The sequence below is a fragment of the Hyla sarda genome (genome assembly GCF_029499605.1).
Source record: "Hyla sarda isolate aHylSar1 chromosome 1 unlocalized genomic scaffold, aHylSar1.hap1 SUPER_1_unloc_23, whole genome shotgun sequence".
NCBI lineage: Eukaryota > Metazoa > Chordata > Amphibia > Anura > Hylidae > Hyla > Hyla sarda.
In genome coordinates this window covers 74,838-146,926 of record NW_026607585.1, presented here as the reverse complement: position 1 = coordinate 146,926, position 72,089 = coordinate 74,838, and the positions used below count along the sequence as shown (strand labels likewise).

The window sequence follows — 72,089 nt, the reverse complement described above, 5'->3', positions numbered from 1 at the left end:
TTGACCTCTTTTGTTAATAGGTTCAGCATCCCAGTGACCAGTCTCGTCAAGCCGCTCTACATTTCTTCTGTCAACGGAGAAAAATTGGACTGCACTGTGCGTTACCACACTGAACCCCTGCTTATGAGCATTGGACTGCATCACGAAAAAATAGAATTTCTTGTCCTGCCCAACTGCACCTCTGAAGTTCTTCTCAGTCTGCCATGGCTCCAACGTCATTCTCCCACCCTTGACTGGACCACCGGGGAAATCAAAAGTTGGGATCCATCTGGTCTCAAACGATGCCTCATGTCTGCTTCCACTTGTCAAACCCCTGAGGCTCCACCTATACCGGGTCTTCCCAAGGCCTACCAGAACTTTGCTGATGTTTTCTGCAAAAAACAAGCAAAAATCTTACCACCTCATAGGCCTTATGACTGCCCCATTGACCTCCTTCCTGGTACCACTCCCCACCGGGGCAGGATCTACCCTCTGTCTGCCCCAGAGACTCAAGCCATGTCCGACTATATCCTGGAGAACCTAAAGAGACGTTTTATTTGGATGTCCTCATCCCCTGCTGGAGCGGGGTTCTTCTTTGTCTCTAAAAAAGATGGATCTTTACAACCATGCATTGACTACCGTGGTTTAAATAAAATCACCATCAAAAACCGCTATCCCCTGCCTTTGATCTCTGAACTCTTTGACCGCCTCCGTGGCGCCAATATTTTCACTAAATTGGACTTAAGAGGCGCATATAATCTTATTCGCATCAGGAAAGGTGATGAGTGGAAGACCGCATTCAATATCAGAGACGGACATTTCGAATATCTAGTTATGCCCTTTGGGCTCTGCAACGCCCCTGCAGTCTTCCAGGACTTTGTTAATGAGATCTTTCGGGACTTAGTATATACCTGTGTAGTGGTTTACCTGGACGACATCTTGATTTTCTTCTCTGACCTGCAGGAACACCGTCGTCATGTCCGTCTAGTGCTCCAGAGACTTCGTGAAAATCACCTGTATGCCAAAATGGAAAAATGTCTCTTTGAATGCAATTCTCTTCCTTTCCTAGGTTACCTAGTCTCTGGCCAAGGGCTTCAAATGGACCCAGATAAACTCTCAGCGGTTTTAGATTGGCCACGCCCTTTTGGACTCCGTGCTATCCAACGCTTTCTGGGATTTGCCAACTACTACCGACAGTTTATTCCCCATTTCTCCACCATTGTGGCCCCAATTGTAACCCTGACCAGGAAGAATGCCAACCACAAGTCATGGCCTCCTCAAGCTGATGAGGCCTTCAATCGTCTCAAAACTGCTTTCGCTTCTGCTCCAGTGCTGTCCAGACCTGATCCATCGAAACCTTTCTTTCTGGAAGTGGACGCCTCCTCAGTCGGAGCCGGAGCCGTACTTCTCAAAAAAAAACTCTACCGGACGTAACATTACTTGTGGTTTCTTCTCTAAAACTTTCTCTCCGGCAGAAAAAAATTATTCCATTGGAGATCGTGAACTTCTAGCCATCAAGTTAGCACTCGAAGAATTGAGGCATCTATTGGAGGGTTCCAAACACCCCATTGTCATTTACACTGACCACAAGAATCTCTCGTACCTCCAATCTGTTCAGCATCTGAATCCTCGCCAGGCTAGATGGTCGTTGTTTTTTGCCCGCTTTAACTTTGAGATACACTGCTTCCTACAGACAAAAAAACGTCAGGGCTGACGCCCTTTTACGTTCCTCTGATGCCGCCGAATCTGAAGTCCCTCTGCAGCATATCGTACCTCCTGAGTGCCTGGTCTCCTCTGCTCCAGCTTCACTGGGCCAAACTCCTCCTGGAAAGACCTTTGTCCCTCCACGCCAGCGTCTCAAGATCCTCAAATGGGGACATTCCTCTCACCTTGCTGGCCACGCTGGCGTCAAGAAGTCCATCCAGCTTATTTCTCGTTTGTATTGGTGGCCTACGCTAGAGGGTGACGTCACTGATTTAATTCGGGCCTGTACTGTTTGCGCCCGGGATAAAACCCCTCGCCAGAGGCCTGCTGGACTCCTCCTTCCTTTACCCGTTCCCGAGCAGCCATGGTCCCAAATTGCCATGGATTTTATTACGGATCTGCCTGTATCCCATGGCAACACCGTCATCTGGGTGGTCGTTGATCGTTTCTCCAAAATGGCACACTTCATTCCACTTCCAGGTCTTCCTTCTGCGCCACAATTGGCGAAGCAATTTTTTCTGCATATTTTTCGCCTTCACGGCTACCCACGCATATCGTCTCGGATAGAGGCGTTCAATTTGTGTCAAAATTTTGGAGAGCTCTCTGTAACCAATTAAAAATCTAATTAAATTTCTCGTCCTTCTATCACCCCCAATCCAATGGACAAGTACAGAGAGTAAACCAGATTCTTGGTGACTATTTGCGACATTTTGTCTCCTCCCGCCAAGACGATTGGGTCGACCTTCTACCCTGGGCTGAATTCTCGTACAATTTAAAAAATTCAGAATCCTCTGCCAAATCCCCGTTCTTTGTGGTGTACGGCCGTCACCCTCTGCCCCCCCCCTCCCCATTCCCACTTCTTCTGCATTGCCTGCTGTAGATGAAGTTACCCGGGACTTCTCTGTTATCTGGAAGGAGACTCAAGTCGCTCCTACCTGCCTCGTCTCGTATGAAGAGACATGCTGATAAGAAGAGAAGAACTCCTCCTGTCTTCGCTCCTGGGGACAAAGTGTGGCTCTCTGCCAAGTATATCCGCTTTCGCGTTCCCAGCTACAAGCTAGGCCCACGTTACCTTGGACCATTTAAAATCAAGAGTCAAATCAATCCTGTCTCCTACAAACGTCTTCTCCCTCCTTCTCTTCGTATACCTAACTCCTTTCATGTTTCACTTCTCAAACCTCTCGTTCTTAACCGCTTTTTCCCCCCCAAGGTCACCGCTCCTGCTCCTGTCTCTGGCTCCTCTGATGTCTTCACGGTAAAGGAAATCCTCGCCTCCAAGGTTGTCAGAGGTAAAAAAAAAAAAATTCTCGTAGACTGGGAGAATTGTGGCCCCGAAGAGAGGTCTTGGGAACCCGAGGATAATATCCTCGACAAGGAGCTCATCCACAAGTTCCTAGGCTCCAAAAAGAGGGGGAGACCAAAGGGGGGGGGGGTGTACTGTTATGCCGAGCACTCCGGGTCCCTGCTCCTGTGTTATACAGTGACAATTAGCTAATGTTAATCAGTACCTGCACCTGTGCCCTCCTTATAAAAACCCACTTCCCCTTCCTGTCATCGCCGGATCTTGTTGCCTAGTGCCCAGTGAAAGCGTTTTCTGTGTTCCCAAGCCTGTGTTCCAGACCTCCTGCTGTTGCCCCTGACTACGACCCTTGCTACCTGCCCTGACCTTCTGCTACGTCCGACCTTGCTCTTGCCTTGTCCTTCTGTACCGCGCCTGTCTCAGCTGTCAGCTGGGGTTGAGTCGCTATCGGGTGGAACGACCTGGGGGTTACCTGCCGCTGCAAGTCCATCCCGCTTTGCGGCGGGCTCTGGTGAAAACCAGTAACCCCTTAGACTCCGTTCCCCTGGTACGGCCCATGTCATCACCTCACTGACACAGAGGATCCACCACCAGTGTCCTCGCTACATACCTATCCGGATCCTGACACACACACACACACACACACACACTGTACATTCTCTACTGGCTCATTAGCTGACGTTACCAATGACGTGGTTCTAACTATAGCAGTACACATCAGATACACTTCATTACGGACCGCTCTATGACATAACTGACAGCGTCGGGATATCCAGCCACGCCCCTCTACTGACGGGGGCGCAGCTACTCCTGACGTTGACAGGCTGCGACTGGATATAACGTCAGTCGCTGTAAACACATGTACGGAGCGCGCAGTATCCGGCTGTTACGGCTCTCTGCCACTGCAGGTATGCGCTCCGTCTAATCTATTTGCCAAACGCCGGGACCGTAACAAACTCTATGAGCCTATAGCTTCTTTTCCTCCACAGGACACAGGAGTGTCTGAGGTACCTGAATACAACACTGTATATGTGAGAACAACTACAAGATGGGGCGCGGGTGTCATGTGCAGGAACCAATGGTGATGGCCATATGTCTGAGGTACCTGGAGTTCCACGGCATTATATCCCTTCACCCAGTGAGCAGTATCACGAGCTGCTCCTTCTAATGGGATTGCAGTATATGGGCGGACATGATTGAGTCTATATAATAACATATGGTGGGAGAATTACCCTTGGCTTCATTCCCCTGAGGACGACGCACTATTTGACTCCGCTCAGTTCAATTTTGCCCCGTATTCAGTTTTGTGACTGGAACTAAAACCGCAGTAAACCACAAGGTCGGGTCACTAAACCAGAACCGGTGAAGAAATGAGCCGACCGGAGTCACCATCTGAGCGGAGACACTGACGGCTCATTAAAGTGAGGGAACTGTAGGGAGGGAATGTGAATGCAGCCTTATCAAGCGGTGAATTTCCACTCGAAAATTCCCAAAGTCCCGCACACCGACTGAATTATCCAGCAACACTTTCTGCTCAATATAACACAAAGAAAATCTTCAGAAAAAAATTTGCTACTTAAATTCCGTAGTGTGCGCTGTGCAGCAGAATCACATGGATTGTATAGGACTCTGCTGCATTTTACTTCCCATTATTCTCTATGGACATTCCATTGTGTCATTCACCCATATTATTCCATAGAAACCAATGATAACCCCACTAAATGTGAATAATAATTAACCCCACTAAATGTGAATAATAATTAACCCCACTAAATGTGAATAATAATTAACCCCACTAAATGTGAATAATAATTAACCCCACTAAATGTGAATAATAATTAACTCCACTAAATGTGAATAATAATTAACCCCACTAAATATGAATAATTAACCCCACTAAATATGAATAATAATTAACCCCATTGAATAATAATAATTAAACCCACTAAATATGAATAATAATTAACCCCACTAAATGTGAATAATAGACCCCACTGAATATGAATAATAACTAACCCCACTAAATATGAATAATAATTAACCCCACTAAATATGAATAATAATTAACCCCACTAAATATGAATAATAATTAGCCCCACGGAATATGAATAATAACTAACCCCACTAAATATGAATAATAATTAACCCCGCTAAATATGAATAATTAACCCCACTGAATATGAATAATAATAATTAACCCCACTGAATATGAATAATAATAATTAACCCCACTAAATATGAATAATAATAATTAACCCCACTGAATATGAATAATAATAATTAACCCCACTGAATATGAATAATAATAATTAACCCCACTAAATATGAATAATCATTAACCCCACTAAATATGAATAATTAACCCCACTAAATATGAATAATTAACCCCACTGAATATGAATAATAAATAACCCCACTAAATGTGAATAATAATTAACCCCACTAAATGTGAATCATAATTAACCCCAATGAATATGAATATTTAACCCCACTGAATATGAATAATAATTAACCCCACTAAATGTGAATAATAATTAACCCCACTAAATGTGAATAATAATTAACCCCACTGAATATGAATAATTAACCCCACTGAATATGAATAATTAACCCCACTGAATATGAATAATTAACCCCACTGAATATGAATAATTAACCCCACTGAATATGAATAATAATTAACCCCACTGAATATGAATAATAATTAACCCCACTGAATATGAATAATAATTAACCCCACTGAATATGAATAATAATTAACCCCACTGACCTTGGAGATTCTATGTTTTGTCTCTAATTTAAATATTATATTTCTATTATTCTCTCTGGACGTTCCCTCTGTCATTCCTCTTATTATATCCTTATAAAAAAAACAAACGTAAAACAATAAAAAACTAATAATATAAATACAAATCTGCAGAGAATAACGAAACCGCTCTTCTCTACACCGGATAACGTCGCCGCTCATCTCTACACCGGATAATGACACCGCTCTTCTCTACACTGATAATGACACCGCTCTTCTCTACACTGATAATGACACCGCTCTTCTCTACACTGATAATGACACTGCTCTTCTCTACACCGGATAACGTCGCCGCTCATCTCTACACCAGATAATGACACCGCTTATCTCTGCACTGATAATGACACCGCTCATCTCTACACCGGATAATGACACCGCTCTTCTCTGCACTGATAATGACACCGCTCTTCTCTGCACTGATAATGACACCGCTCTTCTCTGCACTGATAATGACACCGCTCTTCTCTGCACTGATAATGACACCGCTCTTCTCTGCACTGATAATGACACCGCCCATCTCTACACTGATAATGACACCGCTCATCTCTACACTGATAATGACACCGCCCATCTCTACACTGATAATGACACCGCTCTTCTCTACACTGATAATGACACCGCTCTTCTCTACACTGATAATGACACCGCTCATCTCTACACTGATAATGACACCGCCCATCTCTACACTGATAATGACACCGCTCATCTCTACACTGGATAATGACACCGCTCTTCTCTACACTGATAATGACACCGCTCTTCTCTACACTGATAATGACACCGCTCTTCTCTACACTGATAATGACACCGCTCTTCTCTGCACTGATAATGACACCGCTCTTCTCTACACCGGATAATGACACCACCCATCTCTGCACTGATAATGACACCGCTCATCTCTACACTGATAATGACACCGCTCTTCTCTACACTGATAATGACACCGCTCATCTCTACACTGATAATGACACTGCTCTTCTCTACACTGATAATGACACCGCTCATCTCTGCACTGATAATGACACCGCTCTTCTCTACACTGATAATGACACCGCTCTTCTCTACACTGATAATGACACAGCTCATCTCTGCACTGATAATGACACCGCTCATCTCTACACTGATAATGACACCGCTCATCTCTACACTGATAATGACACCGCTCATCTCTACACCGGATAATGACACCGCTCTTCTCTACACTGATAATGACACTGCTCATCTCTGCACTGATAATGACACCGCTCTTCTCTACACTGATAATGACACCGCTCTTCTCTACACTGATAATGACACAGCTCATCTCTGCACTGATAATGACACCGCTCATCTCTACACTGATAATGACACCGCTCTTCTCTGCACTGATAATGACACCGCTCATCTCTACACTGATAATGACACCGCTCTTCTCTACACTGATAATGACACTGCTCATCTCTACACCGATAATGACACCGCTCTTCTCTACACTGATAATGACACCGCTCTTCTCTACACCGGATATGAATAATAATTAACCCCACTAAATATGAATAATAATTAACCCCACTAAATGTGAATATTAATTAACCCCACTAAATGTGAATATTAATTAACCCCACTAAATGTGAATAATAATTATCCCCACTGAATATGAATAATAATTAACCCCACTGAATATGAATAATAATTAACCCCACTGAATATGAATAATAATTAACCCCACTAAATATTAATAATAATTAACCCCACTAAATAGGAATAATAATTAACCCCACTAAATATGAATAATAAACCCCACTGAATATGAATAATAAACCCCACTAAATATGAATAATAACTAACCCCACTAAATATGAATAATAATAAACCCCACCAAATATGAATAATAATTAACCCCACTAAATATGAATAATTAACCCCACTAAATATGAATAATTAACCCCACTAAATATGAATAATTAACCCCACTAAATATGAATAATTAACCCCACTAAATATGAATAATTAACCCCACTAAATATGAATAATAATTAACCCCACTAAATATGAATAATAATTAACCCCACTAAATATGAATAATAATTAACCCCACTAAATATGAATAATTAACCCCACTAAATAGGAATAATAACCCCACTGAATATGAATAATAACCCCACTGAATATGAATAATAAACCCCACTGAGTATGAATAATAACCCCACTGAATATGAATAATAAACCCCACTGAGTATGAATAATAAACCCCACTGAATATGAATAATAAACCCCACTGAATATGAATAATAAACCCCACTGAATATGAATAATAACCCCACTGAATATGAATAATAAACCCCACTGAATATGAATAATAAACCCCACTGAATATGAATAATAACCCCACTGAATATGAATAATTAACCCCACTGAATATGAATAATAACCCCACTGAATATGAATAATAAATAACCCCACTATATATGAATAATAATTAACCCCACTAAATATGAATAATTAACCCCACTGAATATGAATAATTAACCCCACTGAATATGAATAATAACCCCACTGAATATGAATAATAAATAACCCCACTATATATGAATAATAATTAACCCCACTAAATATGAATAATTAACCCCACTGAATATGAATAATAAATAACCCCACTAAATGTGAATAATAATTGACCCCACTGAATATGAATAATAATAATTAACCCCACTAAATATGAATAATAATTAACCCCACTAAATATGAATAATAAATAACCCCACTAAATGTGAATAATAAACCCCACTAAATATGAATATTAACCCCACTGAATAATAATAATAATAATAATAATAATAATAATAATAATTAAACCCACTAAATATGAATAATAATTAACCCCACTAAATACGAATAATAAACCCCACTGAATATGAATAATAAACCCCACTAAATATGAATAATAATTAACCCCACTGAATAATAATAATAATTAAACCCACTAAATATGAATAATAAACCCCACTGAATATGAATAATTAACCCCACTAAATATGAATAATAACTAACCCCACTGAATAATAATAATAATAATTAAACCCACTGAATATGAATAATAAACCCCACTGAATATGAATAATTAACCCCACTAAATATGAATAATAACTAACCCCACTAAATATGAAAAATAATTAACCCCACTGAATATGAATAATAAATAACCCCACTATATATGAATAATAATTAACCCCACTAAATATGAATAATTAACCCCAGTGAATATGAATAATTAACCCCACTGAATATGAATAATTAACCCCACTGAATAATAATAATAATAATAATAATTAAACCCACTAAATATGAATAATAATTAACCCCACTAAATATGAATAATAAACCCCACTAAATATGAATAATTAACCCCAGTGAATATGAATAATTAACCCCACTGAATATGAATAATTAACCCCACTGAATAATAATAATAATAATAATTAAACCCACTAAATATGAATAATAATTAACCCCACTAAATATGAATAATAAACCCCACTGAATATGAATAACTAACCCCACTAAATATGAATAATTAACCCCACAAAATATGAATAATAAACCCCACTAAATATGAATAATTAACCCCACTAAATATGAATAATAATTAACCCCACTGAATAATAATAATAATAATTAAACCCACTAAATATGAATAATAATTAACCCCACTAAATATGAATAATTAACCCCACTAAATATGAATAATTAACCCCACTAAATATGAATAATAATTAACCCCACTAAATATGAATAATAAACCCCACTAAATATGAATAATTAACCCCACTGAATATGAATAATAACTAACCCCACTAAATATGAATAATAATTAACCCCACTAAATATGAATAATAATTAACCCCACTAAATATGAATAATAATTAACCCCACTGAATATGAATAATTAACCCCACTGAATATGAATAATAATTAACCCCACTAAATGTGAATAATAATTAACCCCACTGAATATGAATAATTAACCCCACTGAATATGAATAATAATTAACCCCACTGAATATGAATAATAATTAACCCCACTGAATATGAATAATAATTAACCCCACTAAATATGAATAATAATTAACCCCACTGAATATGAATAATAATTAACCCCACTGAATATGAATAATAATTAACCCCACTAAATATGAATAATAATTAACCCCACTGAATATGAATAATAATTAACCCCACTGAATATGAATAATAATTAACCCCACTGAATATGAATAATAATTAACCCCACTGACCTTGGAGATTCTATGTTTTGTCTCTAATTTAAATATTATATTTCTATTATTCTCTCTGGACGTTCCCTCTGTCATTCCTCTTATTATATCCTTATAAAAAAAACAAACGTAAAACAATAAAAAACTAATAATATAAATACAAATCTGCAGAGAATAACGACACCGCTCTTCTCTACACCGGATAACGTCGCCGCTCATCTCTACACCGGATAATGACACCGCTCATCTCTACACCGGATAATGACACCGCTCTTCTCTACACTGATAATGACACCGCTCTTCTCTACACCGGATAACGTCGCTGCTCATCTCTACACCGGATAATGACACCGCTCATCTCTACACTGATAATGACACCGCTCTTCTCTACACTGATAATGACACCGCTCTTCTCTACACCGGATAACGTCGCCGCTCATCTCTACACTGGATAATGACACCGCTCTTCTCTGCACTGATAATGACACAGCTCATCTCTACACTGATAATGACACCGCTCTTCTCTACACTGATAATGACACCGCTCTTCTCTACACCGGATAATGACACCGCTCTTCTCTACACTGATAATGACACCGCTCATCTCTACACTGATAATGACACCACTCATCTCTACACTGGATAATGACACCGCTCATCTCTGCACTGATAATGACACCGCTCTTCTCTACACTGATAATGACACTGCTCATCTCTACACTGATAATGACACCGCTCTTCTCTACACTGATAATGACACCTCTCTTCTCTACACTGATAATGACACCGCTCATCTCTGCACTGATAATGACACCGCTCTTCTCTACACTGATAATGACACCGCTCATCTCTACACTGATAATGACACCGCCCATCTCTACACCGGATAATGACACCGCTCTTCTCTACACCGGATAATGACACCGCTCTTCTCTACACTGATAATGACACCGCTCTTCTCTACACTGATAATGACACCGCTCTTCTCTACACTGATAATGACACCGCCCATCTCTACACTGATAATGACACCGCTCTTCTCTACACTGATAATGACACCGCTCTTCTCTACACTGATAATGACACCGCTCATCTCTACACTGATAATGACACCGCTCTTCTCTACACTGATAATGACACCGCTCTTCTCTACACTGGATAATGACACCGCTCTTCTCTACACCGGATAACGTCGCCGCTCATCTCTACACTGATAATGACACCGTTCATCTCTACACTGATAATGACACCGCTCTTCTCTACACTGATAATGACACCGCTCATCTCTACACTGATAATGACACCGCTCATCTCTACACCGGATAATGACACCGCTCTTCTCTACACTGATAATGACACCGCTCTTCTCTACACTGATAATGACACCGCTCTTCTCTACACTGATAATGACACCGCTCTTCTCTACACTGATAATGACACCGCTCTTCTCTACACTGATAATGACACCGTTCATCTCTACACTGATAATGACACCGCTCTTCTCTACACTGATAATGACACCGCTCATCTCTACACTGATAATGACGCCGCTCTTCTCTACACCGGATAACGTCGCCGCTCATCTCTACACTGATAATGACACCGTTCATCTCTACACTGATAATGACACCGCTCTTCTCTACACTGATAATGACACCGCTCATCTCTACACTGATGACACCGCTCTTCTCTGCACTGATAATGACACCGCCCATCTCTACACTGATAATGACACCGCTCTTCTCTACACTGATAATGACACCGCTCATCTCTACACTGATAATGACACCGCTCTTCTCTACACTGATAATGACACCGCTCTTCTCTACACTGATAATGACACCGCTCATCTCTACACCGATAATGACACCGCTCTTCTCTACACTGATAATGACACCGCTCTTCTCTACACTGATAATGACACCGCTCTTCTCTACACTGATAATGACACCGCTCTTCTCTACACCGGATAATGACACCGCTCTTCTCTACACTGATAATGACACCGCTCTTCTCTACACTGATAATGACACCGCTCTTCTCTACACCGATAATGACACCGCTCTTCTCTACACCGGATAATGACACCGCTCTTCTCTACACCGGATAATGACACCGCTCTTCTCTACACTGACAGAAATGACTTAGTGTGGACATTATATCCCCGGCGCTCCACACTGATTGGCTGCTCCTGACTAATCATGTTTGGTTATACTAAAGGTTTTCATCACCACAATTCATTATTAACCCTTTACTGCTCTGATCTTAATAAATAAAGAATTAGAACAATAATCGTCAGAGACAAAATCACAGAACTCACCATAAACTTCACCATTAAGGTCAGAACTCCTGTCACATGACCATCCTCACAGGTCCTTCATCCGAGATCTCTACTATCCTGATAAACTCCGCCCACTCCTGTCACATGACCATCCTCACAGGTCCTTCATCCGAGATCTCAACTATCCTGATAAACTCCGCCCACTCCTGTCACATGACCGTCCTCACATGTCCTTCATCCGAGATCTCTACTATCCTGATAAACTCCGCCCACTCCTGTCACATGACCGTCCTCACATGTCCTTCATCCGAGATCTCTACTATCCTGATAAACTCCGCCCACTCCTGTCACATGACCGTCCTCACAGGTCCTTCATCCGAGATCTCTTCTATCCTGATAAACTCCGCCCACTCCTGTCACATGACCATCCTCACAGGTCCTCCATCCGAGATCTCTTCTATCCTGATAAACTCCGCCCACTCCTGTCACATGACCGTCCTCACAGGTCCTTCATCCGAGATCTCTACTATCCTGATAAACTCCGCCCACTCCTGTCACATGACCATCCTCACAGGTCCTTCATCCGAGATCTCTACTATCCTGATAAACTCCGCCCACTCCTGTCACATGACCATCCTCACAGGTCCTTCATCCGAGATCTCTACTATCCTGATAAACTCCGCCCACTCCTGTCACATGACCATCCTCACAGGTCCTCCATCCGAGATCTCTACTATCCTGATAAACTCCGCCCACTCCTGTCACATGACCGTCCTCACAGGTCCTCCATCCGAGATCTCTTCTATCCTGATAAACTCCGCCCACTCCTGTCACATGACCGTCCTCACAGGTCCTTCATCCCGATATCTTTTATACTGCTAAGCCCCGCCCCCACACGTACTGATCACATGATTTTGACATCATCACAGGTCCTACACCACCAGCATCTCACAAACACAAGGAAGTTCCTGGTCGGGGAGTGAGGAGATTACATGAGGAGGAGGTTTGTTACAGTGTGTCACCCCAGTAGTAAGGAGATTACATGAGGAGGAGGTTTGTTACAGTGTGTCACCCCAGTAGTAAGGAGATTACATGAGGAGGAGGTTTGTTACAGTGTGTCACCCCAGTAGTGAGGAGATTACATGAGGAGGAGGTTTGTTACAGTGTGTCACCCCAGTAGTGAGGAGATTACATGAGGAGGAGGTTTGTTACAGTGTGTCACCCCAGTAGTAAGGAGATTACATGAGGAGGAGGTTTGTTACAGTGTGTCACCCCAGTAGTAAGGAGATTACATGAGGAGGAGGTTTGTTACAGTGTGTCACCCCAGTAGTAAGGAGATTACATGAGGAGGAGGTTTGTTACATTGTGTCACCCCAGTAGTAAGGAGATTACATGAGGAGGAGGATTGTTACAGTGTGTCACCCCAGTAGTGAGGAGATTACATGAGGAGGAGATTTGTTACAGTGTGTCACCCCAGTAGTAAGGAGATTACATGAGGAGAAGGTTTGTTACAGTGTGTCACCCCAGTAGTAAGGAGATTACATGAGGAGGGGGGTTGTTACAGTGTGTCACCCCAGTAGTAAGGAGATTACATGAGGAGGGGGGTTGTTACAGTGTGTCACCCCAGTAGTAAGGAGATTACATGAGAAGGAGGTTTGTTACAGTGTGTCACCCCAGTAGTAAGGAGATTACATGAGGAGGAGGATTGTTACAGTGTGTCACCCCAGTAGTAAGGAGATTACATGAGGAGGAGGTTTGTTACAGTGTGTCACCCCAATAGTAAGGAGATTACATGAGGAGGAGGTTTGTTATAGTGTGTCACCCCAGTAGTAAGGAGATTACACGAGGAGGAGGTTTGTTACATTGTGTCACCCCAGTAGTAAGGAGATTACATGAGGAGGAGGTTTGTTACAGTGTGTCACCCCAGTAGTAAGGAGATTACATGAGGAGGAGGTTTGTTACAGTGTGTCACCCCAGTAGTAAGGAGATTACATGAGGAGGAGGTTTGTTACAGTGTGTCACCCCAGTAGTAAGGAGATTACATGAGGAGGAGGTTTGTTACAGTGTGTCACCCCAGTAGTAAGGAGATTACATGAGGAGGAGGTTTGTTACAGTGTGTCACCCCAATAGTAAGGAGATTACATGAGGAGGAGGTTTGTTATAGTGTGTCACCCCAGTAGTAAGGAGATTACATGAGGAGGAGGATTGTTACAGTGTGTCACCCCAATAGTAAGGAGATTACATGAGGAGGAGGTTTGTTACAGTGTGTCACCCCAATAGTAAGGAGATTACATGAGGAGGAGGTTTGTTATAGTGTGTCACCCCAGTAGTAAGGAGATTACACGAGGAGGAGGTTTGTTACATTGTGTCACCCCAGTAGTAAGGAGATTACATGAGGAGGAGGTTTGTTACAGTGTGTCACCCCAGTAGTAAGGAGATTACATGAGGAGGAGGTTTGTTACAGTGTGTCACCCCAGTAGTAAGGAGATTACATGAGGAGGAGGTTTGTTACAGTGTGTCACCCCAGTAGTAAGGAGATTACATGAGGAGGAGGTTTGTTACATTGTGTCACCCCAGTAGTAAGGAGATTACATGAGGAGGAGGTTTGTTACATTGTGTCACCCCAGTAGTAAGGAGATTACATGAGGAGGAGGTTTGTTACAGTGTGTCACCCCAGTAGTAAGGAGATTACATGAGGAGGAGGTTTGTTACAGTGTGTCACCCCAGTAGTAAGGAGATTACATGAGGAGGAGGTTTGTTACAGTGTGTCACCCCAGTAGTAAGGAGATTACATGAGGAGGAGGTTTGTTACAGTGTGTCACCCCAGTAGTAAGGAGATTACATGAGGAGGAGGTTTGTTACAGTGTGTCACCCCAGTAGTAAGGAGATTACATGAGGAGGAGGTTTGTTACAGTGTGTCACCCCGGTAGTAAGGAGATTACATGAGGAGGAGGTTTGTTACAGTGTGTCACCCCAGTAGTAAGGAGATTACATGAGGAGGAGGTTTGTTACAGTGTGTCACCCCAGTAGTAAGGAGATTACATGAGGAGGAGGTTTGTTACAGTGTGTCACCCCAGTAGTAAGGAGATTACATGAGGAGGAGGTTTGTTACAGTGTGTCACCCCAGTAGTAAGGAGATTACATGAGGAGGAGGTTTGTTACAGTGTGTCACCCCAGTAGTAAGGAGATTACATGAGGAGGAGGTTTGTTACAGTGTGTCACCCCAGTAGTAAGGAATACAAGAAAGAGAACGGTGCGCACCTCGTGCAGGTAAACAAGGTAACTTTCTGTGTAAATAGTTAGATAAATGGGCCAGCAGGGTGGTCCCTTACCTTACGATGTTCTGCTCAGAGTATAACACCTGCAGTCACTTAGAATTTAGAGAAGGGTCGCAGCATCCAGGTTCCTCTGGGCTCTGGGTAGCAGGGTCCAGCACATCAATAGAGAAGTGGAGCGGATAATCCGATCACAAAAAAAGTGGAACATCTGAAGGAGCGCAGACCTCTAAGGGTTAGGTTATAATGAATGGTTTATTATAAAAGATGCAACGCAACATAAAAACAGCGTTTCCAGCCCGTACCGGGCTCTTCCTCAGGCAGTAATAGGAACAGGTAGTTACACGTATACATTTAAAACAAACTTGTGTTTTACTTCCGGGTCCGGTATCAAAAACCCCGAAACCGCATCATAAGATCCAAAGTAAGAGATGGCACCAATGAATAAAAATACAATAAAATTAGAAGGAGAACATTGCTACACATGTGGCTATGCTGGGAGAGATGTGTATGGATGAAATTTCAAACATTACCGGTGTCGTTTAAGAGACCGCTGGCGCAGGCGCAAATGGTGTTGGTCTTCTGAGCGGCTGACGGTCGGATGTGAGAGATCGTAGTTGACGCATGCGCAGCAGTGTAAGTGATAAACCTAAAGGCTGGACTCGTATGGTACTTCTATATCGGTAAGGACAGTTGGCAAGTTTCATCCAATTACTTCTTTTACCTCATTTAACCCATGGGGGGACAATGTACGGAGTGTAAACATCCAAAATATTTCCAGTCTCTTCTGCTGTTCCAGTTTCTTCAGCTGTTCAAAACGATTGTTAGCCGTTTTGGGTACAGAGTCAATAGGTTTAATAGTGATGGGGGGATCTAGTCCTGGGTGTGAAATAGTGGAATGTTTAGATAATCCGTGTAAGAGAAATTGTCTTTTCATGTTTAGCCTGTGCTGATTTAGTCTCAGATGAAGGGGTCTGGTGGTCCGACCTATATATTGGAGTGAGCAACGGGTACAGTCTATCAGATAGATGACGTAATCTGTGGTGCACTTGTGATGATGTTTGATCGGAAATGTGTCACCCGTAGTGGTAGATTTGAAGGTAGTATGACCATGGCATATTTGGGTGCAGCAAGATGCCTATGCTGCTGAAGAAACTGGAACAGCTGAAGAAACTGGAACAGCTGAAGAAACTGGAACAGCTGAAGAAACTGGAACAGCTGAAGAAACTGGAACAGCTGAAGAAACTGGAACAGCTGAAGAAACTGGAACAGCAGAAGAGACTGGAAATATTTTGGATGTTTACACTCCGTACATTGTCCCCCCATGGGTTAAATGAGGTAAAAGAAGTAATTGGATGAAACTTGCCAACTGTCCTTACCGATATAGAAGTACCATACGAGTCCAGCCTTTAGGTTTATCACTTGCACTGCTGCGCATGCGTCAACTACGATCTCTCACATCCGACCGTCAGCCGCTCAGAAGACCAACACCATTTGCGCCTGCGCCAGCGGTCTCTTAAACGACACCGGTAATGTTTGAAATTTCATCCATACACATCTCTCCCAGCATAGCCACATGTGTAGCAATGTTCTCCTTCTAATTTTATTGTATTTTTATTCATTGGTGCCATCTCTTACTTTGGATCTTATGATGCGGTTTCGGGGTTTTTGATACCGGACCCGGAAGTAAAACACAAGTTTGTTTTAAATGTATACGTGTAACTACCTGTTCCTATTACTGCCTGAGGAAGAGCCCGGTACGGGCTGGAAACGCTGTTTTTATGTTGCGTTGCATCTTTTATAATAAACCATTCATTATAACCTAACCCTTAGAGGTCTGCGCTCCTTCAGATGTTCCACTTTTTTTGTGATCGGATTATCCACTCCACATCCCAGTAGTAAGGAGATTACATGAGGAGGAGGTTTGTTACAGTGTGTCACCCCAGTAGTAAGGAGATTACATGAGGAGGAGGTTTGTTACAGTGTGTCACCCCAGTAGTAAGGAGATTACATGAGGAGGAGGTTTGTTACAGTGTGTCACCCCAGTAGTAAGGAGGTTACATGAGGAGGAGGTTTGTTACAGTGTGTCAGCCCAGTAGTAAGGAGGTTACATGAGGAGGAGGTTTGTTACAGTGTGTCACCCCAGTAGTAAGGAGATTACATGAGGAGGAGGTTTGTTACAGTGTGTCACCCCAGTAGTAAGGAGATTACATGAGGAGGAGGTTTGTTACAGTGTGTCACCCCAGTAGTAAGGAGATTACATGAGGAGGAGGTTTGTTACAGTGTGTCACCCCAGTAGTAAGGAGATTACATGAGGAGGAGGTTTGTTACAGTGTGTCACCCCAGTAGTAAGGAGTTTACATGAGGAGGAGGTTTGTTCCAGTGTGTCACCCCAGTAGTAAGGAGATTACATGAGGAGGAGGATTGTTACAGTGTGTCACCCCAGTAGTAAGGAGATTACATGAGGAGGAGGTTTGTTACAGTGTGTCACCCCAGTAGTAAGGAGATTACATGAGGAGGAGGTTTGTTACAGTGTGTCACCCCAGTAGTAAGGAGTTTACATGAGGAGGAGGTTTGTTACAGTATGTCACCCCAGTAGTAAGGAGATTACATGAGGAGGAGGTTTGTTACAGTGTGTCACCCCAGTAGTAAGGAGATTACATGAGGAGGGGGTTTGTTACAGTGTGTCACCCCAGTAGTAAGGAGATTACATGAGGAGGGGGTTTGTTACAGTGTGTCACCCCAGTAGTAAGGAGATTACATGAGGAGGAGGTTTGTTACAGTGTGTCACCCCAGTAGTAAGGAGATTACATGAGGAGGAGGTTAGTTACAGTGTGTCACCCCAGTAGTAAGGAGATTACATGAGGAGGAGGTTTGTTACAGTGTGTCACCCCAATAGTAAGGAGATTACATGAGGAGGAGGTTTGTTACAGTGTGTCATCCCAGTAGTAAGAAGATTACACGAGGAGGAGGTTTGTTACAGTGTGTCACCCCAGTAGTAAGGAGTTTACATGAGGAGGAGGTTTGTTACAGTATGTCACCCCAGTAGTAAGGAGATTACATGAGGAGGAGGTTTGTTACAGTGTGTCACCCCAGTAGTAAGGAGATTACATGGGGAGGAGGTTTGTTACATTGTGTCACCCCAGTAGTAAGGAGATTACATGAGGAGGAGGAGGATTGTTACAGTGTGTCACCCCAGTAGTAAGGAGATTACATGAGGAGGAGGTTTGTTACAGTGTGTCACCCCAGTAGTAAGGAGATTACATGGGGAGGAGGTTTGTTACATTGTGTCACCCCAGTAGTAAGGAGATTACATGAGGAGTAGGAGGTTTGTTACAGTGTGTCACCCCAGTAGTAAGGAGATTACATGAGGAGGAGGTTTGTTACAGTGTGTCACCCCAGTAGTAAGGAGATTACATGAGGAGGAGGTTTGTTACAGTGTGTCGCTGGTTCTGTGATTCTGGTTCTTCCTTTTCTCAAGGACTATCCCCTCCAGCTGATCCAGTTGTCTCCTCTTCTCCTGAATGACCCCCAAGGATGGACAAGGACAGGAATGAGATGACTAAGAGAATATTACACTTCACCTTGGAGATCCTCCACCTGCTGACCGGAGAGGTGAGGTGACCCATCTACATTTCCACCATTGTTGTCCCCATCTACATTTCCACCATTGTTGTCCCCATCTACATTTCCACCATTGTTGTCCCCATCTACATTTCCACCATTGTTGTCCCCCATCTACATTTCTACCATTGTTGTCTCCATCTACATTTCCACCATTGTTGTCCCCCCATCTACATTTCCACCATTGTTGTCCCCCCATCTACATTTCCACCATTGTTGTCCCCATCTACATTTCCACCATTGTTGTGTCCCCATCTACATTTCCACCATTGTTGTGTCCCCATCTACATTTCCACCATTGTTGTCCCCCATCTACATTTCCACCATTGTTGTCCCCCCATCTACATTTCCACCATTGTTGTCCCCTCATCTACATTTCCACCATTGTTGTCCCCCATCTACATTTCCACCATTGTTGTCCCCATCTACATTTCCACCATTGTTGTCCCCCATCTACATTTCCACCATTGTTGTCCCCCATCTACATTTCCACCATTGTTGTCCCCATCTACATTTCCACCATTGTTGTCCCCCATCTACATTTCCACCATTGTTGTCCCCCATCTACATTTCCACCATTGTTGTCCCCCCATCTACATTTCCACCATTGTTGTCCCCCATCTACATTTCCACCATTGTTGTCCCCCATCTACATTTCCACCATTGTTGTCCCTCCATCTACATTTCCACCATTGTTGTCCCCATCTACATTTCCACCATTGTTGTCCCCCTATCTACATTTCCACCATTGTTGTCCCCCATCTACATTTCCACCATTGTTGTCCCCATCTACATTTCCACTTGTCCCCCCATCTACATTTCCACCATTGTTGTCCCCCATCTACATTTCCACCATTGTTGTCCCATCTACATTTCCACCATTGTTGTCCCATCTACATTTCCACCATTGTTGTCCCCCATCTACATTTCTCTCTCCATACACAGGATTACACCATAGTGAAGAAGACATGGGGGGAGTGTGTGGCCCCCAGCAGCCATCTCCATGAGTCAGGAGGACGGAGCAGGGCCCGGGGCCCCATCATGGAGCCTCCACCTCACTCACTGATACATGAGGAGAAGATCCTAGAACTCACCCACAGGATCACTGAGCTGCTGACTAGAGAGGTGACCCTGCTGGACATTATACAGTAATGGAGGGGTCTGGTGATGATTAGAGAGGTGACACTGCTGGGACATTATACAGTAATGGAGGGGTCTGGTGATGATTGGAGAGGTGACACTGCTTGGACAATATACAGTAATGGAGGGGTCTGGTGATGACTGGAGAGGTGACACTGCTGGGACATTATACAGTAATGGAGGGGTCTGGTGATGATTAGAGAGGTGACCCTGCTGGGACATTATACAGTAATGGAGGGGTCTGGTGATGATTAGAGAGGTGACACTGCTGGGACATTATACAGTAATGGAGGGGTCTGGTGATGACTGGAGAGGTGACACTGCTGGGACATTATACAGTAATGGAGGGGTCTGGTGATGATTAGAGAGGTGACACTGCAGGACATTATACAGTAATGGAGGGGTCTGGTGATGATTAGAGAGGTGACACTGCTGGGACATTATACAGTAATGGAGGGGTCTGCTGATGATTAGAGAGGTGACCCTGCTGGGACATTATACAGTAATGGAGGGGTCTGGTGATGATTAGAGAGGTGACACTGCTGGGACATTATACAGTAATGGAGGGGTCTGGTGATGACTGGAGAGGTGACACTGCTGGGACATTATACAGTAATGGAGGGGTCTGGTGATGATTAGAGAGGTGACACTGCAGGACATTATACAGTAATGGAGGGGTCTGGTGATGATTAGAGAGGTGACACTGCTGGGACATTATACAGTAATGGAGGGGTCTGGTGATGACTGGAGAGGTGACACTGCTGGGACATTATACAGTAATGGAGGGGTCTGGTGATGACTGGAGAGGTGACACTGCTGGGACATTATACAGTAATGGAGGGGTCTGGTGATGATTAGAGAGGTGACACTGCTGGGACATTATACAGTAATGGAGGGGTCTGGTGATGACTGGAGAGGTGACACTGCTGGGACATTATACAGTAATGGAGGGGTCTGGTGATGACTGGAGAGGTGACCCTGCTGGACATTATACAGTAATGGAGGGGTCTGGTGATGAGAGGTGACACTGCTGGGACATTATACAGTAATGGAGGGGTCTGGTGATGACTGGAGAGGTGACACTGCTGGGACATTATACAGTAATGGAGGGGTCTGGTGATGACTGGAGAGGTGACCCTGCTGGGACATTATACAGTAATGGAGGGGTCTGGTGATGACTGGAGAGGTGACACTGCTGGGACATTATACAGTAATGGAGGGGTCTGGTGATGACTGGAGAGGTGACACTTCTGGGACATTATACAGTAATGGAGGGGTCTGGTGATGAGAGGTGACCCTGCTGGGACATTATACAGTAATGGAGGGGTCTGGTGATGACGGGAGAGGTGACACTGCTGGGACATTATACAGTAATGGAGGGGTCTGGTGATGATTAGAGAGGTGACACTGCAGGACATTATACAGTAATGGAGGGGTCTGGTGATGATTAGAGAGGTGACACTGCTGGGACATTATACAGTAATGGAGGGGTCTGGTGATGACTGGAGAGGTGACACTGCTGGGACATTATACAGTAATGGAGGGGTCTGGTGATGACTGGAGAGGTGACACTGCTGGGACATTATACAGTAATGGAGGGGTCTGGTGATGACTGGAGAGGTGACACTTCTGGGACATTATACAGTAATGGAGGGGTCTGGTGATGATTAGAGAGGTGACACTGCTGGAACATTATACAGTAATGGAGGGGTCTGGTGATGACTGGAGAGGTGACACTGCTGGGACATTATACAGTAATGGAGGGGTCTGGTGATGACTGGAGAGGTGACACTGCTGGGACATTATACAGTAATGGAGGGGTCTGGTGATGATTAGAGAGGTGACACTGCTGGGACATTATACAGTAATGGAGGGGTCTGTTGATGACTGGGGAGGTGACACTGCTGGTATATTATACAGTAATGGAGAGGTCTGGTGATGACTGGAGAGGTGACACTGCTGGGACATTATACAGTAATGGAGGGGTCTGGTGATGACTGGAGAGGTGACCCTGCTGGGACATTATACAGTAATGGAGGGGTCTGGTGATGACTGGAGAGGTGACACTGCTGGGACATTATTCAGTAATGGAGGGTTCTGGTGATGATTAGAGAGGTGACACTGCTGGGACATTATACAGTAATGGAGGGGTCTGGTGATGACTGGAGAGGTGACACTTCTGGGACATTATACAGTAATGGAGGGGTCTGGTGATGAGAGGTGACCCTGCTGGGACATTATACAGTAATGGAGGGGTCTGGTGATGACGGGAGAGGTGACACTGCTGGGACATTATACAGTAATGGAGGGGTCTGGTGATGACTGGAGAGGTGACACTGCTGGGACATTATACAATAATGGAGGGGTCTGGTGATGATTAGAGAGGTGACACTGCTGGGACATTATACAGTAATGGAGGGGTCTGGTGATGACTGGAGAGGTGACACTGCTGGGACATTATACAGTAATGGAGGGGTCTGGTGATGACTGGAGAGGTGACACTGCTGGGACATTATACAGTAATGGAGGGGTCTGGTGATGATTAGAGAGGTGACACTGCTGGGACATTATACAGTAATGGAGGGGTCTGGTGATGATTAGAGAGGTGGCACTGCTGGGACATTATACAGTAATGGAGGGGTCTGGTGATCATTAGAGAGGTGACACTGCTGGGACATTATACAGTAATGGAGGGGTCTGGTGATGACTGGAGATGTGACACTGCTGGGACATTATACAGTAATGGAGGGGTCTGGTGATGATTAGAGAGGTGACACTGCTGGGACATTATACAGTAATGGAGGGGTCTGGTGATGATTAGAGAGGTGACACTGCTGGGACATTATACAGTAATGGAGGGGCTGGTGATGATTAGAGAGGTGACACTGCTGGGACATTATACAGTAATGGAGGGGTCTGGTGATGATTAGAGAGGTGACACTGCTGGGACATTATACAGTAATGGAGGGGTCTGGTGATGACTGGAGAGGTGACACTGCTGGGACATTATACAGTAATGGAGGGGTCTGGTGATGACTGGAGAGGTGACACTTCTGGGACATTATACAGTAATGGAGGGGTCTGGTGATGATTAGAGAGGTGACACTGCTGGGACATTATACAGTAATGGAGGGGTCTGGTGATGATTAGAGAGGTGACACTGCTGGGACATTATACAGTAATGGAGGGGTCTGGTGATGACGGTATCATTGTGTGTCAGGTTCCTATAAGGTGTCAGGATGTGGCGGTCTATTTCTCCATGGAGGAGTGGGAGTATGTAGAAGGACACAAGGATCTGTACCAGGACATAGTCATGATGGAGGATCACCGGCCCCTCACATCACAAGGTAAGAGGAGACATATATATAGATATCACTCTCACTACCTAGTAACATAGAAATGTATCCAGCACTGATGTATTCATTCCCTGTGTGTTCCCTACAGATGGAGTCATTGATAGAAATCCACCCGAGAGGTGTCCCTGCCCTCTGTATTCCCAGGACTGTCCAGAGGGAAATGTCCCAGAGAACCATCAGGTAGATGAGGCTGATCCTATATCTCTATAGGGGGGTCCTGCAGTCATAGATTTTGGGGGTCTCTGTTGCTCCTCCTGTCTGCTGTATTGTAGTGAATTGTTCTATATGTCACATCAGGGGGGAGATCTGACTAATAATAAAGTGGAGGATGAAGAAGAGAGGATGAGCGGCCATCACCTGTGTATGAGGGAAGTGAAGGAGGAAATTCCAGGAGGTGTTATCCCAGGTATGTAATAATTCCAGGGGGTGTTACCCCAGGTATGTAATAATTCCAGGAGGTGTTACCCCAGGTATGTAATAATGCAAGGAGGTGTTACCCCAGGTATGTAATAATGCCAGGAGGTGTTACCCCAGGTATGTAATAATGCCAGGAGGTGTTACCCCAGGTATGTAATAATTCCAGGAGGTGTTACCCCAGTTGTGTAATAATTCCAGGAGGTGTTACCCCAGGTGTGTAATAATGCCAGGAGGTGTTACCCCAGGGATGTAATAATGCCAGGAGGTGTTACCCCAGGGATGTAATAATGCCAGGAGGTGTTACCCCAGGGATGTAATATTTCCAGGAGGTGTTACCCCAGGTGTGTAATAATTCCAGGAGGTGTTACCCCAGGGTTGTAATATTTCCAGGAGGTGTTACCCCAGGTTTGTAATAATTCCAGGAGGTGTTACCCCAGGTGTGTAATAATGCCAGGAGGTGTTACCCCAGGTGTGTAATAATTCCAGGAGGTGTTACCCCAGGTGTGTAATAATGCCAGGAGGTGTTACCCCAGGGATGTAATAATGCCAGGAGGTGTTACCCCAGGGATGTAATAATGCCAGGAGGTGTTATCCCAGGGATGTAATAATGCCAGGAGGTGTTATCCCAGGGATGTAATAATGCCAGGAGATGTTATCCCAGGGATGTAATAATGCCAGGAGGTGTTATCCCAGGGATGTAATAATTCCAGGAGGTGTTACCCCAGGTGTGTAATAATGCCAGGAGGTGTTACCCCAGGGGTGTAATAATGCCAGGAGGTGTTATCCCAGGGATGTAATAATGCCAGGAGGTGTTATCCCAGGGATGTAATAATGCCAGGAGATGTTATCCCAGGGATGTAATAATGCCAGGAGGTGTTATCCCAGGGATGTAATAATTCCAGGAGGTGTTACCCCAGGGGTGTAATAATGCCAGGAGGTGTTACCCCAGGGATGTAATAATTCCAGTAGGTGTTATCCCAGGGATGTAATATTTCCAGGAGGTGTTACCCCAGGGATGTATTAATGAATTACAGAGGGGATTCAGAGGTTTCTTCAGTGGAGGCTTCACCTTAGATCTACATTACATTAACCCTTCAGGCCCCAGTGATCCCCTGTGTTATGTTTCGTCAGGACCTGAGGGAGGTGACTGCACATAGAGGTCCTCTCCAAGGTCACCTGTGGGTCCTCTCTGGGGGGGGGGGGCGCCTGTGGGTCCTCTCTGGGGGGGGGGGGGGGCCGCCTGTGGGTCCTCTCTGGGGGGGGGGGGGCCGCCTGTGGGTCCTCTCTGGGGGGGGGGGGCCGCCTGTGGGTCCTCTCTGGGGGGGGGGGGGCCGCCTGTGGGTCCTCTCTGGGGGGGGGGGGGCCGCCTGTGGGTCCTCTCTGGGGGGGGGGGTCGCCTGTGGGTCCTCTCCGGGTAGATCACCAGGCTCCGGATTTGGGGTCACCAGATGTAATGATCAGCCGCACTATCTCATGGAGCAGATAGGGGGCCCTCTGACACTGATTTTCCAGTAATCACCCTCTACCCTAGAATATAATCTCAAGTTAAAAGGTTATAAATGTATCGAATTCTTTATCTTTACAGAACGTCCAAGGAAGAACTCCGAGGGAAACGTCATGTTATCTCTAAATATTAAAGTAGAAGATGGAGAGATCATGGAGCGCTCCTCCGGAGAAGATGGAGAGATCATGGAGCGCTCCTCAGGAGAACATGGAGAGATCATGGAGCGCTCCTCAGGAAAAGACCTCCTTACCCCTAATGTCCATCCAGATCTATCCTATAATAATCCTCCTGATCATGAGGAACCTTCTCTTTACCTCCCACAGACAGTTACCACATGGATGGGTCAGGAAGGGAAAGGAATCATCCAGTTTGATGTAACACAATGGAGAAGACATGGAGAAGAGAAACCCTATTCATGTTCAGAATGTGGGAAATGTTTTACAAGTAAATCACATCTTGTTAGACATGAGAGATATCACACAGGAGATAAGCCATATTCATGTTCAGAATGCGGGAAATGTTTTACACAAAAATCAGATCTTGTTACACATGAGAGAATTCACACAGGGGAGAAGCCGTATTCATGTTCAGAATGTGGGAAATGTTTTACAAGTAAGTCACATCTTGTTAGGCATGAAAGAAATTATACAAGGGAAAAGCCATATTCTTGTTCAGAATGTGGAAAACGTTTTACAATTAAATCACAACTTGTTATACATGAGAAATATCATGCAGGAGAGAAGCCATATTCGTGTTCAGAATGTGGGAAATGTTTTACACAAAAATCTGATCTTATCATACATGAGCGAATTCACACAGGAGAGAAGCCATATTCATGTGCAGAATGTGGGAAATCTTTTATACGTAAATCACAGCTTGTTATACATGAGAGAAGTCACACAGGAGAGAAGCCATATTCTTGTTCAGAATGTGGGAAATGTTTTGTACAAAAATCACATCTCGTTAAACACGAAAGACGTCACACAGGAGACAAGCCATATTCATGTTCAGAATGTGGGAAATGTTTTACAAGTAGATCATATCTTGTTATACATGAGAGAAGTCACACAGGAGACTGATAGGGAAAATAATAATAGAAATTTAAGATCTCAGGTGATGGAGATAAATGTGATGTTTCTTTTTTGATGATTAATTAACCAAAGAATAAACCTTATAATAAACCTTAGCAGCAGCCAAACCCAACACCGGGGGTCATGTGACCTATGTAGGTAAATAAGGGTAATGAGAAGTTATATGTAATGTTTTTGTGTATCATTTAGTAGTGACTGAGCTCTATACTACAGTATGATTGGAGATTTTCCTATTCTTGGTGCTGGAAAAAACAGATTTTATTAAAGACAGGAGGCTCACATTGTGCAGTATCTTTCTTTTACTGAACTCCCAGCAGCAAAATAGTTAAAAGATAACAGTATAGAGAGAAAACGTTACTAGGCGCAACCTCGTATGCTACATATAATGGAACAGTCACTCAGTATGGAGTCTATGAACTATAGTCCGTTCTTAGAAACTCCTCCTCTTTCTTGGATCGGAGAAGAACAGGTCCAATGAAATCTTCAACTTGAAAACGAGAAGAAAATGCAAATTCATCAAGAGGAAGAGAAAGAACTGGATGAAGGGAACGGATGAGAAGAGACATCCAACAGGAATCGGAAGGACGGAAACGGATGAGAAGAGACATCCAACAGGAATCGGAAGGACGGAAACGGATGAGAAGAGACATCCAACAGGAATCGGAAGGACGGAAACGGATGAGAAGAGACATCCAACAGGAATCGGAAGGACGGAAACGGATGAGAAGAGACATCCAACAGGAATCGGAAGGACGGAAACGGATGAGAAGAGACATCCAACAGGAATCGGAAGGACGGAAACGGATGAGAAGAGACATCCAACAGGAATCGGAAGGACGGAAACGGATGAGAAGAGACATCCAACAGGAATCGGAAGGACGGAAACGGATGAACCAATCGTCCAGAAAGCTGGAAATAGAGAAAAACATAAAAATAAGAGATGGGTGTAATGGGAGGGATAATGTTCGTCTCCTGTCCTTAACCCCTTAAGGACCACGGGTTTTCCAGTTTTTGCACTTTCGTTTTTTCCTCATCACCTTTTAAAAATCATAACCCTTTCAATTTTGCTCCTAAAAATCCATATGAGGCTTATTTTTTGCGCCACCAATTCTACTTTGCGGTGACATCAGTCATTTTACCCAAAAATCTACGGCGAAACGGGAAAAAAAATCATTGTGAGACAAAAATGAAGAAAAAACGCCATTTTGTAACTTTTGGGGGCTTCCGTTTCTACACAGTACATTTTTCGGTATAAATGCCCCCTTCTCTTTATCCTGTAGGTCCATACGATTATAATGATCCCCGAATTATATAGGTTGGAAATAATCATAACTACATGCAGGAAAATGTATACGTTTAAAATTATCATCTTCTGACCCCTATAACTTTATTTTACCGCTTATGGGGCGGTATTGGGGCTAATTTTTTGCGCCGTGATCTGAAGTTTTTAGCGGCACCATTTTTGCATTTATCGGACTTATTGATCGCTTTTTATCCATTTTTTCATGATATAAAAAGTGACCAGAAATACGTTATTTTGGACTTTTTTTGTGCGTACGCCATTGACTGTGCGGTTTAATTGATGATATATTTTTATAGTTCGGACATTTACACACGAGGCGATACCACATATGTTTATTTTTATGGGAAAACACACTGATCTCTTATACTGATCATTATTATCCCATAGGAGACTATAACACTGCACACACTGATCTCTTATACTGATCATTATTATCCCATAGGAGACTATAACACTGCACACACTGATCTCTTATACTGATCATTATTATCCCATAGGAGACTATAACACTGATCACACTGATCTCTTATACTGATCATTATTATCCCATAGGAGACTATAACACTGCACATACTGATCTCTTATACTGATCATTATTATCCCATAGGAGACTATAACACTGTACACACTGATCTCTTATACTGATCATTATTATCCCATAGGAGACTATATAACACTGCACACACTGATCTCTTATACTAATCATTATTATCCCATAGGAGACTATAACACTGCACACACTGATCTCTTATACTGATCATTATTATCCCATAGGAGACTATAATACTGATCACTCTGATCTCTTATACTGATCATTATTATCCCATAGGGACCTATAACACTGCACACACTGATCTCTTATACTGATCATTATTATCCCATAGGAGACTATAACACTGCACACACTGATCTCTTATACTGATCATTATTATCCCATAGGAGACTATAATACTGCACACACTGATCTCTTATACTGATCATTATTATCCCATAGGAGACTATAACACTGCACACACTGATCTCTTATACTGATCATTATTATCCCATAGGGACCTATAACACTGCACACACTGATCTCTTATACTGATCATTATTATCCCATAGGGACCTATAACACTGCACACACTGATCTCTTATACTGATCATTATTATCCCATAGGAGACTATAATACTGATCACACTGATCTCTTATACTGATCATTATTATCCCATAGGAGACTATAACACTGATCACACTGATCTCTTATACTGATTATTATTATCCCATAGGAGACTATAACACTGCCCACACTGATCTCTTATACTGATCATTATTATCCCATAGGAGACTATAACACTGCACACACTGATCTCTTATACTGATCATTATTATCCCATAGGGACCTATAACACTGCACACACTGATCTCTTATACTGATCATTATTATCCCATAGGGACCTATAACACTGCACACACTGATCTCTTATACTGATCATTATTATCCCATAGGAGACTATAACACTGCACACACTGATCTCTTATACTGATCATTATTATCCCATAGGAGACTATAACACTGCACACACTGATCTCTTATACTGATCATTATTATCCCATAGGAGACTATAACACTGCACACACTGATCTCTTATACTGATCATTATTATCCCATAGGGACCTATAACACTGCACACACTGATCTCTTATACTGATCATTATTATCCCATAGGAGACTATAACACTGCACACACTGATCTCTTATACTGATCATTGTTATCCCATAGGGACCTATAACACTGCACACACTGATCTCTTATACTGATCATTATTATCCCATAGGAGTCTATAACACTGCACACACTGATCTCTTATACTGATCATTATTATCCCATAGGAGACTATAACACTGCACACACTGATCTCTTATACTGATCATTATTATCCCATAGGAGACTATAACACTGATCACACTGATCTCTTATACTGATCATTCTTATCCCATAGGAGACTATAACACTGCACACACTGATCTCTTATACTGATCATTATTATCCCATAGGAGACTATAACACTGCACACACTGATCTCTTATACTGATCATTATTATCCCATAGGGACCTACAACACTGCACACACTGATCTCTTATACTGATCATTGTTATCCCATAGGAGACTATAACACTGCACACACTGATCTCTTATACTGATCATTGTTATCCCATAGGAGACTATAATACTGTACACACTGATCTCTTATACTGATCATTATTATCCCATAGGAGACTATAACACTGCACACACTGATCTCTTATACTGATCATTGTTATCCCATAGGAGACTATAACACTGCACACACTGATCTCTTATACTGATCATTATTATCCCATAGGAGACAATAACACTGCACACACTGATCTCTTATACTGATCATTATTATTCCATAGGAGACTATAACACTGCACACACTGATCTCTTATACTGATCATTAATATCCAATAGGAGACTATAACACTGCACACACTGATCTCTTATACTGATCATTGTTATCCCATAGGAGACTATAACACTGTACACACTGATCTCTTATAGTGTATGGGATAATAATGATCAGTATAAGAGATCAGTGTGTGCAGTGTTATAGTCTCCTATGGGATAATAATGATCAGTATAAGAGATCAGTGTGTGCAGTGTTATAGGTCCCTATGGGATAATAATGATCAGTATAAGAGATCCGTGTGTGCAGTGTTATAGTCTCCTATGGGATAATAATGATCAGTATAAGAGACCAGTGTGTGCAGTGTTATAGTCTCCTATGGGATAACAATGATCAGTATAAGAGATCAGTGTGTGCAGTGTTATAGGTCCCTATGGGATAATAATGATTAGTATAAGAGATCAGTGTGTGCAGTGTTATAGTCTCCTATGGGATAATAATGATCAGTATAAGAGATCAGTGTGTGCAGTATTATAGGTCCCTATGGGATAATAATGATCAGTAGAAGAGATCAGTGTGTGCAGTGTTATAGTCTCATATGGGATAATAATGATCAGTAGAAGAGATCAGTGTGTGCAGTGTTATAGTCTCATATGGGATAAAAATGATCAGTATAAGAGATCAGTGTGTGCAGTGTTATAGTCTCCTATGGAATAATAATGATCAGTATAAGAGATCAGTGTGTGCAGTGTGATAGGTCCCTATGGGATAATAATGATCAGTATAAGAGATCAGTGTGATCAGTGTTATAGTCTCCTATGGAATAATAATGATCAGTATAAGAGATCAGTGTGTGCAGTGTGATAGGTCCCTATGGGATAATAATGATCAGTATAAGAGATCAGTGTGATCAGTGTTATAGTCTCCTATGGGATAATAATGATCAGTATAATACTGCACACACTGATCTCTTATACTGATCATTATTATCCCATAGGAGACTATAACACTACACACACTGATCTCTTATACTGATCATTGTTATCCCATAGGAGACTATAACACTGCACACACTGATTTCTTATTCTGATCATTGTTATCCCATAGGGCGCTATACCACTGCACACACTGATCTCCTACCCTGATCCCTGCAAAGCCATAGCTTTGCATTGATCAGGGTTATCGGCGGTCGATTGCTCAAGCCTGCATCTTGGCTTGGAGCAATCAATCGCCGAAGGGACACGCTGGAGGAAGGTAAGAGGATCTCTGCTCATGTCCCAGCTGATTGGGACACTGCATTTTCACTGCGGTGGTCCCGATCAGCCCCACTGAGCAGCAGGGCAGCTTTCACTTTTGTTTTAGACGCGGCGTTCAACTTTGAGAGCCGCATCTAAAGGGTTAATAGCGTGTGGCACCGCGTTTGCTGCCGCGTGCTATTAGCCCCGGGTCCCGGCTTCAGATACATACTGGGACCGACCTGATATGACGCAGGGTCACCGCGTGGCCCCGCGTTATATCACGGAGCCAGCCAAGGACGTAAATATACGTCCTTGGTCGTTAAGGGGTTAAAGGAGTACTACAGCTTTAAACCTGCATAATGTGAGCCTCCGTCTTGTAATACAATTTGAGCTTTTCCTACCCTTGGTGACAGAAAATACAGATTTTATTAAAGGGGTGCTCCACTTGAAGCAGGCGGCGGGGGTTGTGATGTCACTCGTGATGTGGCATCCGCCACACCCCCTCCCATAGGCTTTCATTTAGGGTGTGTGGTCGTGACATCTCAACCCCCTGCCCGCTTCATGTGTTCAGAACAAAATGTTCATAAAGATGGGGCAGTGGAGCACCCCTTTAATAAAATCTGTATTCCCTGTCACCAAGGGTAGGAAAAGCTCAAATTTTATTACAAGACGGAGGCTCACATTATGCAGGTTTAAAGCTAAAAGGCATAAATAACAATAATCGTCATAACATCACGGTATAAAAATATTAGAAAAGAGACAAAGAAACATGAGGTTCAGGTCTGAAGTGAAAAGTAGATTCCGAAAACCAATTGGCAGCTTTCAAAAGATCCGAGAAGGAAAGTCCGGATCGATTGAGTTTAGACGAATCTGGTAGAATGAGCAGCGAAAACTGAAGTATCAATACCAGCGAGGGACAGAGACTGATCCATCCGGTCATAGTGACTGGTAAATGGGGTCAACAATAACCCCTTAAGGACCCCGCCATTTTCATTTTTGCACTTTCTTATTTTCCTCCTCAAAATCACAACGCGTTTAATTTTGCATATGAGGCTTATTTTTTTTGCGCCACCAATTGTACTTTAGTTACATCAATCATTTAAGGTTGTTCTTTTCTGTCTAAGTGCTCTCTGATGACACGTGTCTCGGGAACCGCCCAGTTTAGAAGCAAATCCCCATAGCCAACCTCTTTTAAACTGGGCAGTTCCCAAGACACGTGTCATCAGAGAGGACTTAGACAGAAAAGAACAACCTTAACATCAGAAGCTCATAAGTACTGAAAGGATTAAGATTTTTTAATAGAAGTAATTTACAAATCTGTTTAACTTTATGGAGCCAGTTGCTATGTATAAAAAAGTATTTTCCTGGAATACCCCTTTTAAGTATGCAAATTAGCATGGCCAGTATTTTCTTTTTCCAGAGGACGAGGAGTCTCCTTGCAGGAATTCGGGATGACGCTGCAGGGACGTCCTTTTGGGAAGGAGAAAGCGGAGGCCAAAAACGTTGTGTTCTTCCTTCGTATCTTAGAACGGTAGAACTGAGCTTTTAACCCCAGGGGGCAAGTAAACCGTATGAAGACGACAAATCTCACGGGGCCGCCAGATCTCGTTACACATTAGAGTAAAAGGAGGAGTCATGAAGCCATCCATCACATGACTAAACGCCTGGTTATAGCCCCTCCCATTGGGCATATATGGCCGCCATCAACCTCAAACAACATTGACTTCTGCAAAGCTATGCGAGGGCGCGTTCCCTGCCAAATAAAGCGAGTGACTGCTGATGTGAGGCGCTTAAAGGGGTACTCCACCCCTAGACATCTTATCCCCTATCCAAAGGATAAGATGTATGATCGCGGGGGTCCCACTGCTCGGTGATCTCCAGGCGTTCGTTTAGAGCGTCGGGTGCATGCCGGAGGCTCATGATGTCACAGCCACGCCCCCTCAATGCAAGTCTATGGGAGGGGGCATGACAGTAGTCACGCCCCCTCCCATAGAGTTGCATTAAGAGGGCGTGGCCATGATGTCACGAACAGGGCGTGACCATGACATCACGAACATCCGCCCCGCATCGGTATGGAGCAAAGGTTGCTCCATGCATCGGATGTTTGAGGTGCCGCAGCTGAGATCACAGGGGTCCCCAGTGGCGGGAACCCCGCGATCAGACATCTTATCCTTTGGATAGGGGATGAGATGTCTAGGGGCGGAGAACCCCTTGAGCAGGATAGGGAGGGTCTGGAGTGGATACAGCAGTCTAGGGAAATTGACCTTCTTCAGAAGATGGCAACTACCAATAAAAGTCAGTGGTAAGGACTCGTACCGCCGCAATACGGAAATGATTTTAGAGAAGAGAGGCCGATAATTAAAGAGTGCCTATCATCAACTAAATGTTCCCTAATCCCCCTCACCATCTGTCCCTGACTCTCACTAATACTATCCCTAAACAGCAGATTAATACCTTAACTTCCGGTGTCTCAGCTGAGGAAGGGGGTGTGGTGTGAGGAAGGGGGTGTGTGGTGTGAGGAAGGGGGTGTGGTGTGAGTGAGGAAGGAGGTGTGGTGTGAGGAAGGGGGTGTGGTGTGAGGAAGGGGGTGTGGTGTCAGGAAGGGGGGGAGGTGTGAGGAAGGGGGTGTGGTGTCAGGAAGGGGGTGTGGTGTGAGGAAGGGGGTGTGGTGTGAGTGAGGAAGGAGGTGTGGTGTGAGGAAGAGGGGTGTGGTGTCAGGAAGGGGGTGTGTGGTGTGAGGAAGGGGGTGTGGTGTGAGTGAGGAAGGAGTTGTGGTGTCAGGAAGGTGGGGTGTGGTGTCAGGAAGGGGGAGTGGTGTGAGGAAGGGGGGTGTGGTGTGAGGAAGGGGGTGTGGTTTGAGTGAGAAAGGAGGTGTGGTGTCAGGAAGGGGGGGTGTTGTGAGGAAGGGGGTGTGGTGTCAGGGAGGGGGTGTGGCGTGAGAAAGGGAGGGGTGGTTTCAGAAAGGGGGTGTGGTGTGAGGAAGAGGATGTGGTGTGAGGAAGGGGGTGTGGTGTCAGGAAGTGGGTGTGGTGTGAGGAAGGGGGTGTGGTGTCAGGAAGTGGGTGTGGTGTGAGGAAGGGGGTGTGGTGTCAGGAAGGGGGTGTGGTGTGAGGAAGGGGATGTGGTGTGAGGAAGGGGGGGTGGTGTGAGGAAGGGGGTGTGGTGTCAGGAAGTGGGTGTGGTATGAGGAAGGGGGGGTGGTGTGAGGAAGGGGGTGTGGTGTCAGGAAGGGGGTGTGGTGTGAGGAAGGGGATGTGGTGTGAGGAAGGGGGGGTGGTGTGAGGAAGGGGGTGTGGTGTCAGGAAGTGGGTGTGGCTCGGCAGGCGTGATGTCAGATGAAGCCATTCTTCAACTATATAACTTACTTCCATAGTTTTTTTTATATAGGAAGACCCGGATCAGGCTAGGGGAAGGTAGAATTTATCCTCTGTTCAAGCAGGGCCGCACTGCAATGACATCTGGCCAGCGCGGGTCGGCTCTCCTCCTCAGGGGGCGGAGCCTGATGAGTCAGCCGGCCAGTCAGGAGTGCGCTCTGCTGTGCTGCTGGTACAGGGCTCGCTCCCGCCTATCTGATTGACAGGCGGGGAGCAGCGTTTAATATGCAGCCAGGCCGGCGTGAGTCCGAAATCACTGAAACAGGGACGCCTAGGGAGACCCCTAGTGGCCAAAATTTCAAACATAAAAAACACATGAAAGGAATTTTTTTTTATAGAATCAAATTCCAAAATGTATCTATATACAGTAACCCCCGACATGCGATGGCCGCGACATATGATAAAATCGGCATACGATGCTTTTATATGTCGGGGCCATCGCATTAACTGCTATCCGACTGCGCAAAATGCTTAAGCTTCTGTCGGATAGCAGTTTAACCCCTTAAGGACCGGAGGTTTTTCCGTTTTTGCATTTTCGTTTTTTGCTCCTTGCCTTTAAAAAATCATAACTCTTTCAAATTTACACCTAAAAATCCATATGATGGCTTATTTTTTGCGCCACCAATTCTACTTTGTAATGACGTCAGTCATTTTGCCCAAAAATCTATGGTGAAGCGGGAAAAAAAATCATTGTGCGACAAAATTGAAAAAAAAACGCTGTTTTGTAACTTTTGGGGGCTTCCGTTTCTACGTAGTACATTTTTCGGTAAAAATGACACCTGATATGTATTCTGTAGGTCCATACGATTAAAATGATCCCCTACTTATATAGGTTTGATTTTGTCGCACTTCTGGAAAAAATCATAACTACATGCACTAAAATTAATACGTTTAAAATTGTCATCTTCTGACCCCTATAACTTTTTTATTTTTCCGTGTATGGGGCGGTATGAGGGCTCATTTTTTGCGCCGTGATCTGAAGTTTTTAACGGTACCATTTTTGCATTGATAGGACTTATTGATCACTTTTTATTCATTTTTAAATGATATAAAAAGTGACCAAAAATGCACTATTTTGGACTTTGGAATTTTTTTGCGCGCACGCCATTGACCGAGCGGTTTAATTAATGATATATTTTTATAATTCGGACATTTCCGCACGCGGTGACACCATTTATGTTTATTTTTATTTTTATTTACACTGTGTTTTTTTTTTTATTGGAAAAGGGGGGTGATTCAAACTTTTAATAGGGGAGGAGTTAAATGATCTTTATTCACTTTTTTTTTTCACTTTTTTTTGCAGTGTTATAGGTCCCAGTTTATAGGTTATAGGGACCTATAACACTGCACACTCTGATCATTGTTATCCCATAGGGACCTATAACACTGCACACACTGATCTCTTATACTGATCATTGTTATCCCATAGGGACCTATAACACTGCACACACTGATCTCTTATACTGATCATTATTATCCCATAGGAGACTATAACACTGTACACACTGATCTTATACTGATCATTATTATCCCATAGGAGACTATAACACTGCACACACTGATCTCTTATACTGATCATTGTTATCCCATAGGAGACTATAACACTGCCCACACTGATCTCTTATACTGATCATTATTATCCCATAGGAGACTATAACACTGCACACACTGATCTCTTATACTGATCATTATTATCCCATAGGAGACTATAACACTGCACACACTGATTTCTTATACTGATCATTATTATCCCATAGGAGACTATAACACTGCACACACTGATCTCTTATACTGATCATTGTTATCCCATAGGAGACTATAACACTGCACACACTGATCTCTTATACTGATCATTATTATCCCATAGGAGACTATAACACTGCACACACTGATCTCTTATACTGATCATTATTATCCCATAGGAGACTATAACACTGCACACACTGATCTCTTATACTGATCATTATTATCCCATAGGGACCTATAACACTGCACACACTGATCTCTTATACTGATCATTATTATCCCATAGGAGACTATAACACTGCACACACTGATCTCTTATACTGATCATTATTATCCCATAGGAGACTATAACACTGCACACACTGATCTCTTATACTGATCATTATTATCCCATAGGGACCTATAACACTGCACACACTGATCTCTTATACTGATCATTATTATCCCATAGGAGACTATAACACTGCACACACTGATCTCTTATACTGATCATTATTATCCCATAGGGACCTATAACACTGCACACACTGATCTCTTATACTGATCATTATTATCCCATAGGAGACTATAACACTGCACACACTGATCTCTTATACTGATCATTATTATCCCATAGGAGACTATAACACTGCACACACTGATCTCTTATACTGATCATTATTATCCCATAGGGACCTATAACACTGCACACACTGATCTCTTATACTGATCATTATTATCCCATAGGAGACTATAACACTGCACACACTGATCTCTAATACTGATCATTATTATCCCATAGGAGACTATAACACTGCACACACTGATCATTGTTATCCCATAGGGACCTATAACACTGCACACACTGATCTTCTATGTTGATCACTGGTTTCTCATAAGAAACCAGTGATCAACGATTCTGCCGGATGACTGCTCATGCCTGGATCTCAGGCACTGAGCAGTCATTCGGCGATCGGACAGCGAGGAGGCAGGAAGGGGCCCTCCCGCTGTCCTGTCAGCTGTTCGGGATGCCGCGATTAGCCGCGGCTATCCCGAACAGCCCGACTGAGCTAGCCGGGAACTTTCACTTTCACTTTTAGCCGCGCGGCTCAGCTTTGAGCGCGTGGCTAAAGGGTTAATAGCGCGCAGCGCCGCGATCGGCGCTATTAGAGGCGGGTCCCGGCTTCACTATGACGCCGGGCCCGCCATGATATGACGCGGGGTTACTGTGTAACCCCGCATTATATCAGAAGAGTAGGGCCAAGGACGTACCGGCACGTCCTTGGTCCTTAAGGGGTTAAGCATCCCGGACAGGTTCGCTTACCTATCCCCGCTGCTCCGGGTCCACTTCGCGATCCTCCGGTGTCTTCCGCATCTCCTCCAGAGTCCGGGCCTCGCTTTCTGGCGTTGTTATTCCGTCACTACACACACCGCACCGGCGCAGCAGCGTAATAACATCACCAGAAAGCGAGGCCCGGACCCTGCAGAAGATGCGGAAGAAGCCGGAGGATCGCAAAGAAGACACCGGAGCAGCGGGACAGCATCGGGAGCCCCTGGGACAGCATCGGGAGCCCCTGGGACAGCATCGGGAGCCCCTGGGACAGCATCGGGAGCCCCTGGGACAGCATCGGGAGCCCCTTGGACAGCATCGGGAGCCCCTGGGACGGCATCGGGAGCCCCTGGGACGGCAACGGGAGCCCCTTGGACAGCATCGGGAACCCCTGGGACAGCATCGGGAGCCCCTGGGACGGCATCGGGAGCCCCTGGGACGGCATCGGGAGCCCCTGGGACAGCATCGGGAGCCCTTGGGACAGCATCGGGAGCCCCTGGGACAGCATCGGGAGCCCCTGGGACAGCATCGGGAGCCCCTGGGACAGCATCGGGAGCCCCTTGGACAGCATCGGGAGCCCCTTGGACAGCATCGGGAACCCCTGGGACAGCATCGGGAGCCCCTGGGACGGCATCGGGAGCCCCTGGGACAGCATCGGGAGCCCCTGGGACAGCATTGGGAGTGGTGAGGACCTGGTCCGGAGCGGCGGGGACAGGTGAGTATAACTTCCTATACTTTACATTGCACGGATCCGACATACGATGGATTCGACAAACGATGGGTCATTTGGAACAAATTACCATCGTATGTTGAGGGACCACTGTATATTAAACTATAAAATATAAAAAGATTTTTTGATGAGAGATACTCTTTAAGGGACCTATTTACTGAAGATACTGAATGTGAGAGGACGCTACTGACACCCCCAGGTTCCCCTCCTCCACGAGCCCGCGCGGGGGGTGACGACCCCAAAGGTAGGAGTTCACACGTGGACATGTTCATTTTTATAACCTGACAAACTCCCGAAATAAGAGAAGAAATCGAAGATGTGAGGGACGTCCCTAACCGGATGACATCACCGGCGAACAATGATACCTTCACTCCACGGAGCACATACTCCCCCAAGTACAGGTCAATGGCCAAGTCACACAGAAGGGGCGTGGCTGCTGTGGACCACGTATCGGTCATTCAGCCCGGTGGTGGCGGTCGGCGGTCCCAGAAAACCTGTGTGCAGTTCCGTGTGCCAGGGATTGCGGGACCCCCGTCCTCACACCTCCTGCATCACCCGCGTCGGATCCAGAAGTCTCTCCATTTCCTTCTTTAACCCCGTAAGGACGCAGCCCTTTGTGGCAATTCTGACCACCGTCGCTTTACGAATTGATAACTCGAAAGCGCTTTTACCGAATATTCTGATTCTGAGACAGTTTTTTCGTGACATATTCTACTTTATTTTGGTGGAAAATTTTCGGCGTTACTTGCATCCTTTTTTGGTGAAAAATCCCCAAATTTCATAAAAATGTAGCATTTTTCTAACTTTGAAGCTCTCTGCTTGTAAGGAAAATGGATATTCCAAATAAATGTTATTTTTATTCACAAATACAATATGTCCCCTTCATGTTGGCCTCATAAAATGGAGATATTAGAGGGCTTCAAAGTAGAGCAGCAATTTTCAAAAATTTAATGAAAATTGCAAAATGTGAAGGGACAGATGTTACAGAACTACAACTCCCAGCATGCCTGGGCAGTCTAGGCATGCTGAGAGTTGTAGTTTGGCAACATCTGGAGGGCTACCGTTTGGGCACCACTGTAACAGTGGTCTCCAAACAGTGACCCTCCAGATGTTGCAAAACTACAACTCCCAGCATGCCCAGACAGCCTTTGGCTGTCTGGGCATGCTGGGAGTTGCAGTTTGGCCTTCCTAGTGGTTGCCACAGTAAAGATCACTTTACTTTCACTTTCATTCCCGATGTACCGGGATGCCTGCTGAATGATTCCAGCAGGCATCCTGGTCCGGTCCCCAACCGGCTAGCGGCGGGGACCAAAATTCCCACGGGCGTTTGCATAATGTGAAGGGACATCAATAAAAATGAAATACGTATTGTACGGCAGTGTTTCTAAGATGGAGCCTCCAGCTGTTGCAAAACAAAAACTCCCAGCATTTCTGGACAGCAATTGACTGTCCAGGCATGCTGGGAGTTTTGCAACAGCTGGAGGCACCCTGCTGGGAATCACTGGTGTAGAATACCCCTATGTCCACCCCTATGTCAAATCCCTAATTTAGTCCTCAAATGCGCATGGCGCTCTCACTTTGGAGCCCTGTCGTATTTCAAGGCAACAGTTTAGGGCCACATATGGGGTATCTCCGTACTCGGGAGAAAGTGCCTAACAAATTTTGGGGGCTTTTCTCCTTTTACCCCTTATGAAAAGGAACAGTTGGGGTCTACACCAGCCTGTTAGTGTAAAAAAATAAAATTATTTACACTGACATGCTGGTGTTGCCCTATACTTTTCTTTTTCACAAGAGGTAAAAGGGAAAAAAGACCCTCAAAATTTGTAATGCAATTTCTCCCGACTACGGAGATACCCCATATGTGGGCGCAAAGTGCTCTGGGGGCGCACAACAAGGCCCAGAAGGGAGAGTGCACCATGTACATTTGAGGTGATTTGAACAGGGGTGGCTGATTGTTACAGCGGTTCTGACAAATGCAAAAAAAAAAAAAAACACACCCACATGTGACCCCATTTTGGAAACTACACCCCTCACGGAATGTAACAAGGGGTACAGTGAGAATTTTCACCCCACGGGTGTCTGACAGATCTTTGGAACAGTGATCCGTGAAAATGAAAAATTTTGCACAGCCCACTGTTCCAAAGATCTGTCAGACACCAGTGGGGGGTAAATGCTCACTGTACCCTTTGTTGTGTTCCTCAAGGGGTCTAGTTTCCAAAATGGTATGCCATGTGTGTTTTTTTTTTTTTTGCTGTCCTGGCACCATAGGGGCTTCCTAAATGCGACATGCCCCCCGAGCAAAATTTGCTCTCAAAAAGCCAAATATGACACCTTTTCTTCTGAGCATTGTAGTTCACCCGCAGTGCACTCCAGGTCCACTTATGGGGTACCTCCATACTCAGAAGAGATGGGGTTACACATTTTGGGGGGTCTTTTCTGCTATTAACCCTTTAAAAACTGTGAAATTTTGGGGAAAACCAACATTTTAGTGAAACATTTTTTTTTTTTTACATATGCAAAAGTCGTGAAACACCTGTGGGGTATTAAGGCTCACTTTATTCCTTGTTACGTTCCTCAAGGGGTCTAGTTTCCAAAATAGTATGCCATGTGGGTGGGTTTTGCTGTTCTGGCACCATAGGGGCTTCCTAAATGCAACATGCCCCCCAAATACCATTTTAGAAAAACGTACGCTCCAAAATCCCCTTGTCGCTCCTTCGCTTCTGAGCCCTCTACTGCGCCCGCCGTACACTTTACATAGACATATGAGGTATGTGCTTACTCGAGAGAAATTGGGCAACAAATATACGTATACATTTTCTCCTTTTACCCCTTGTAAAAATTAAAAAATTGGGTCTAAAAGAACATGCGAGTGTAAAAAATGAAGATTGTGAATTTTCTCCTTCACTTTGCTGCTATAACTGTGAAACACCTGAAGGGTTAAAAGGCGGACTGAATGTCATTTTGAATACGTTGGGGGGTGCAGTTTTTATAATGGGGTCATTTGTGGGGTATTTCTAATGGAAAGACCCTTCAAATCCACTTCAAACCTGAACTGGTCCCTGAAAAATTGTGAGTTTGAAAATTTTGTGAAAAATTGGAAAATTGCTGCTGAACTTTGAAGCCTCTGATGTCTCCAAAAGTAAAAACTCATAAATTTTATGATGCAAACATATAATATAATAATATAAAGATATCTCCTGTATGATGGGGACATAATATATTGTATATAATAATATAAAGATGTCTCCTGTATGATGGTGACATAATATATTGTATATAATAATATAGAGATATCTCCTGTATGATGGTGACATAATATATTGTATATGATAATATAAAGATATCTCCTGTATGATGGGGACATAATATATTGTATATAATAATATAAAGATATCTCCTGTATGATGGTGACATAATATATTGTATATAATAATATAAAGATATCTCCTGTATGATGGTGACATAATATATTGTATATAATAATATAAAGATATCTCCTGTATGATGGGGACATAATATATTGTATATAATAATATAAAGATGTCTCCTGTATGATGATGACATAATATATTGTATATAATAATATAACGATATCTCCTGTATGATGGAGACATAATATATTGTATATAATAATATAAAGATATCTCCTGTATGATGGGGACATAATATATTGTATATAATAATATAAAGATATCTCCTGTATGATGGGGACATAATATATTGTATATAATAATATAAAGATATCTCCTGTATGATGGTGACATAATATATTGTATATAATAATATAAAGATATCTCCTGTATGATGGGGACATAATATATTGTATATAATAATATAAAGATATCTCCTGTATGATGGTGACATAATATATTGTATATAATATAAAGATATCTCCTGTATGATGGGGACATAATATATTGTATATAATATAATAATATAAAGATATCTCCTGTATGATGGTGACATAATATATTGTATATAATAATATAAAGATATCTCCTGTATGATGGGGACATAATATATTGTATATAATAATATAAAGATATCTCCTGTATGATGGAGACATAATATATTGTATATAATAATATAAAGATCTCTCCTGTATGATGGAGACATAATATATTGTATATAATAATATAAAGATATCTCCTGTATGATGGGGACATAATATATTGTATATAATAATATAAAGATATCTCCTGTATGATGGTGACATAATATATTGTATATAATATAATAATATAAAGATATCTCCTGTATGATGGTGACATAATATATTGTATATAATAATATAAAGATATCTCCTGTATGATGGGGACATAATATATTGTATATAGTATAATAATATAAAGATATCTCCTGTATGATGGTGACATAATATATTGTATATAATATAATAATATAAAGATATCTCCTGTATGATGGGGACATAATATATTGTATATAATAATATAAAGATGTCTCCTGTATGATGGTGACATAATATATTGTATATAATAATATAAAGATGTCTCCTGTATGATGGTGACATAATATATTGTATATAATAATATAAAGATATCTCCTGTATGATGGGGGACATAATATATTGTATATAATAATATAAAGATATCTCCTGTATGATGGTGACATAATATATTGTATATAATAATATAAAGATATCTCCTGTATGATGGGGACATAATATATTGTATATAATATAATAATATAAAGATATCTCCTGTATGATGGTGACATAATATATTGTATATAATATAATAATATAAAGATATCTCCTGTATGATGGGGACATAATATATTGTATATAATATAAAGATATCTCCTGTATGATGGGGACATAATATATTGTATATAATAATATAAAGATATCTCCTGTATGATGGAGACATAATATATTGTATATAATAATATAAAGATATCTCCTGTATGATGGTGACATAATATATTGTATATAATATAAAGATATCTCCTGTATGATGGGGACATAATATATTGTATATAATAATATAAAGATATCTCCTGTATGATGGTGACATAATATATTGTATATAATATAATAATATAAAGATATCTCCTGTATGATGGGGACATAAAATATTGTATATAATAATATAAAGATATCTCCTGTATGATGGGGACATAATATATTGTATATAATAATATAAAGATATCTCCTGTATGATGGTGACATAATATATTGTATATAATATAATAATATAAAGATATCTCCTGTATGATGGTGACATAATATATTGTATATAATAATATAAAGATATCTCCTGTATGATGGGGACATAATATATTGTATATAATTATATAAAGATATCTCCTGTATGATGGGGACATAATATATTGTATATAATAATATAAAGATGTCTCCTGTATGATGGGGACATAATATATTGTATATAATATAATAATATAAAGATATCTCCTGTATGATGGGGACATAATATATTGTATATAATAATATAAAGATATCTCCTGTATGATGGGGACATAATATATTGTATATAATAATATAAAGATATCTCCTGTATGATGGTGACATAATATATTGTATATAATAATATAAAGATATCTCCTGTATGATGGGGACATAATATATTGTATATAATAATATAAAGATATCTCCTGTATGATGGGGACATAATATATTGTATATAATAATATAAAGATATCTCCTGTATGATGGTGACATAATATATTGTATATAATAATATAAAGATATCTCCTGTATGATGGTGACATAATATATTGTATATAATAATATAAAGATATCTCCTGTATGATGGTGACATAATATATTGTATATAATAATATAAAGATATCTCCTGTATGATGGTGACATAATATATTGTATATAATAATATAAAGATATCTCCTGTATGATGGGGACATAATATATTGTATATAATAATATAAAGATATATCCTGTATGATGGTGACATAATATATTGTATATAATAATATAAAGATATCTCCTGTATGATGGTGACATAATATATTGTATATAATAATATAAAGATATCTCCTGTATGATGGGGACATAATATATTGTATATAATAATATAAAGATATCTCCTGTATGATGGGGACATAATATATTGTATATAATATAATATAACGATATCTCCTGTATGATGGTGACATAATATATTGTATATAATAATATAAAGATATCTCCTGTATGATGGGGACATAATATATTGTATATAATAATATAAAGATATCTCCTGTATGATGGTGACATAATATATTGTATATAGTATAATAATATAAAGATATCTCCTGTATGATGGTGACATAATATATTGTATATAATATAATAATATAAAGATATCTCCTGTATGATGGTGACATAATATATTGTATATAATAATATAAAGATATCTCCTGTATGATGGAGACATAATATATTGTATATAATATAAAGATATCTCCTGTATGATGGGGATATAATATATTGTATATAATAATATAATATAAAGATATCTCCTGTATGATGGGGACATAATATATTGTATATAATAATATAAAGATATCTCCTGTATGATGGTGACATAATATATTGTATATAATAATATAAAGATATCTCCTGTATGATGGTGACATAATATATTGTATATAATAATATAAAGATATCTCCTGTATGATGGGGATATAATATATTGTATATAATAATATAAAGATATCTCCTGTATGATGGGGATATAATATATTGTATATAATAATATAATATAAAGATATCTCCTGTATGATGGGGACATAATATATTGTATATAATAATATAAAGATATCTCCTGTATGATGGTGACATAATATATTGTATATAATAATATAAAGATATCTCCTGTATGATGGTGACATAATATATTGTATATAATAATATAAAGATATCTCCTGTATGATGGTGACATAATATATTGTATATAATAATATAAAGATATCTCCTGTATGATGGGGACATAATATATTGTATATAATAATATAGAGATATCTCCTGTATGATGGGGACATAATATATTGTATATAATAATATAAAGATATCTCCTGTATGATGGTGACATAATATATTGTATATAATAATATAAAGATATCTCCTGTATGATGGGGACATAATATATTGTATATAATAATATAGAGATATCTCCTGTATGATGGTGACATAATATATTGTATATAATAATAGAAAGATATCTCCTGTATGATGGGGACATAATATATTGTATATATTATAATAATATAAAGATATCTCCTGTATGATGGGGACATAATATATTGTATATAATATAATAATATAAAGATATCTCCTGTATGATGGGGACATAATATATTGTATATAATAATATAAAGATATCTCCTGTATGATGGGGACATAATATATTGTATATAATAATATAAAGATATCTCTTGTATGATGGGGACATAATATATTGTATATAATAATATAAAGATATCTCCTGTATGATGGTGACATAATATATTGTATATAATAATATAAAGATATCTCCTGTATGATGGGGACATAATATATTGTATATAATAATATAAAGATATCTCTTGTATGATGGGGACATAATATATTGTATATAATAATATAAAGATATCTCTTGTATGATGGGGACATAATATATTGTATATAATAATATAAAGATATCTCCTGTATGATGGGGACATAATATATTGTATATAATAATATAAAGATATCTCCTGTATGATGGGGACATAATATATTGTATATAATAATATAAAGATATCTCCTGTATGATGGTGACATAATATATTGTATATAATAATATAAAGATATCTCCTGTATGATGGTGACATAATATATTGTATATAATAATATAAAGATATCTCCTGTATGATGGGGACATAATATATTGTATATAATAATATAAAGATATCTCCTGTATGATGGGGACATAATATATTGTATATAATAATATAAAGATATCTCCTGTATGATGGTGACATAATATATTGTATATAATAATATAAAGATATCTCCTGTATGATGGGGACATAATATATTGTATATAATATAATAATATAAAGATATATCCTGTATGATGGTGACATAATATATTGTATATAATAATATAAAGATATCTCCTGTATGATGGGGACATAATATATTGTATATAACAATATAAAGATATCTCCTGTATGATGGTGACATAATATATTGTATATAATAATATAAAGATATCTCCTGTATGATGGGGACATAATATATTGTATATAATAATATAAAGATATCTCCTGTATGATGGTGACATAATATATTGTATATAATAATATAAAGATATCTCCTGTATGATGGTGACATAATATATTGTATATAATAATATAAAGATATCTCCTGTATGATGGGGACATAATATATTGTATATAATAATATAAAGATATCTCCTGTATGATGGGGACATAATATATTGTATATAATAATATAAAGATATCTCCTGTATGATGGTGACATAATATATTGTATATAATAATATAAAGATATCTCCTGTATGATGGGGACATAATATATTGTATATAATATAATAATATAAAGATATATCCTGTATGATGGTGACATAATATATTGTATATAATAATATAAAGATATCTCCTGTATGATGGGGACATAATATATTGTATATAATAATATAAAGATATCTCCTGTATGATGGTGACATAATATATTGTATATAATAATATAAAGATATCTCCTGTATGATGGGGACATAATATATTGTATATAATAATATAAAGATATCTCCTGTATGATGGTGACATAATATATTGTATATAATATAATAATATAAAGATATCTCCTGTATGATGGTGACATAATATATTGTATATAATAATATAAAGATATCTCCTGTATGATGGGGACATAATATATTGTATATAATAATATAAAGATATCTCCTGTATGATGGGGACATAATATATTGTATATAATAATATAAAGATATCTCCTGTATGATGGGGACATAATATATTGTATATAATATAATAATATAAAGATATCTCCTGTATGATGGTGACATAATATATTGTATATAATATAATAATATAAAGATATCTCCTGTATGATGGTGACATAATATATTGTATATAATAATATAAAGATATCTCCTGTATGATGGTGACATAATATATTGTATATAATAATATAAAAATATCTCCTGTATGATGGGGACATACTATATTGTATATAATAATATAAAGATATCTCCTGTATGATGGTGACATAATATATCGTATATAATAATATAAAGATATCTCCTGTATGATGGTGACATAATATATTGTATATAATAATATAAAGATATCTCCTGTATGATGGGGACATAATATATTGTATATAATAATATAAAGATATCTCCTGTATGATGGGGACATAATATATTGTATATAATAATATAAAGATATCTCCTGTATGATGGTGACATAATATATTGTATATAATAATATAAAGATATCTCCTGTATGATGGTGACATAATATATTGTATATAATAATATAAAGATATCTCCTGTATGATGGGGACATAATATATTGTATATAATAATATAAAGATATCTCCTGTATGATGGTGACATAATATATTGTATATAATAATATAAAGATATCTCCTGTATGATGGGGACATAATATATTGTATATAATAATAGAAAGATATCTCCTGTATGATGGGTGTTACGCCGAGCGCTCCGGGTCCCCGTTTCTCCCCGGAGCGCTCGCCTCATCCTCGTTGCTGCAGCTCCCCGGTCAGATCCACTGACCGGGTGCGCTGCGGTACCGCCTCCAGCCGGGATGCGATTCGCGATGCGGGTGGCGCCCGCTCGCGATGCGCACCCCGGCTCCCGTACCTGACTCGCTCTCCGTCGGTCCTGTCCCGGCGCGCGCGGCCCCGCTCCCTAGGGCGCGCGCGCGCCGGGTCTCTGCGATTTAAAGGGCCACTGCGCCGCTGATTGGCGCAGTGGTTCTAATTAGTGTGTTCACCTGTGCACTCCTTATATATACCTCACTTCCCCTGCACTCCCTTGCCGGATCTTGTTGCCCTTGTGCCAGTGAAAGCGTTCCCTTGTTTGTTCCTAGCCTGTGTTCCAGACCTCCTGCCGTTGCCCCTGACTACGATCCTTGCTGCCTGCCCCGACCTTCTGCTACGTCCGACCTTGCCTTTGTCTACTCCCTTGTACCGCGCCTATCTTCAGCAGTCAGAGAGGTTGAGCCGTTGCTAGTGGATACGACCTGGTCACTACCGCCGCAGCAAGACCATCCCGCTTTGCGGCGGGCTCTGGTGAATACCAGTAGTGACTTAGAACCAGTCCACTAGCACGGTCCACGCCAATCCATCTCTGGCACAGAGGATCCACCTCCTGCCAGCCGGCATCGTGACAGTAGATCCGGCCATGGATTCCGCTGAAGTGCCGCTGTCAAGTCTTGCCGACATTTCCACGGTGATCGCCCAGCAAGCCCTAAAGATCACCCAACGAAATCACCAGCTGGCATACTTGACCACCGTGACACTGCAACTTCAGTCACAGATACAGCAGCTGCTGCCGCAGATACAGCAACTTCAGTCACAGACACAGCAGCTGCAACAACCATCTCCTCCGCCGGCTCCTGCAACTCCTCCGCAGCAACCGGCCGCTCCTAACCCCTGCTTGTCCCTGCCGGACAAATTTGATGAGGACTCTAGACTCTGCCGTGGTCTCCTTTCTGGAAAGGCCTTATCTGGGGCCACACCGCTCTGGGACCGCAATGATCCTGCCACAGCCACAGTCCAGTCCTTCTTCGCTGAGGTCCGTGGTGTCTTCGAGGAGCCTGCCCGAGCTTCTTCTGCCGAGATTGCCCTGCTGAACCTGGCCCAGGGTGTTTCTTCCGTTGGCGAGTACGCCATTCAGTTCCGTGCTCTTGCTTCCGAGTTGTCCTGGAATAGTGAGGCTCTCTGCGCGACCTTTAAAAAAGGCCTATCCAGCAACATTAAAGATGTTCTGGCCGCACGAGAAACTCCTGCTGACCTACATGAACTCATTCATCTTGCCACTCGCATTGACATGCGTTTTTCCGGATGGCGTCTGGAGCTCCGCCTGGATATGGACTTTGTTCGCACGAGGCGTTTTTTCTCCCCGGCTCCTCTCTCCTCTGGTCCTCTGCAATCCGTTCCTGTGCCTCCCGCCGTGGAGGCTATGCAAGTTGACCGGTCTCGCTTGACACCTCAAGAGAGGACACGACGCCGCATGGAGAATCTCTGCCTGTACTGTGCCGGTACCGAACACTTCCTGAAGGATTGTCCTATCCGTCCTCCCCGCCTGGAAAGACGTACGCTGACTCCGCACAAAGGTGACACAGTTCTTGATGTCAACTCTGCTTCTCCACGCCTTACTGTGCCTGTGCGGATATCTGCCTCTACCTTCTCCTTCTCTACTATGGCCTTCTTGGAATCCGGATCTGCAGGAAATTTTTTTTTGGCCTCTCTTATCAACAGGTTCAACATCCCTGTGACCAGTCTCGCCAGACCCCTCTACATCAATTGTGTTAACAATGAAAGATTGGACTGTGCCGTGCGTTACCGCACGGAACCCCTCCTAATGTGCATCGGACCTCATCATGAAAGAATTAAGTTTTTGATCCTCAGGTTCTTTGGACCCAAGAAGAGGGGGAGAGCCAAGGGGGGGGGGTACTGTTACGCCGAGCGCTCCGGGTCCCCGTTCCTCCCCGGAGCGCTCGCCTCATCCTCGTTGCTGCAGCGCCCCGGTCAGATCCACTGACCGGGTGCGCTGCGGTACCGCCTCCAGCCGGGATGCGATTCGCGATGCGGGTGGCGCCCGCTCGCGATGCGCACCCCGGCTCCCGTACCTGACTCGCTCTCCGTCGGTCCTGTCCCGGCGCGCGCGGCCCCGCTCCCTAGGGCGCGCGCGCGCCGGGTCTCTGCGATTTAAAGGGCCACTGCGCCGCTGATTGGCGCAGTGGTTCTAATTAGTGTGTTCACCTGTGCACTCCTTATATATACCTCACTTCCCCTGCACTCCCTTGCCAGATCTTGTTGCCCTTGTGCCTAGTGAAAGCGTTCCCTTGTTTGTTCCTAGCCTGTGTTCCAGACCTCCTGCCGTTGCCCCCGACTACGATCCTTGCTGCCTGCCCCGACCTTCTGCTACGTCCGACCTTGCTTCTGTCTACTCCCTTGTACCGCGCCTATCTTCAGCAGTCAGAGAGGTTGAGCCGTTGCTAGTGGATACGACCTGGTCACTACCGCCGCAGCAAGACCATCCCGCTTTGCGGCGGGCTCTGGTGAATACCAGTAGTGACTTAGAACCGGTCCACTAGCACGGTCCACGCCAATCCCTCTCTGGCACAGAGGATCCACCTCCTACCAGCCGGCATCGTGACAATGGGGACATAATATATTGTATATAATATAATAATATAAAGATATCTCCTGTATGATGGGGACATAATATATTGTATATAATAATATAAAGATATCTCCTGTATGATGGTGATATAATATATTGTATATAATAATATAAAGATATCTCCTGTATGATGGTGACATAATATATTGTATATAATAATACAAAGATATCTCCTGTATGATGGTGACATAATATATTGTATATAATAATATAAAGATATCTCATGTATGATGGGGACATAATATATTGTATATAATAATATAAAGATATCTCCTGTATGATGGTGACATAATATATTGTATATAATAATATAACGATATCTCCTGTATGATGGTGACATAATATATTGTATATAATAATATAAAGATATCTCTTGTATGATGGGGACATAATATATTGTATATAATATAATAATATAAAGATATCTCCTGTATGATGGTGACATAATATATTGTATATAATAATATAAAGATATCTCTTGTATGATGGTGAAATAATATATTGTATATAATAATATAAAGATATCTCCTGTATGATGGTGACATAATATATTGTATATAATAATATAAAGATATCTCCTGTATGATGGGGACATAATATATTGTATATAATGATATAAAGATATCTCCTGTATGATGGGGACATAATATATTGTATATAATAATATAAAGATATCTCTTGTATGATGGGGACATAATATATTGTATATAATAATATAAAGATATCTCCTGTATGATGGTGACATAATATATTGTATATAATAATATAAAGATATCTCCTGTATGATGGGGACATAATATATTGTATATAATATAATATAATATAGAGATATCTCCTGTATGATGGTGACATAATATATTGTATATAATAATATAAAGATATCTCCTGTATGATGGGGACATAATATATTGTATATAATAATATAAAGATATCTCCTGTATGATGGGGACATAATATATTGTATATAATAATATAAAGATATCTCCTGTATGATGGGGACATAATATATTGTATATAATAATATAAAGATATCTCCTGTATGATGGTGACATAATATATTGTATATAATAATATAAAGATATCTCCTGTATGATGGGGACATAATATATTGTATATAATAATATAAAGATATCTCCTGTATGATGGAGACATAATATATTGTATATAATAATATAAAGATATCTCCTGTATGATGGTGACATAATATATTGTATATAATATAATAATATAAAGATATCTCCTGTATGATGGTGACATAATATATTGTATATAATATAATAATATAAAGATATCTCCTGTATGATGGGGACATAATATATTGTATATAATATAAAGATATCTCCTGTATGATGGGGACATAATATATTGTATATAATAATATAAAGATATCTCCTGTATGATGGTGACATAATATATTGTATATAATAATATAAAGATATCTCCTGTATGATGGTGACATAATATATTGTATATAATATAATAATATAAAGATATCTCCTGTATGATGGGGACATAATATATTGTATATAATTATATAAAGATATCTCCTGTATGATGGGGACATAATATATTGTATATAATAATATAAAGATATCTCCTGTATGATGGTGACATAATATATTGTATATAATAATATAAAGATATCTCCTGTATGATGGGGACATAATATATTGTATATAATAATATAAAGATATCTCCTGTATGATGGTGACATAATATATTGTATATAATAATATAAAGATATCTCCTGTATGATGGAGACATAATATATTGTATATAGTATAATAATATAAAGATATCTCCTGTATGATGGGGACATAATATATTGTATATAATATTATAAAGATATCTCCTGTATGATGGTGACATAATATATTGTATATAATATAATAATATAAAGATATCTCCTGTATGATGGTGACATAATATATTGTATATAATAATATAAAGATTTCTCCTGTATGATGGTGACATAATATATTGTATATAATAATATAAAGATTTCTCCTGTATGATGGTGACATAATATATTGTATATAATAATATAAAGATATCTCCTGTATGATGGGGACATAATATATTGTATATAATAATATAACGATATCTCCTGTATGATGGTGACATAATATATTGTATATAATAATATAAAGATCTCTCCTGTATGATGGTGACATAATATATTGTATATAATAATATAAAGATATCTCCTGTATGATGGTGACATAATATATTGTATATAATAATATAAAGATATCTCCTGTATGATGGTGACATAATATATTGTATATAATAATATAAAGATATCTCCTGTATGATGGGGACATAATATATCGTATATAATAATATAAAGACGTCTCCTGTATGATGGTGATATAATATATTGTATATAATAATATAAAGATATCTCCTGTATGATGGGGACATAATATATTGTATATAATATAATAATATAAAGATATCTCCTGTATGATGGTGACATAATATATTGTATATAATAATATAAAGATATCTCCTGTATGATGGGGACATAATATATCGTATATAATAATATAAAGACGTCTCCTGTATGATGGGGACATAATATATTGTATATAATATAATAATATTAAGATATCTCCTGTATGATGGTGACATAATATATTGTATATAATATAATAATATAAAGATATCTCCTGTATGATGGTGACATAATATATTGTATATAATAATATAAAGATATCTCCTGTATGATTGGGACATAATATATTGTATATAATAATATAAAGATATCTCCTGTATGATGGTGACATAATATATTGTATATAATATAATAATATAAAGATATCTCCTGTATGATGGTGACATAATATATTGTATATAATAATATAAAGATATCTCCTGTATGATTGGGACATAATATATTGTATATAATAATATAAAGACGTCTCCTGTATGATGGTGATATAATATATTGTATATAATAATATAAAGATATCTCCTGTATGATGGGGACATAATATATTGTATATAATAATATAAAGATATTTCCTGTATGATGGTGACATAATATATTGTATATAATAATATAAAGATATCTCCTGTATGATGGTGACATAATATATTGTATATATTATAATAATATAAAGATATCTCCTGTATGATGGGGACATAATATATTGTATATAATATAATAATATAAAGATATCTCCTGTATGATGGGGACATAATATATTGTATATAATAATATAAAGATTTCTCCTGTATGATGGGGACATAATATATTGTATATAATAATATAAAGATATCTCCTGTATGATGGGGACATAATATATTGTATATAATAATATAAAGATATCTCCTGTATGATGGGGACATAATATATTGTATATAATAATATAAAGATATCTCCTGTATGATGGGGACATAATATATTGTATATAATAATATAAAGATATCTCCTGTATGATGGTGACATAATATATTGTATATAATAATATAAAGATATCTCCTGTATGATGGGGACATAATATATTGTATATAATAATATAAAGATATCTCCTGTATGATGGGGACATAATATATTGTATATAATAATATAAAGATATCTCCTGTATGATGGTGACATAATATATTGTATATAATATAATAATATAAAGATATCTCCTGTATGATGGTGACATAATATATTGTATATAATATAATAATATAAAGATATCTCCTGTATGATGGTGACATAATATATTGTATATAATAATATAAAGATATCTCCTGTATGATGGGGACATAATATATTGTATATAATAATATAAAGATATCTCCTGTATGATGGGGACATAATATATTGTATATAATAATATAAAGATATCTCCTGTATGATGGTAACATAATATATTGTATATAATAATATAAAGATATCTCCTGTATGATGGTAACATAATATATTGTATATAATAATATAAAGATATCTCCTGTATGATGGTGACATAATATATTGTATATAATATAATAATATTGTCACGATTCGGCTGGCAGGAGGTGGATCCTCTGTGCCAGAGAGGGATTGGCGTGGACCGTGCTAGTGGACCGGTTCTAAGTCACTACTGGTTTTCACCAGAGCCCGCCGCAAAGCGGGATGGTCTTGCTGCGGCGGTAGTGACCAGGTCGTATCCACTAGCAACGGCTCAACCTCTCTGACTGCTGAAGATAGGCGCGGTACAAGGGAGTAGACAAGAGCAAGGTCGGACGTAGCAGAAGGTCGGGGCAGGCAGCAAGGATCGTAGTCAGGGGCAACGGCAGGAGGTCTGGAACACAGGCTAGGAACACACTGGGAAACGCTTTCACTGGCACGATGGCAACAAGATCCGGCGAGGGAGTGCAGGGGAAGTGAGGTTAAATAGGGAAGTGCACAGGTGAATGAACTAATTAAGCCAACTGCGCCAATCAGCGGTGCAGTGGCCCTTTAAATCGTAGAGACCCGGCGCGTGCGCGCCCTAAGGAGCGGGGCCGCGCGCGCCGGGACAGGACCGACGGAGAGCGAGTCAGGTACGGGAGCCGGGGTGCGCATCGCGAGCGGGCGCCCCCCGCATCGCGAATCGCATCCCGGCTGGGAGAGGTATCGCAGCGCACCCGGTCAGCAGGTCTGACCGGGGCGCTGCGATTGCGAGGATGTTGCGAGCGCTCCGGGGAGGAGCGGGGACCCGGAGCGCTCGGCGTAACAGTACCCCCCCCCCTTGGGTCTCCCCCTCTTCTTGGAGCCTGAGAACCTGAGGACCAGACTTTTGTCTAGGATGTTGTCCTCAGGTTCCCAGGATCTCTCTTCAGGACCACAGCCCTCCCAATCTACCAAAAAAAGTCTTTTTCCTCTGACCGTCTTGGAGGCCAGTATCTCCTTTACGGAGAAGATGTCAGAAGAACCGGAAACAGGAGTGGGAGAAACAAGTTTGGGAGAGAAACGGTTGATGATGAGTGGTTTAAGGAGAGAGACATGGAAGGCATTGGGAATACGAAGAGAAGGAGGAAGAAGGAGTTTGTAAGAGACAGGATTAATCTGGCACAAGACTTTGAAAGGACCAAGATAGCGTGGTCCCAGTTTGTAACTGGGGACACGAAAGCGGACATATTTAGCGGAGAGCCATACCTTGTCTCCGGGAGCAAAGATGGGGGGAGCTCTTCTTTTCTTATCGGAAAACTTTTTCATGCGAGATGAAGCCTGTAAAAGAGAATTTTGGGTCTCTTTCCATATGGTGGAAAGATCACGAGTCACTTCATCTACAGCGGGCAAACCAGAGGACAAGGGAATAGGGAGGGGGGGAAGAGGGTGACGGCCGTACACCACGAAAAATGGGGATTTAGCAGAAGATTCAGAGACTCTAAAGTTGTACGAGAATTCGGCCCAAGGTAGAAGATCTGCCCAGTCATCCTGGCGGGAGGAAACAAAATGCCGTAAATAGTCACCCAGGACCTGGTTAATTCTTTCTACTTGCCCATTGGATTGAGGATGATAAGCAGAAGAGAAGTTTAATTTAATCTTGAGTTGTTTACAGAGAGCCCTCCAGAATTTTGACACGAATTGGACACCTCTATCCGAGACAATCTGCGTGGGCAAACCGTGAAGACGAAAAATGTGTACAAAAAATTGTTTTGCCAACTGAGGCGCTGAAGGAAGACCAGGAAGAGGAATAAAATGTGCCATCTTGGAAAATCGATCAACGACCACCCAAACAACAGTGTTGCCACGGGATGGGGGTAGGTCTGTAATAAAGTCCATACCAATCAGAGACCAAGGCTGTTCGGGGACAGGCAGAGGGTGAAGGAGACCAGCAGGCTTCTGGCGAGGAGTCTTATCCCGGGCACAGACAGTACAGGCCCGCACAAAATCAACAACATCTGTTTCCAGAGTCGGCCACCAATAGAAACGAGAGATGAGTTGCAAGGACTTTTTGATGCCCGCATGGCCTGCGAGGTGGGAGGAGTGACCCCATTTGAGAATCCCGAGACGTTGGCGTGGAGAAACGAAGGTCTTCCCTGGAGGAGTTTGCCTGATGGAGGCTGGAGAAGAGGAGATCAGACAGTCAGGAGGAATGATGTGTTGCGGAGAGACCTCTACTTCCGAGGCATCCGTGGAACGAGAGAGAGCATCGGCCCTAATGTTCTTATCGGCAGGGCGAAAGTGAATTTCAAAATTAAACCGGGCAAAGAACAGAGACCACCTGGCCTGGCGAGGATTCAGCCGTTGGGCAGACTGGAGATAGGAGAGATTCTTGTGATCGGTGAAAATGATAACTGGAAATTTTGATCCCTCCAGCAGATGCCTCCATTCCTCAAGTGCCAATTTAATGGCCAGTAGTTCTCGATCCCCGATGGAGTAGTTCCTCTCCGCCGGAGAGAAGGTCCTAGAAAAAAAACCACAAGTAACAGCATGCCCGGAAGAATTTTTTTGTAGAAGGACCGCTCCAGCTCCCACTGAGGAGGCATCAACCTCCAATAGGAAGGGTTTAGATGGGTCAGGTCTGGAGAGCACGGGAGCAGAAGAAAAGGCAGACTTGAGCCGTTTAAATGCGTCTTCCGCTTGGGGAGACCAGGACTTAGGATTGGCATTCTTCTTGGTTAAAGCCACGATAGGAGCCACAATGGTGGAAAAATGTGGAATGAATTGTCTGTAATAATTGGCGAACCCCAAAAAACGTTGGATAGCACGGAGTCCGGAGGGGCGTGGCCAATCTAAGACGGCAGAGAGTTTATCTGGGTCCATTTGTAGTCCCTGGCCAGAGACCAAGTATCCTAAGAAAGGAAGAGATTGACATTCAAACAGACATTTCTCCATTTTGGCATAAAGTTGATTGTCACGAAGTCTCTGAAGAACCATGCGGACATGCTGGCGATGTTCTTCTAAGTTGGCAGAAAAAATCTGAATATCGTCCAGATACACAACAACACAGGAATATAAGAGATCACGAAAAATTTCATTAACAAAGTCTTGGAAGACGGCAGGGGCGTTGCACAGGCCAAAGGGCATGACCAGATACTCAAAGTGTCCATCTCTAGTGTTAAATGCAGTCTTCCATTCGTCCCCCTCCCTGATGCGGATGAGATTATAAGCACCTCTTAAGTCCAGTTTGGTAAAGATGTGGGCACCTTGAAGGCGATCAAAGAGTTCTGAGATAAGAGGTAGGGGGTAGCGGTTCTTTACCGTGATTTTATTAAGTCCGCGGTAATCAATGCAAGGACGTAGGGAGCCATCTTTTTTGGACACAAAGAAAAATCCAGCTCCGGCAGGAGAGGAGGATTTGCGGATAAACCCCTTTTTTAAATTTTCCTGGATGTATTCAGACATAGCAAGAGTCTCTGGGGCGGACAGAGGATAAATTCTGCCCCGGGGTGGAGTAGTGCCCGGGAGGAGGTCAATAGGACAGTCAAAAGGCCTGTGAGGGGGTAAAGTCTCAGCTTGCTTTTTGCAAAATACGTCAGCATAGTCCATATAAGCCTTAGGGAGACCGGTTACAGGGGGAACCACAGGGTCACGGCAGGGAGTACTGGGAACCGGTTTAAGACAGTCCTTGAAACAAGAAGTACCCCAGCTCTTGATCTCTCCTGTGGACCAATCAAGGGTTGGGGAATGGCGTTGAAGCCACGGTAGTCCAAGGAGAATTTCGGAAGTGCAATTGGAGAGGACCAAAAACTCAATTCTTTCGTGATGAGGTCCGATGCACATTAGGAGGGGTTCCGTGCGGTAACGCACGGCACAGTCCAATCTTTCATTGTTAACACAATTGATGTAGAGGGGTCTGGCGAGACTGGTCACTGGGATGTTGAACCTGTTGATGAGAGAGGCCAAAATAAAATTTCCTGCAGATCCGGAATCCAAGAAGGCCTTAGTAGAGAAGGAGAAGGTAGAGGCAGATATCCGCACAGGCACAGTAAGGCGTGGAGAAGCAGAGTTGACATCAAGAACTGTCTCACCTTTGTGCGGAGTCAGCGTACGTCTTTCCAGGCGGGGAGGACGGATAGGACAATCCTTCAGGAAGTGTTCGGTACCGGCACAGTACAGGCAAAGATTCTCCATGCGGCGTCGTGTCCTCTCTTGAGGTGTCAAGCGAGACCGGTCAACTTGCATAGCCTCCACGGCGGGAGGCACAGGAACGGATTGCAGAGGACCAGAGGAGAGAGGAGCCGGGGAGAAAAAACGCCTCGTGCGAACAAAGTCCATATCCTGGCGGAGCTCCTGACGCCTTTCGGAAAAACGCATGTCAATGCGAGTGGCAAGATGAATGTGTTCATGCAGGTTAGCAGGAATTTCTCGTGCGGCCAGAACATCTTTAATGTTGCTGGATAGGCCTTTTTTAAAGGTCGCGCAGAGGGCCTCATTATTCCAGGATAATTCGGAAGCAAGAGTACGGAATTGGATGGCGTACTCGCCAACGGAAGAATTACCCTGGACCAGGTTCAGCAGGGCAGTCTCAGCAGAAGAGGCTCGGGCAGGTTCCTCAAAGACAGTTCGAATTTCCGAGAAGAAGGAGTGTACAGAGGCAGTGACGGGGTCATTGCGGTCCCAGAGCGGTGTGGCCCATGACAGAGCTTTCCCAGACAGAAGGCTGACTACGAAAGCCACCTTAGACCTTTCAGTAGGAAACTGGTCCGACATCATCTCCAAGTGCAGGGAACATTGTGAAAGAAAGCCACGGCAAAACTTAGAGTCTCCATCAAATTTATCCGGCAAGGAAAGTCGTAGGCCGGAAGCGGCCACTCGCTGCGGAGGAGGTGCAGGAGCTGGCGGAGGAGATTGTTGCTGAAGCTGTGGTAGTAGCTGCTGTAGCATCACGGTCAGTTGAGACAGCTGGTGGCCTTGTTGCGCTATCTGTTGCGACTGCTGGGCGACCACCGTGGTGAGGTCGGCGACAACTGGCAGAGGAACTTCAGCGGGATCCATGGCCGGATCTACTGTCACGATGCCGGCTGGCAGGTAGTGGATCCTCTGTGCCAGAGAGGGATTGGCGTGGACCGTGCTAGTGGACCGGTTCTAAGCTGCTACTGGTCTTCACCAGAGCCCGCCGCAAAGCGGGATGGTCTTGCCGCGGCGGTAGTAACCAGGTCGTATCCACTAGCAACGGCTCAACCTCTCTGACTGCTGAAGATAGGCGCGGTACAAGGGAGTAGACAAGAGCAAGGTCGGACGTAGCAGAAGGTCGGGGCAGGCAGCAAGGATCGTAGTCAGGGGCAACGGCAGGAGATCTGGAACACAGGCTAGGAACACACAAGGAACGCTTTCACTGGCACAATGGCAACAAGATCCGGCAAGGGAGTGCAAGGGAAGTGAGGTAATATAGGGAAGTGCACAGGTGAATGAACTAATTAAGCCAACTGCGCCAATCAGCGGCGCAGTGGCCCTTTAAATCGTAGAGACCCGGCGCGCGCGCGCGCCCTAAGGAGCGGAGCCGCGCACGCCGGGACAGGACCGACGGAGAGCAATCAGGTACGGGAGCCGGGGTGCGCATCGCGAGCGGGCGCCACCCGCATCGCGAATCGCATCCCGGCTGGGAGAGGTATCGCAGCGCACCCGGTCAGCAGGTCTGACCGGGGCTCTGCGATTGCGAGGATGTTGCGAGCGCTCCGGGGAGGAGCGGGGACCCGGAGCGCTCGGCGTAACAAATATAAAGATATCTCCTGTATGATGGTGACATAATATATTGTACATAATAATATAAAGATGTCTCCTGTATGATGGTGACATAATATATTGTATATAATATAAAGATATCTCCTGTATGATGGGGACATAATATATTGTATATAATAATATAAAGATATCTCCTGTATGATGGAGACATAATATATTGTATATAATAATATAAAGATATCTCCTGTATGATGGTGACATAATATATTGTATATAATAATATAAAGATATCTCCTGTATGATGGTGACATAATATATTGTATATAATAATATAAAGATCTCTCCTGTATGATGGTGACATAATATATTGTATATAATAATATAAAGATATCTCCTGTATGATGGTGACATAATATATTGTATATAATAATATAAAGATATCTCCTGTATGATGGTGACATAATATATTGTATATAATAATATAAAGATATCTCCTGTATGATGGTGACATAATATATTGTATATAATAATATAAAGATATCTCCTGTATGATGGTGACATAATATATTGTATATAATATAATAATATAAAGATATCTCCTGTATGATGGGGACATAATATATTGTATATAATAATATAAAGATATCCCCTGTATGATGGTGACATAATATATTGTATATAATAATATAAAGATATCTCCTGTATGATGGAAACATAATATATTGTATATAATAATATAAAGATATCTCCTGTATGATGGTGACATAATATATTGTATATAATATAATAATATAAAGATATCTCCTGTATGATGGTGACATAATATATTGTATATAATTATATAAAGATATCTCCTGTATGATGGGGACATAATATATTGTATATAATATAATAATATAAAGATATCTCCTGTATGATGGGGACATAATATATTGTATATAATAATATAAAGATATCTCCTGTATGATGGAAACATAATATATTGTATATAATAATATAAAGATATCTCCTGTATGATGGTGACATAATATATTGTATATAATAATATAAAGATATCTCCTGTATGATGGTGACATAATATATTGTATATAATATAATAATATAAAGATATCTCCTGTATGATGGGGACATAATATATTGTATATAATAATATAAAGATATCCCCTGTATGATGGTGACATAATATATTGTATATAATAATATAAAGATATCTCCTGTATGATGGGGACATAATATATTGTATATAATAATAATATAAAGATATCTCCTGTATGATGGGGACATAATATATTGTATATAATAATATAAAGATATCTCCTGTATGATGGGGACATAATATATTGTATATAATAATAATATAAAGATATCTCCTGTATGATGGTGACATAATATATTGTATATAATATAATAATATAAAGATATCTCCTGTATGATGGTGACATAATATATTGTATATAATATAATAATATAAAGATATCTCCTGTATGATGGTGACATAATATATTGTATATAATAATATAAAGATATCTCCTGTATGATGGTGACATAATATATTGTATATAATAATATAAAGATATCTCCTGTATGATGGGGACATAATATATTGTATATAATATAAAGATATCTCCTGTATGATGGTGACATAATATATTGTATATAATATAATAATATAAAGATATCTCCTGTATGATGGTGACATAATATATTGTATATAATAATATAAAGATATCTCCTGTATGATGGTGACATAATATATTGTATATAATAATATAAAGATATCTCCTGTATGATGGTGACATAATATATTGTATATAATAATATAAAGATATCTCCTGTATGATGGGGACATAATATATTGTATATAATTATATAAAGATATCTCCTGTATGATGGGGACATAATATATTGTATATAATATAATAATATAAAGATATCTCCTGTATGATGGGGACATAATATATTGTATATAATATAATAATATAAAGATATCTCCTGTATGATGGTGACATAATATATTGTATATAATAATATAAAGATATCTCCTGTATGATGGTGACATAATATATTGTATATAATAATATAAAGATATCTCCTGTATGATGGGGACATAATATATTGTATATAATATAAAGATATCTCCTGTATGATGGTGACATAATATATTGTATATAATAATATAAAGATATCTCCTGTATGATGGGGACATAATATATTGTATATAATAATATAAAGATATCTCCTGTATGATGGTGACATAATAAATTGTATATAATATAATAATATAAAGATATCTCCTGTATGATGGTGACATAATATATTGTATATAATAATATAAAGATATCTCCTGTATGATGGTGACATAATATATTGTATATAATAATATAAAGATATCTCCTGTATGATGGGGACATAATATATTGTATATAATATAATAATATAAAGATATCTCCTGTATGATGGGGACATAATATATTGTATATAATATAATAATATAAAGATATCTCCTGTATGATGGGGACATAATATATTGTATATAATATAATAATATAAAGATATCTCCTGTATGATGGTGACATAATATATTGTATATAATAATATAAAGATATCTCCTGTATGATGGTGACATAATATATTGTATATAATAATATAAAGATATCTCCTGTATGATGGTGACATAATATATTGTATATAATAATATAAAGATATCTCCTGTATGATGGGGACATAATATATTGTATATAATATAATAATATAAAGATATCTCCTGTATGATGGTGACATAATATATTGTATATAATATAATAATAGAAAGATATCTCCTGTATGATGGTGACATAATATATTGTATATAATATAATAATATAAAGATATCTCCTGTATGATGGGGACATAATATATTGTATATAATAATATAAAGATATCTCCTGTATGATGGGGACATAATATATTGTATATAATATAATAATATAAAGATATCTCCTGTATGATGGTGACATAATATATTGTATATAATAATATAAAGATATCTCCTGTATGATGGGGACATAATATATATAATAATATAAAGATATCTCCTGTATGATGGTGATATAATATATTGTATATAATATAAAGATATCTCCTGTATGATGGTGACATAATATATTGTATATAATAATATAAAGATATCTCCTGTATGATGGTGACATAATATATATAATATAATAATATAAAGATATCTCCTGTATGATGGGGACATAATATATTGTATATAATAATATAAAGATATCTCCTGTATGATGGGGACATAATATATTGTATATAATATAATAATATAAAGATATCTCCTGTATGATGGGGACATAATATATTGTATATAATAATATAAAGATATCTCCTGTATGATGGTGACATAATATATTGTATATAATAATATAAAGATATCTCCTGTATGATGGGGACATAATATATTGTATATAATAATATAAAGATATCTCCTGTATGATGGTGACATAATATATTGTATATAATAATATAAAGATATCTCCTGTATGATGGTGACATAATATATTGTATATAATAATATAAAGATATCTCCTGTATGATGGGGACATAATATATTGTATATAATAATATAATATAAAGATATCTCCTGTATGATGGGGACATAATATATTGTATATAATAATATAAAGATATCTCCTGTATGATGGGGACATAATATATTGTATATAATAATATAAAGATATCTCCTGTATGATGGGGACATAATATATTGTATATAATATAAAGATGTCACCTGTATGATGGTGACATAATATATTTTATATAATAATATAAAGATATCTCCTGTATGATGGTGACATAATATATTGTATATAATAATATTGTTACGCCGAGCGCTCCGGGTCCCCGCTCCTCCCCGGAGCGCTCGCAACATCCTCGCAATCGCAGCGCCCCGGTCAGACCTGCTGACCGGGTGCGCTGCGATACCTCTCCCAGCCGGGATGCGATTCGCGATGCGGGGGGCGCCCGCTCGCGATGCGCACCCCGGCTCCCGTACCTGACTCGCTCTCCGTCGGTCCTGTCCCGGCGCGCGCGGCCCCGCTCCCTAGGGCGCGCGCACGCCGGGTCTCTGCGATTTAAAGGGCCACTGCGCCACTGATTGGTGCAGTTGGTCTAATTAGTGTGTTCACCTGTGCACTCCCTATGTATACCTCACTTTCCCTGCACTCCCTCGCCGGATCTTGTTGCCATTGTGCCAGTGAAAGCGTTTCCTTGTGTGTTCCTAGCCTGTGTTCCAGACCTCCTGCCGTTGCCCCTGACTACGATCCTTGCTGCCTGCCCCGACCTTCTGCTACGTCCGACCTTGCTCTTGTCTACTCCCTTGTACCGCGCCTATCTTCAGCAGTCAGAGAGGTTTAGCCGTTGCTAGTGGATACGACCTGGTTACTACCGCCGCTGCAAGACCATCCCGCTTTGCGGCGGGCTCTGGTGAATACCAGTAGTAACTTAGAACCGGTCCACTAGCACGGTCCACGCCAATCCCTCTCTGGCACAGAGGATCCACCTCCTGCCAGCCGAATCGTGACAGTAGATCCGGCCATGGATCCCGCTGAAGTTCCACTGCCAGTTGTCGCCGACCTCACCACGGTGGTCGCCCAGCAGTCACAACAGATAGCGCAACAAGGCCACCAGCTGTCTCAACTGACCGTGATGCTACAGCAGCTACTACCACAGCTTCAGCAATCATCTCCTCCACCGGCTCCTGCACCTCCTCCGCAGCGAGTGGCCGCTCCTGGGATACGCTTATCCTTGCCGGATAAATTTGATGGGGACTCTAAGTTTTGCCGTGGCTTTCTTTCTCAATGTTCCCTGCACTTGGAGATGATGTCGGACCAGTTTCCTACTGAAAGGTCTAAGGTGGCTTTCGTAGTCAGCCTTCTGTCTGGAAAAGCTCTGTCATGGGCCACACCGCTCTGGGACCGCAATGACCCCGTCACTGCCTCTGTACACTCCTTCTTCTCGGAAATTCGAAGTGTCTTTGAGGAACCTGCCCGAGCCTCTTCTGCTGAGACCGCCCTGTTGAACCTGGTCCAGGGTAATTCTTCCGTTGGCGAGTACGCCGTACAATTCCGTACTCTTGCTTCTGAACTATCCTGGAATAATGAGGCCCTCTGCGCGACCTTTAAAAAAGGCCTATCCAGCAACATTAAAGATGTTCTGGCCGCACGAGAAATCCCTGCTAACCTACATGAACTCATTCATCTAGCCACTCGCATTGACATGCGTTTTTCCGAAAGGCGTCAGGAGCTCCGCCAGGATATGGACTTTGTTCGCACGAGGCGTTTTTTCTCCCCGGCTCCTCTCTCCTCTGGTCCCCTGCAATCCGTTCCTGTGCCTCCCGCCGTGGAGGCTATGCAGGTCGACCGGTCTCGCCTGACACCTCAAGAGAGGACACGACGCCGCATGGAGAATCTCTGCCTGTACTGTGCCGGTACCGAACACTTCCTGAAGGATTGTCCTATCCGTCCTCCCCGCCTGGAAAGACGTACGCTGACTCCGCACAAAGGTGAGACAGTCCTTGATGTCAACTCTGCTTCTCCACGTCTTACTGTGCCTGTGCGGATATCTGCCTCTACCTTCTCCTTCTCTACTATGGCCTTCTTGGATTCCGGATCTGCAGGAAATTTTATTTTGGCCTCTCTCATCAACAGGTTCAACATCCCGGTGACCAGTCTCGCCAGACCCCTCTACATCAATTGTGTTAACAATGAAAGATTGGACTGTACCATACGTTTCCGCACGGAGCCCCTCCTAATGTGCATCGGACCTCATCACGAAAAAATTGAGTTTTTGGTCCTCCCCAATTGCACTTCCGAAATTCTCCTCGGACTACCCTGGCTTCAACACCATTCCCCAACCCTGGATTGGTCCACTGGGGAGATCAAGAGTTGGGGTTCCTCTTGTTTCAAGGACTGCCTTAAACCGGTTTCCAGTTCTCCTTGCCGTGACCCTGTGGTTCCCCCTGTAACCGGTCTCCCTAAGGCCTATATGGACTTTGCGGATGTTTTTTGCAAAAAACAAGCTGAGACTCTACCTCCTCACAGGCCTTATGACTGTCCTATTGACCTCCTCCCGGGCACTACTCCACCCCGGGGCAGAATTTATCCTCTCTCTGCCCCAGAGACTCTTGCTATGTCTGAGTACATCCAGGAAAATTTAAAAAAGGGCTTTATCCGCAAATCCTCCTCTCCTGCCGGAGCCGGATTTTTCTTTGTGTCCAAAAAAGATGGCTCCCTACGTCCTTGCATTGACTACCGCGGTCTTAATAAAATCACGGTAAAGAACCACTACCCCCTACCTCTCATCTCTGAACTCTTTGATCGCCTCCAAGGTGCCCACATCTTTACCAAACTGGACTTAAGAGGTGCTTATAATCTCATCCGCATCAGAGAGGGGGATGAATGGAAAACGGCATTTAACACTAGAGATGGACACTTTGAGTATCTGGTCATGCCCTTTGGCCTGTGCAACGCCCCTGCCGTCTTCCAAGACTTTGTTAATGAAATTTTTCGTGATCTCTTATATTCCTGTGTTGTTGTGTATCTGGACGATATCCTGATTTTTTCTGCCAACCTAGAAGAACACCGCCAGCATGTCCGCATGGTTCTTCAGAGACTTCGTGACAATCAACTTTATGCCAAAATGGAGAAATGTCTGTTTGAATGTCAATCTCTTCCTTTCCTAGGATACTTGGTCTCTGGCCAGGGACTACAAATGGATCCAGACAAACTCTCTGCCGTCTTAGATTGGCCACGCCCCTCCGGACTCCGTGCTATCCAACGTTTTTTGGGGTTCGCCAATTATTACAGACAATTTATTCCACATTTTTCTACCATTGTGGCTCCTATCGTGGCTTTAACCAAAAAGAATGCCAATCCTAAGTCATTGCCTCCTCAAGCGGAAGACGCCTTTAAACAGCTCAAGTCTGCCTTTTCTTCGGCTCCCGTGCTCTCCAGACCTGACCCATCTAAACCCTTCCTATTGGAGGTTGATGCCTCCTCAGTAGGAGCTGGAGCGGTCCTTCTACAAAAAAATTCTTCCGGGCATGCTGTTACTTGTGGTTTTTTTTCTAGGACCTTATCTCCGGCGGAGAGGAACTACTCCATCGGGGATCGAGAGCTACTAGCCATTAAATTAGCACTTGAGGAATGGAGGCATCTGCTGGAGGGTTCAAGATTTCCAGTTATTATTTACACCGATCACAAGAACCTCTCCTATCTCCAGTCTGCCCAACGGCTGAATCCTCGCCAGGCCAGGTGGTCTCTGTTCTTTGCCCGATTTAATTTTGAAATTCACTTTCGGCCTGCCGATAAGAACATTAGGGCCGATGCTCTCTCTCGTTCCTCGGATGCCTCGGAAGTAGAGCTCTCTCCGCAACACATCTGTCACGATCCCGGCTGGTAGGAGGTGGATCCTCTGTGCCAGAGAGGGATTGGCGTGGACCGTGCTAGTGGACCAGTTCTAAGTCACTACTGGTGTTCACCAGAGCCCGCCGCAAAGCGGGATGGTCTTGCTGCGGCGGTAGTGACCAGGTCGTATCCACTAGCAACGGCTCAACCTCTCTGACTGCTGAAGATAGGCGCGGTACAAGGGAGTAGACAAAGCAAGGTCGGACGTAGCAGAAGGTCGGGGCAGGCAGCAAGAATCGTAGTCAATAAGGCAAGCAGGAGGTCAAGTACACGGTATGGATAAACACAGTAACGCTTTCACTAGGCTCAAGGCAACAAGATCCGGCAAGGGAGTGCATGGGAGGAGATCAGATATAGCCAGGGAGCAGGTGGAAGCCAATTAAGCTAATTGGGCCAGGCACCAATCATTGGTGCACTGGCCCTTTAAGTCTCAGAGAGCTGGCGCGCGTGCGCCCTAGAGAGCGGAGCCGCGCGCGCCAGCACATGACAGCAGGGGACCGGGACGGGTAAGTGACCTGGGATGCGATTCGCGAGCGGGCGCGTCCCGCTGTGCGAATCGCATCCCCGACGGCCATGACAGTGCAGCGCTCCCGGTCAGCGGGACCGACCGGGGCGCTGCGGAGAGAGAGACGCCGTAAGCGCTCCGGGGAGGAGCGGAGACCCGGAGCGCTAGGCGTAACAACATCATTCCTCCTGACTGCCTGATCTCCACTTCTCCAGCCTCCATCAGGCAAACTCCTCCAGGGAAGACCTTCGTCTCTCCACGCCAACGCCTCGGAATCCTCAAATGGGGTCACTCCTCCCATCTCGCAGGTCATGCGGGCATCAAGAAATCCGTGCAACTCATCTCTCATTTCTATTGGTGGCCGACTCTGGAGACGGATGTTGTGGATTTTGTGCGAGCCTGCACTGTCTGTGCCCGGGATAAGACTCCTCGCCAGAAGCCCGCTGGTCTTCTTCATCCTCTGCCTGTCCCCGAACAGCCTTGGTCTCTGATTGGTATGGACTTTATTACAGACTTACCCCCATCCCGTGGCAACACTGTTGTTTGGGTGGTCGTTGATCGATTCTCCAAGATGGCACATTTCATCCCTCTTCCTGGTCTTCCTTCAGCGCCTCAGTTGGCAAAAAAAATTTTGTACACATTTTTCGTCTTCACGGGTTGCCCACGCAGATCGTCTCGGACAGAGGCGTCCAATTCGTGTCAAAATTCTGGAGGGCTCTCTGTAAACAACTCAAGATTAAATTAAACTTTTCTTCTGCCTATCATCCTCAATCCAATGGGCAAGTAGAAAGAATTAACCAGGTCCTGGGTGATTATTTACGGCATTTTGTTTCCTCCCGCCAGGATGACTGGGCAGATCTTCTACCATGGGCCGAATTCTCGTATAACTTCAGAGTCTCTGAATCTTCCTCCAAATCCCCATTTTTCGTGGTGTACGGCCGTCACCCTCTTCCCCCCCTCCCTACTCCCTTGCCCTCTGGTTTGCCCGCTGTGGATGAAATATCTCGTGATCTTTCCACCATATGGAAAGAGACCCAAAATTCTCTCTTACAGGCTTCATCACGCATGAAGAAGTTTGCTGATAAGAAAAGAAGAGCTCCCCCCATTTTTTCTCCTGGAGACAAGGTATGGCTCTCCGCTAAATATGTCCGCTTCCGTGTCCCTAGCTACAAATTGGGACCACGCTATCTTGGTCCTTTCAAAATTTTGTGCCAGATTAATCCTGTCTCTTACAAACTTCTTCTTCCTCCTTCTCTTCGTATTCCTAATGCCTTTCACGTTTCTCTTCTTAAACCACTCATCATCAACCGTTTCTCTCCCAAACTTGTTTCTCCCACTCCTGTTTCCGGCTCCTCGGACATCTTCTCCGTAAAGGAGATCCTGGCCTCCAAGAAGGTCAGAGGGAAAACTTTTTTTTTGGTCGATTGGGAGGGTTGTGGTCCTGAAGAGAGATCCTGGGAACCTGAGGACAATATCCTAGACAAAAGTCTGCTCCTCAGGTTCTCAGGCTCTAAGAAGAGGGGGAGACCCAAGGGGGGGGTACTGTTACGCCGAGCGCTCCGGGTCCCCGCTCCTCCCCGGAGCGCTCGCTACACTCTCGTTACTGCAGCGCTCCGGTCAGATCCACTGACCCGACCCGGTGCGCTGCGATACCGCCTCCAGCCGGGATGCGATTCGCGATGCGGGTGGCGCCCGCTCGCGATGCGCACCCCGGCTCCCGTACCTGATTCGCTCTCCGTCGGTCCTGTCCCGGCGCGCGCGGCCCCGCTCCCTAGGGCGCGCGCGCGCCGGGTCTCTGCGATTTAAAGGGCCACTGCGCCGCTGATTGGCGCAAGTGGTTCTAATTAGTGTGTTCACCTGTGCACTCCCTATGTATACCTCACTTCCCCTGCACTCCCTCGCCGGATCTTGTTGCCATTGTGCCAGTGAAAGCGTTTCCTTGTGTGTTCCTAGCCTGTGTTCCAGACCTCCTGCCGTTGCCCCTGACTACGATCCTTGCTGCCTGCCCCGACCTTCTGCTATGTCCGACCTTGCTTCTGTCTACTCCCTTGTACCGCGCCTATCTTCAGCAGTCAGAGAGGTTGAGCCGTTGCTAGTGGATACGACCTGGTCACTACCGCCGCAGCAAGACCATCCCGCTTTGCAGCGGGCTCTGGTGAATACCAGTAGTGACTTAGAACCGGTCCACTAGCACGGTCCACGCCAATCCCTCTCTGGCACAGAGGATCCACCTCCTGCCAGCCGGCATCGTGACAGTGACATAATATATTGTATATAATAATATAAAGATATCTCCTGTATGATGGTGACATAATATATTGTATATAATAATATTAAGATATCTCCTGTATGATGGTGACATAATATATTGTATATAATAATATAAAGATATCTCCTGCATGATGGGGACATAATATATTGTATATAATAATATAAAGATATCTCCTGTATGATGGTGACATACTATATTGTATATAATAATATAAAGATATCTCCTGTATGATGGGGACATAATATATTTTATATAATAATATAAAGATATCTCCTGTATGATGGTGACATAATATATTGTATATAATATAATAATATAAAGATATCTCCTGTATGATGGGGACATAATATATTGTATATAATAATATAGAGATATCTCCTGTATGATGGGGACATAATATATTGTATATAATAATATAGAGATATCTCCTGTATGATGGTGACATAATATATTGTATATAATAATATAAAGATATCTCCTGTATGATGGTGACATAATATATTGTATATAATAATATAAAGATATCTCCTGTATGATGGTGACATAATATATTGTATATAATAATATAAAGATATCTCCTGTATGATGGTGACATAATATATTGTATATAATATAATAATATAAAGATATCTCCTGTATGATGGGGACATAATATATTGTATATAATAATATAGAGATATCTCCTGTATGATGGGGACATAATATATTGTATATAATAATATAGAGATATCTCCTGTATGATGGTGACATAATATATTGTATATAATAATATAAAGATATCTCCTGTATGATGGTGACATAATATATTGTATATAATAATATAAAGATATCTCCTGTATGATGGTGACATAATATATTGTATATAATAATATAAAGATATCTCCTGTATGATGGGGACATAATATATTGTATATAATATAATAATATAAAGATATCTCCTGTATGATGGGGACATAATATATTGTATATAATAATAATAATAATAATATAAAGATAT

General features: G+C 41.6%; 1 protein-coding gene across 2 annotated transcripts; it reads left to right on the top strand.

Annotated features, from left to right (window-relative positions):
* Positions 1 to 13,222: 13,222 nt before the first annotated feature.
* On the top strand, positions 13,223 to 27,025 carry LOC130298132 (zinc finger protein 182-like). Of its 2 annotated transcripts, XM_056551037.1 has the most exons (7): positions 13,223 to 13,326; positions 19,080 to 19,213; positions 20,168 to 20,347; positions 23,583 to 23,709; positions 23,807 to 23,898; positions 24,016 to 24,124; positions 25,721 to 27,025. In XM_056551037.1, the coding sequence occupies exons 2-7, from the start codon at positions 19,136 to 19,138 to the stop codon at positions 26,716 to 26,718; spliced, it is 1,584 nt and encodes a 527-aa protein (XP_056407012.1). In that variant the 5' UTR covers positions 13,223 to 13,326; positions 19,080 to 19,135; the 3' UTR covers positions 26,719 to 27,025. The 2 variants fall into 2 exon arrangements, with proteins under 2 accessions (XP_056407012.1, XP_056407013.1); XM_056551038.1 differs by lacking the exons at positions 13,223 to 13,326; positions 19,080 to 19,213; positions 20,168 to 20,347 and adding an exon at positions 23,199 to 23,241 and having other exon boundaries at positions 23,517 to 23,709.
* The last annotated feature ends 45,064 nt before the right edge of the window (positions 27,026 to 72,089 follow it).

Excerpts from the sequence above, each read along its gene's own strand:
- LOC130298132 (XM_056551037.1), top strand. The coding sequence starts at position 19,136 with ATGGACAAGGACAGGAATGAGATGACTAAGAGAATATTACACTTCACC. Across the intron at positions 20,348-23,582 it reads CTGAGCTGCTGACTAGAGAG|GTTCCTATAAGGTGTCAGGA; the intron begins GTGACCCTGCTG and ends ATTGTGTGTCAG. Across the intron at positions 23,710-23,806 it reads CCGGCCCCTCACATCACAAG|ATGGAGTCATTGATAGAAAT; the intron begins GTAAGAGGAGAC and ends TGTTCCCTACAG.